Source organism: Pinus tabuliformis, chromosome 1_1 (genome assembly GCF_031772625.1).
Source record: "Pinus tabuliformis cultivar Carrire ecotype Pingquan chromosome 1_1, CPIR1, whole genome shotgun sequence".
Lineage (NCBI taxonomy): Eukaryota > Viridiplantae > Streptophyta > Pinopsida > Pinales > Pinaceae > Pinus > Pinus tabuliformis.
The window spans coordinates 492,006,035-492,078,123 of record NC_142297.1 but is presented as its reverse complement, the minus strand read 5'-3'; positions in this window follow the sequence as shown (position 1 = coordinate 492,078,123).

Here is a 72,089-nt window from a genome sequence, read left to right as displayed (position 1 = left end):
GTGGTAGACCCTGTTCAGTGGGAGATCTACGAGATTGATTCTTACGGTGACAGAAGATGGAAAGTAGTGGAAAGATAGAGATCGAGAAATTTAATGATCAGCTTTTTGAGTTTTGGATGCTCAAGATGGAGGATCTGTTGGTGGGTAAAGATGATTGGATTGTAATAGATCTGGGTACTAAACCAACGACAATGTCAGCAGAAGACTAGGCGAAGTTGGATCGGAAGGCAAAGAGCACAACACGGTTGTGTATCTCAGATTAAGTATTATTGAATATATCATGGGAAGCTATGACAAAGGATTTGTGGGTCAAGTTAGGGAATTTGTACCAATCTAAGTCTATGGTGAACAATTTTTTCCTGCGGAAAATGTTGTATAACCTGAGGATGAAGGATGGAGACTTTGTGACAGAGCATCTAAACGCCTTTAATACTGTGGTAAGCTAATTGTTATCTGTGGATATAAAGATTTTAGATGAAGACAAGTGCATCAATTTGTTGTGTTCTCTACCAGATTCATGAGATATTCTGGTAGTTGCAATAGGTAGCAATACAACAACCTTGAAGTTTGATGAAATATTCTCATCCTTGCTGTCGAAGGAGATGAGACGGAAAAATATGAAGATCCAAAATGGATATGCCTTGTCTATACGAGGACGGTACCAGAAAAAAAAAAAAACAAAAATAAGTCCTCGAGTGGGAGATCTAAATCTCCAAGAAAACCTGTAAAGTTATGTTGGAAATGTGGAAAGGAAGGGAACTAAAAAAATGACTGGAGATCTAAAGCTCCTAACAAAGGAAAGGGATTTGATGATGCTCCTTCTACAGAGCCGAAAACCACCTCAAATGAAGGTGGGGATGTGTACTTGTATTCTTCTTCAAGTACACATGTAGATCATGAGGCATGGTTGACTGACTTAGGTGCATCCTTTCACTTCACTCCTCATAGGGAGTGGTTCTACGAGTATGAGAAATATGATGGTGGTGATGTCTTCTTAGGGGATGACAGGAAGGCTAGAATTGTCAGACGCAGAAAATTCAAGCTAAAGTTACAAGGTGGAAGGATTAGAACACTTCTGGGTGTTTTGCATATTCCCGCATTGGCCAGAAATCTTATTTCCGTAAGTAAGATGGATGATGCAGGTGTAAAAACAATGTTAGAGAAATATACCTATAAGATGGTTCGAGGAGCACTGGTATTGATGCGGGGAGCTTAGATTGGAACTTTGTACAAGCTTCTAGGTAGTATTGTTATTGATGGGTGCAACACTTTTGTGGTTCCTGAAAGTGGAGCAGAAAACATAGTGGCCTCTGGAGAAAATACCATGCTATGGCATCAAAGACTTGGACATATTGGAAAGAAGAGCCTTCAAATACTTCATGGTAATGGTATGGTAGAAGGTATGTCTAATTCCTCTCTAGATTTCAATTTTTGTGAAGAAAAATCGGGTGAGTTTCCTCTCAGGTGCTAAGAGGGCGAAAGGGATATTAGAGCTTGTGCACAGTGATGTGTTTGGACCTATGTCGGTTCCATCACTGGGTAAGTTTGTGTACTATGTATCATTTATAGATGACTTCTCAAGGAATACATGGATATATTTCCTTAGGAATAAATATGAAGTCTTTGACAGGTTTAAAGAATTTAAGGCTATGGTGGAAAACCATATAGAGAAGAAGATAAAGGTGTTGAGGATAGATAATGATGGAGAGTTATAGAAGAATGAATTTTAAGATTTCTGTAAGAAGTGTGGTATAGCATGACAGAAGACTACTCCATACACACCTCAGCGCAATGGAGTTGCAAAAAGAATGAACATGATGTTGATGGAAAAGGAAAGAAGCATGCTCAGTGGTGTCAGGTTGGGACAATAATTCTGGGCAGAGGAGGTGGATACTGCATGTTACCTGGTTAATAAATTACCTTCATCGGCGTTGGAGGATAAGTCTCCACATGAGGTATGGAATGGTAAGAAACCCTCTCTTTCACATTTGAGGGTATCTGGTTGTGATGTGTATGTACATGTTCCAAAGGAGAAAAAGGCCAAGTTGGATAGTAAATCTGAAAGGTGTATCATTATTGGGTATAAGGATGGTTTAAAAGGTTATTAGCTTTGCAACCTAGAAACAAGGAATGTTGTGTACAACCAAGATGTGGTGTTTAGAGAAGTGAAAGATGTTATTAAACATGAAGTCCTACCAAAGGAACCTGAGAAGATGGAGTTTGAGCTAAAGGAGGATGAATGAGACTCTACAGAAAAATAGGAATTAAAAGGATAAGAGCCACAAACTCTAATTGTGAGAAGATTAGTTCAAGAAATAAGGAAACTAGAAAGGTATAGTCCATCTGCTTTATGTTCAAAATTTTCTTTATCTATTACTAATGATGATCCCATAACTGTCAGGGAGGCAGTAGATTCAGAGGATGGAAAACTCTGGAAAGAGTCCATAGTTGATGAAATGACATCTTTGGACAAAAATGAGGCTTGGTATCTCGTGGAGTTGTCGGCTGGAAGGAAACCCAGTGGAAGAAAATGGGTGTTTAAGATGAAGATGAATACATAAGGCAAGGTGGAGAAATACAAAGCTCGGTTGATAGAAAAAGGTTATTCCCAGGTGTCGGGAATTGATTTTTGTGATATTTTTTCTCTTGTTCCCAAGGTAGCTTCTATTATATTACTTTTATCTGTTGTTATTAATTTTGCTTTTGAGGTAGAATAGATGGATGTGAAGACAACATTTCTTCACGGGGATCTGGAAGAAGAGATCTGCATGAAGCAACCTGAAGGCTTTGAGGTGAAGGGAAAGGAAGAACTAGTATGCAGGTTAAAAATGTCTCTATATGGGTTAAAACAGCAGCCAAGAATGTGGTATCAGAAATTCGAGACATTTATACGGGAACATGGCTTCACCAGAAGAAAATTTTATCAATGTGTGTATTTTAAATTAGTTGGTGACCACTTTATATATTTGCTCTTATATGTGGATGATATGTTGTTCATTGGAAATGATAAAGAAATTATCTAGGATTTGAAGACCTAATTGTCCTCCAAATTCGACATGAAGGATATTGGTGCTACAAACTATATTCTGAGCATGGAAATTAAATGAGGTCAGGCAAAGAGAAAGCTTTGGTTAAAACAAAGGAAGTATGTCGAAACAATATTACAAAGGTTTAATAGGCAGGATAGTGAATCGATGAAGGTTCCTATTCTTTCAGGTACAAATTTATCTACTGAACAATGTCCCAAGATACAAAAAGAGGAAGAGGACATGCCCCATGTTCCATATGCAAGTGCAGTTGGTAGCCTGATGTATGCAATGGTCTGTACTAAATCAGATATTGCACATGCAGTGGGAGTATTGAGCAGGTTTATGTCAAAAGCAGGGAAGGAGCATTGGACAAGAGTGAAGCGGCTTTTCATGTATGTGTGTGGCACTAGTGATTGTGGTCTGTGCTACCAAGGAAGATTATGATTGGATAGATTTTTGGACATCCGTGGATTTGTTGATGAAGACTAGGATGGAGATTTGGATTAAAGAAGATCTACAAGTGGGTATGTGTTTAACCTATTTGGAGGTGCATTAAGTTGGATGAGCAAGAGACAATTTGTAGTGGCACTTTCAACTATAGAGGCAGAATACATGGCAACCACTCATGTAAGCAAGGAATTAGTTTGGTTACAAAGATTGTGTTTGAGTATGGGGTTGGTACAGTGAACTACAAGGATATACAGTGACATCCAAAGTGCAATTTTTTTGGCAAATAACCCTACTTATCATTCAAAGACAAAGCACATTGATGTTCAGTATCACTTTGTGAGGGATATGGTTGAGGAAAAAAAGGAGTTTCCGGTAAAGGTGGACACTTTGAAGAATGTTGCAGATGCATTGATGAGGTCTATGAGCACTGTGAAGTTTTCTTGTTGTAGAGAAACAATGGGTGCTGCAGGGATGGACCAATGTCTAAGCTCTCTTGTGACCCCATGTGTGGAAAAGAAAACAACAAATGGGAGAATGTTGGGTGTGTGTTATATTCTTTCCACGACTAGACGCACATGCAGGGGGATCATAGTGGGGGGCTAGCCCCCCATGTTCATTGTGTTGGTTGCAGCAGGGGGGAAGTAGCCCCCCTATACGAGGTCCAGGGTAGCATCCTGGGAAAAAAAAATTAGACCCTATATTAGGTGAGCGAACATACCTATGGTTTTGGGAATGGGTTTCGCACATGGTATTGGGCATGATGGTTTTTTTCCCATGGTATTTTGTAGATCTGGTCAAGGGAACTATGGTTATGTTTTAATGCAAGGTTAATGGATTGGGGTTTATGAATGCTTCGACATGTATATATATGTATTGTAACATTGAAAGGAACATAATGAAAAAAATTCAATCTGGTAGTCCCAGTTTTTGGATCCAGGGGAAATCTCTATGTAATCTTTTTTTGTGTTTCTCGCCATTGTATATTTTCTATTTTAAAGAATTTGTTTGTAGGTAATTTCTGTATAGGGTTAAAACCTACATTGATGGATGCACATTCATCAATTTCAAAGTGTGCTAACATGGTCTAGAAAACATCACAAGCTTATGCCTTGTTTTGTCACAAGTGTACCTTCGTCGATGTTCTTGTTGAGAATATCTAGGTTCATGTGATGTAAATACATATATGCACCATTGTTGATGCATAGAAACAAAACATTCACACTAAATTTTTCATCATTTTCCAATGCACTAAAATTTTAAATTCAATATAGACTTAATATTACAAATGTTAAATATAGATTATATATTTTATACCTATATGTTCCTAATGAAGTTTTTGCATGTGAAACATAGAAAGCCACATCATTAGGCTTATGCATATAACTTTGCATGTACTCAGGTAGCCCATAAGGGGAGAATGATCTATTTCATATTTGAGCATTGTCAATTCTTGCCTTCTTTAGAGGGATGTTTTCTCCTCAAGTTTTTTTGAGGTGGGAAAATCCCTCAAGGGGAACACAAAGATCTTGTGTTAGTGCATATATCATTAAGAACATGACATACACGTATTTAGGGTTGTTCCTAATTTGTGGTTACAAGAAATTTAGGAGGAAAGGTATTTTATCACCCAACTATGAGGGGAAGTTATTTTCTTCATATCCTAAATGTGTTATGAGGTGTCATTAGAGAAAACTAATTGGCATATATCCATAAAAACATTAGTTTAGAGATCATTTATCTGAATTAGTTATAGTTATTGGGAGGTAGACACACTTGCATGGTTTTAAGGATGAAAATGTTAGTTTCTTGTACCTTATCATCAGTGCACTAGCACACTACACCATTGATATGAGTGCTTAAATTTCCCTATGATGCATTATGTAGACAACATTATTCAACAATAGGTGGTTCATTATGCTATTATGACATTTTTATATTACTTTGGATAGATTTTGTAGTGTTTTGGATGGGGGACACTCTCTTCCTTTCGATTTAGAGTACTTTTATTTATTTTTTGAAAGGTTTGTTACGACTTGACTATCATTTAAATACCACTCTCCTAAAGAGCCGAGTAATGCGTGTATGTAGATATTGGGCTAGATGTTTTCAAAGACAAGAGGACTTGAGATCCTATGTAAGGTTGTGGGTGAGGATCTCATTTGTATGCTAGATAATGATGATGATCACATCTCGATTTGTGTAGTGTCCTTATGTGGGGATAGATAGATGGAGGTGTGTGAATTTCCAATTTATTGCATCTAATTCACTTAACCAAAAGGATGATATTATCATGATCCATAAGTTCAATAGGCCATTATCCTTAATAGATGCACTAATTCAATGGACTAAGGAAAGTTGGATATGTGATCTAGAGGTAAGATTTTTTAAAGTTGCTTTTATGAAGAAAAGCAAGAGAAAGGAAGAGCAAGGATTTTATGTGCCCTTTGAAATTAAATGTTAACTCAAGAATATAGTCAATCCTCTTGATCCTTGTTTGAATAGTACTCCTAAACGTCCACATTCATTGGTGGGAAGATATGGCTTAAACCTAGACTAGGAATACAAAGAGGGTGTTATCAATTATAACTAAGACAAGTATGTACAAGGCTTGTTCTATTTCATCCAAAGGTGTAAAGATAAATTTTTTGTATGTTAACCTTACAACTTTAGACAACTCCCATATTTATTCAAGTTATGTAGGTCATACTAAGGTCACCTAAAGTGGAGAAATATTTGTTATACTTAACCATGGTCAAATCCTAAACCATAGATTTAACTATGGTTAGCATATAAGACAATTAGATCCTTTGTTACATTTTTGAGTAAGGAAGAAATGGAGGATAGTCAACAAAAAATGAATTACAATACTAAAACAACTGGCAATGGGAAGCCTATGAAACATGGACACATAAGCAACAAATAGGTCGGGTTCTGCATTGTTATCATTTTTGTGGAAGGTGTGGGATCATTATGTCGAGAAGCAAGTACAATCAAGCCTAGAATTTGAGGTTTTGTAGAATGCACTTAGAATTTGAAAACGTATTTGACATGTAGTTGTAAGAATAACACGTCAAGAGGAGCAACTTAAAAGAAGTTTAGGCTATAAATTTAATGTCCAACTATTTAAATAGATGTCATAAATTATAGTAAGCAATAGGGGTTAAAGGCTTACACAGAGAGGAAATTTAAATTAGTTTAAAATAGGAAGTATTGTCACTCCCAAATTTCAAGTTCCAAGCCAATAGATGAGTACATCTTGTGAGATTCATATGATCTCATTAGATCTATGATATGATAAACTATTAATAGCTTATTTAATAAAATTTATGTGATACGTTTTAAGAGTGCAGATATACTAATTAATAATTAAATTGTGGAGTGATGGAGAAGCAATAAGGGGAGCATCTTAGTAGGTTTAGGGAGAAATATAGCAATTTTATTACAGTTTAGTTTTGGTAGGGAATATTCTCTCAACAATTTTTTGAATGTTTGTGTATCCACCTGAAGGCACAAGGTTAGAGCACTAAGACCTAGTATCCATCAATTATCCCTTTTGAGATAGAGATTGACCAGAACTAATAGTAATTTCAAACTTTCATCATGGAATAAAGTGAGACCTTTTCTATGCTTATTTCACACAATCCATTTCCAATTCCACGTGGAGTAGATAGACTAGATTGCACTCTATATCTATGTTTCTCACAACTTTCGTGTGAGAAGGGAGGTCAGTCAACCTTGTTCCCCTTCTCACATTAATATAAATTCAAATAATAATTATTCATATTTCTAACCATGATATTTCAAGACATATAATTAATAAACATATAAAAACTTAGTAAATTTAACTAATAAACTATAAAAAAAAATTGTAAGCTTGGTAGGACTACATCTTCATCGTGTCCAACTTCTCACCGGATCGGGGGATAGCAAGATTTGAACCCAAGACTTCCGGTTCAGTGAGACTTCATTCCCACAACCATTGCCAATTGAGCTACCCCAAACAAATAACCAATATATATATATATATATATATATATATATATATATATATATATATATATATATATAATTGAGCCAGAGACACTCCCCAAAATTCTATATATGTTGTAATGTAATGTCTTGTTTAACATTTTGACTTGATTAAATTATATAAAAATAAAAGAAAATAAAATAATAATGATAATTATCAATAAAATATTTTTACTTGGTCAAATTACATCAAAATAAAATAAAATAAAAACATAAAATTTAATAATTATATTTATAATTAATCATAATTAATAATTAAACCAGCCTAGATCCATCTTAACTCTAAATCTAGATGCAACCCTCTTTTAAAGTGTAAAGAGATTTTATCCTTCATGACCTTGTGTCGTTGGGGAGTTAAGATGGATCTATATTGGTATATATGGTAGTTATAAATTATTAACCATAAAGAATAATCATTCATATTAATAGTCATTATAGTGAGAACTTTTTTTATATACATATCACCAATGTTATACATATTATTTTAAAAAATTAACTTGTCAAAGAAAAATGCCATATATATATATATATGTACCCTTAATAACATTAAAAGTAAGAATAATTTTATATAAAAGGATGTGAAATTTATATCAAATATAAATAATATTATTAAGAGCAAATATATATATATATATATATATATATATATATATATATATATATACCCTTAATAACATTAAAAGTAAGAATAATTTTATATAAAAGGATGTGAAATTTATATCAAATATAAATAATATTATTAAGAGCAAGTATAGATTCATCTTAACTCTTTATCTATAAAGTATGAAAAAGAATCAAATCTCTTTAAGTGTAATTTTTTTTTTTAATTTTACATTAAAAAACAATTTACATCCCCAAAAAATATGATCCCCTAAATACTTCATAAATTTAGAACTAAAATAAATATATAATAGTAATTATATACAATTGAATTTTAAATTACAAAATTAAATTTTGATAATAAATATTCATATTTTTATCAAACAAATATATAATCCCATTTTAAAATTACATAACAAGATTTTGATAATAGCTAAAAATAAAAAATAAAAAAAAAATCTCAAAATAAAATGATTATAATTCACAATCAAATTGCAGACGTGCTAGCCATGCCACGTAATGGGCTGTGCTGGGTGGACAAGCTGCGCTGGTAATTTCACATAGTATGATTGCGACAGGAAACGACCATCTACACGGTGGCTGTGTTGTTGCTATCTCAATAGAAAATTAAAAATATGGAGTCCCAGTACTGTACAATGGTTTGTACTTTTTCTTTTCTTAAAACTCTCCAAGTCACCACTGTAATTTTTTCAATTTTTCTGTATAAAGAAGCCGTTGTTAAGTAGGCAAATACCCAATTGCCCTATCTGGAAAAATAACGTACCCAATTGACCCCACTAAGGTGTTCCTTGTTTTGTCAACTTACATTCCCTTACAGAGTAATTTAAGAATGCAATTTCGCTTGGAAAATAATAGAAGGTGGTTGTTTATGGACACCACAAATTTGTTTATATGGCAGTTTTTTTTAAATTTGGTAAAAAAGTTTTCAAAAATTAGAATGCTGAGTATTTGAATTTTTTTTATATCTAAAATTTTTTGGAAATCGATGTACAGTTTTCAAGATTTAGGAAGTTTAGATACCTTAAAACTTTTTGATGTCGCTGAATCCATTTCCATTATAAAAAGAATATTTAAACACTTTCAAATTTTTTGAAAATTTCCTCAATTATTATTTATAGCCTCTACGTTTTCTTACCATAATAAAAACTTACATTTTCTTATATTTTTTCTTTACTAATAACTTTAAACTACTATAATTTTATTTGTACTCATTTTTATGATGTATTCTATTTATTATGTGTTTTATATGTTTTGAAGAGTTTTCCATGCAAAACTCATTTTTTTAAATAACAAAAATCTTAAAAAAAAGAAAAATCCGCACATTCTAGCGAAAATAAAAAATAAGCGTTGATTGATTAGCCAATGCCCATTTTATTGGCAACAAATAAATCCTATGCTATCGGGCTTTAACTGAGCGGCGGCTGTATATGCCCACCATTCGATTTTGCCAAGGCAAAATCCAACGGTGGGCATATACAGCCGCTGCTCAATACAAGCCCGATAGCATAGGATTTTTTTGTTACCCATTTTATTATAGCTGTGGAGGTCGTACTGACTTAACTTAAACTGATGAAACATCTTTTAGTTTTAGTGGTCGTCACATTCTTAGCATCCGATTTTATTTAGGCGTTGTATACTGAGGTCATAAATTTTTTGAGAGTTTTTTTGTTGGAATTTGGTAATTTTGTTTTTTGTTTTTGTTTTTTTTTTTAATTTGACTATAAGAATGTTTGAATTATTTTTAAAGTGAAAATAAATTCAATATTATCCAAAAATATTTGGGCACCCAAAATCTTAAAGTTTAATAACTGTAATTTAAATTTCCCAAAATTTCTACCAAATTTTAACTAAAAAAAACAGTAGCAAAAAAACCTCCAGAAAACACATACGGAAAAGAAAAATTCCAACACGTGTTCTGCCTTCTTAACATTTACGTGGAAGGTGTCGGACCATTATGTCGAGGATGGCGTATCACAACTTAGCCGTTTGGTCTGAGGTCCGGGGCAATGAATTTCATATGCGGCTACAAATGATATGACTAAACGAAAATAAATGGGACCCATTGCATGTGTTATTTTAAGTAAAAAGTTAATCAAACTACATTGAGGGAATATTTACTAAATAATAACTATTAGCAATAGAAGGGAATTAATATAGAGTAAATAAATACTATTATATTATTATTATAATAACGTTATAATATTAATAAGTCTTATTAATGGCTTGTGTAATTAATTAAAAAAATTTAATAGTAAAGTTTATCAAATGGGGATAAGTGTTAATAGATCTAGAGATATTAATAATAATTAGAATAATATTAATTCTTGTTATATTATTTGGGTCTAAAAAGGGGAAATATTTTATAATAATATCAATTGTGTATAATTAGTAACAGTATGGATTTAATAATATTAGTTATTATTGTACTTTTCTTATGATAAAAGTATTATTCTTATTATTGATGGTTAGGGTAACTAATTAATATCAATTTATTAGTAAAGTTATCCAATGGGAACATATATTAATAGATCTAGAGATGTTAGTACATATAAGGATTAATTATAATAATATAATAGTGTTATAATAGTAATAATAATATTATTATTATAATTAATAATAATTATTAATTTATATTTTTTAATTTTAAATTATGTAATAAAAATTAAGCATTTAATAATAATATTAATAAATAGGTTAATCATTCTATATAAGTCTATTAATATTTGGATTTATTCTTTGGAAAATGTGGTTTATTATTATATTAATAATTGATTTATTTTTTATTTATTTATTAATTCATTAAATAAATAACTAATTCATTAAATGATAAATTCATTCATTATTAAAAATTAAATCTTCCATAATTAATTAATAAATTATAATAATAATCATTAACTTATTATTATTATTATTATTATTTATTAATATAAATATGGTTAATATTAATAATTAAATATTAATATAAATATTATTAATTAATAGTATTAATTATATTTATTAATATAAATATTTTTATTAATATCATTAATTAATTAATTAACTAGTGATAATAATAATAATAAAATAAATATTATTATTTTTATTGTTAAATAAATTTAATATTATGAAATTAATAAATAAATATCAATATTAATTAATATAAATATGAATTAATTAATATTAATATAAATTAAACTTAAAGGGATTAATATTATAAACTCAAGGTATAAAAACCCAAAGATAAGTATTTTAAAGTTTAAAATAAACATGGTTCAATTTCGTATTGGGACAATCGTTCTCACAATGTGACGTTGGACCATGTTTGACCATGGTTGAGCATGATTGATTTTCATTTCGAGAGAATCTTTGTCACAATGTGACGTTGGACTATGATTGATTTTTATATTGAGAAAATATTTGTCACAATGTGATGTTGGACCATGCTTGACCAAGATACAATCTTTGTCACAATGCTTGACCATGATTATTGACCATGGTTGACCATGATTCACCATTATTGATTTACATATTGAGTCAATCTTTGTCACAATTCGACATTGGACCATGGTTGACCATGATTGACCATAGTTGACCATGGTTAACCATGATTCACCATAATTAACCATGGACGACCATGTTTGACCAATGTTGATTGTGATTGACCATGGTTGATTTACATGTTGAGAAAATACTATGATAAAGCCTAACATAAATATTATAAACCAAGGTATGTAAACTCTATGATAAATATTAAAAACTGTAAAATAAATATGGTTGAACATGGTTGACTTTCATATTGAGACAATATTTGTCACAATGCAACATTGGACCATCGTTGACCATGATTGATTTTCATAGAGACAATCTTTGTTACAATGTGATGTTGGACCATGGTTGACGATGCCTGACCATGGTTGATTTTCATATTGAGATAGTCTTTGTCACAATGTGACATTGGACCATGGTTGACAATGGTTGAGCACGGTTGATTTCATATTGATAAAATCTTTATCAGAGTGAGACAAACAACCATGGTTGACCATGAATGTAAACACAAGGGATTTATATTAAACCCTAGGATCAATATTATAAACCATGTGAATAATATTATACCCTAGGAATATGATCTCTTATATTAATAAACCCAAGGGATTGATATTATAAACTGAAGAGAATAATATTAAACCCAAGGGATTAATATTATAAACCCAAGGTATATAAATCCTAATATAAATATTATAAACTCTAAAATAAAAATAGTTGATTTCCATACTGACACAAGCCTTGTTACAATGCAACATTGGACCATGATTGATCATGGTTGATTTCCATATTGACAAAAGCCTTATTACAATGCGATATTGGACCATAGTTGACCATGATTAATTTTCTTAATAATAATAACAAATATTACTATTTTTATTGTTAATTAATTTAATATCATTAAATTAATAAATAAATATTAAAAAGTAATATTAATTAATATTTTTTTAATATAAATATATATATTAAGATATAAATATGAATTAATTAATATTAATATAAATATAAATTAAACCTCAAGGAATTAATATTATAAACTCAATGTATAAAAATCTAAATATAAATGTTTAAAGCTTAAAATAAACATGCTTCACCATGGTTCATTTTTATTTGGGACAATCTTTCTCACAATGTGACGTTGGACCATGTTTGACCATGGTTAAGCATGATTGATTTTCATTTCGAGACAATATTTGTCACAATGTGACATTGGACCATGGTTTATTTTTATATTGAAAAAATCTTTGTCACAATGTGATGTTAGACCATACTTGTCACGCCCCTACACTGGCGGTAATCTTCCAACCGCACTATAGCGAGGTGCGGCACCATCGACCACTTTCTTTTCACCAATACTTATGATCGTGGACTACGCCTAACATTCGTACTTAGTTTATTTTCATTACCAAGTATTATCTTTGTCCTTTATACAAGATGAAAACCACGAACATTCATCATAAACAGCAATAACATGAACAATTGCACAACAGTATAAAGGAAGGGGCAACTCCCCAATATAAGTCTGCCCGAATCAATATATATATATATATATATATATATATATATATATATATACATGCAACATAAGCTAAATCTTGGAGGAAACCCCAAATTTACACTTAGCCAAATTTTCACAATTTCGGCAAACTCAGTTGCCCAGCTCATTAGCACCTTCGAACGGTGGTCGCACGACTCGCCCAACTCTCCGTTCACTCATCGCACGTCTCGTGTCGTTTGCCCAACTCAAGCACGCTCGTCGTGCCCATGTCACCCACCTTGGGCGCCCTCCGCACGTCCTCGTCGTACCTCCGTTTGCCAACCCACACTTTGTTTCGTTTCCACCCGGCGCTCAGCGCACCAAACCGCGGGTCGCCCTCACCTGACTCACCAACTCGTTTCACCGTGCACGGTGTGCCCAACCGTGGGTCGCCCGTCGCACTTCACACGGTCGCTACACGAACCCGTCCACTCGACACCCTTCGCGGGTTGCCCGACCTGTCTGCCGTTCAACCGCACCTGGCCGCCCTGCACTCGTTCACCTGGCACCCTACTCGGGTCGCCCGTCCTACGACCGTCTATTCCACTCGGTTGCCTTCACCTGTTTTTCCCGTCGTGCGGGCACATCCGCACCGCAGACTTCGCACTTGTTTCCAACCGCAGAACTCAACTATGAATTGCGAGTTCGTTGATTAATGCCTCTCCACAACTCGTCCTCTGCCTATGTATAGACGCGCTCGCCCGTTGTGTCATTGCCCAGTCGACCTACCATCAAACGCACATTCGTCGGCTTCACCCATACTTCAACACGTCAACCCTCTCTTTCATTGTTTAGCTGTCCCATCGTTCCATCGGTCCACCCGTCGACCCGCCCATCGGTCGGGGCACCCCGGACCGCCCATACAATATAAGTCTCCATGCTCATAAAACTCCATCGCATAATCTCCAAACTCCTGCAGCTCGCTTCATGCGTCTGCACCCTCGTCTGGAGCACCTTCGCACGGCCAACCTAGTCCTGTTCGCAAGTCATTCAACCTACCCAGCGGGTCGCCCGTGCCGCTCGACCGTCGCACAACCTTAGGGCATTACAATGCTTGACGAATATACAATCTTTGTCACAATTGTTACACAGTAATTTGTCACCATCCCTGTTACTCCTCTTGTCATACCTTGGAGGACCCATCCCAGGAGTTATAAGAAGTGACAAAGTCTAAAAACACTTGCATTATGTTCCCCTGAGCATGTACTTCAAGTTCCCTGAAGACATCTTCTGTTGATTACCCCTGGAAAGTGATCTTTTTCCATTGGCGCTAGTTCACAGTATTATACCCGCGCCAATGATGAAAATCCTCAAAAGAGGGCGCGACCATTGGCGCCCTGTCTTAGAGCAACAGTCGCGCCAACCAAATTTAGTCATGCTTTTTGCCTTAATGCACGTCCGACTGTTGTTTCCTTCATTACATGGAGCTTTTCTGAGGATAAAAAGTCAGTCTTTTGTCGAGCTTTATCCATCTTTATGGCTTTTGAAGCTTTTCATGGATTTTTCCCATTCACAGAAGTGTGTCCTTGTACATCGAACCCTTCTACCACCTTCAACTATAAAAGCTTGTCATTGTTCATTAAGACAAGCTAGTTTGGAATGAAGTTTGTGATGGAGTTTGTGAGACTTCTGGAGTAAGAGTGTTGTAGATATTGAGTTGTCAGAGTCATGCTAGAGGGGTTATGCTGCCGAGATTCTGAGAGAGGGAGAATGCTGCTGCAGGACATATAGCTGCTCGCCCAGTCAAAGGGAAAGTTCACAGCGTCGGAACTTGGTTGTAATTTTTCCTTTCTATTATTAATAAATGAGCGACTGCTGTTATAGTTCCAATCTCGTTATTCATCATAGTAACGTGATTTATTTCCTTTCCGACTGAAGTATACTTGTTATTATCAGTGAATTGTATGCTTGTATCTGTTTCTTCGTTTGCCTGTGCAGGAGCTCACTTATAAGGATCGTGAGGACTGTGACTTGTCGGAACGAGGGAGCGGGGATACGAACTCAACTGCTTCAACCATAGCGTGGACTACAGGTTGGTCCCTTCAACTCACTTTTAATATATAAGTAGGAACTTGCGCGGCAGCGTGGTTTGTTTGTGGCTAGTTCTGTATTAGGCTAGTGGGATCGCCTCTGTCCGCAGAGGGGATTTACCTTTCCAACAAATTGGCGACTCCACTGGGGAGACGTTCCGTGTCTTGCATGTCAGTCGTTCTATGCCTTGCATGTCAGTCTTTTGTCGAGCTTTATCCATCTTTATGGCTTTTGAAGCTTTTCATGGATTTTTCCCATTCACAGAAGTGTGTCCTTGTACATCGAACCCTTCTACCACCTTCAACTATAAAAGCTTGTCATTGTTCATTAGGACATGCTAGTTTGGAATGAAGTTTGTGATGGAGTTTGTGAGACTTCTGGAGTAAGAGTGCTGTAGATATTGAGTTGTTAGAGTCATGCTAGAGGGGTTATGCTGCCGAGATTTTGAGAGAGGGAGAATGCTGCTGCAGGACATATAGCTGCTCGCCTAGTCAAAGGGAAAGTTCACAGCGTCGGAACTTGGTTGTAATTTTTCCTTTCTATTATTAATAAATGAGCGACTGCTGTTATAGTTCCAATCTCGTTATTCATCATAGTAACGTGATTTATTTCCTTTCCGACTGAAGTATACTTGTTATTATCAGTGAATTGTATGCTTGTATCTGTTTCTTCGTTTGCCTGTGCAGGAGCTCACTTATAAGGATCGTGAGGACTGTGACTTGTCGGAACGAGGGAGCGGGGATACGAACTCAACTGCTCCAACCATAGCGTGGACTACAGGTTGGTCCCTTCAACTCACTTTTAATATATAAGTAGGAACTTGCGCGGCAGCGTGGTTTGTTTGTGGCTAGTTCTGTATTAGGCTAGTGGGATCGCCTCTGTCCGCAGAGGGGATTTACCTTTCCAACAACAATACTTGACCATATCTACATAATATGTGCAAGAATCCCATTAACCATTTACAAATATAATTTCATATACTCTTACACATAGAAACAACTCTATATCATATACTCTTACAAATAGAAACAACTATGGAAAGATAAGAACAAGAAGTTGAAGAAGCAACTCGCTTTACCCACGTTGTAATCTGAATTTGCATGCATGGTCGCAAGGGTTGAGGGATGCCCACGTCGACATATCATAACTTTAAAAATATCATGAAGCACACGGTATGAACATTATTCCTATAGATTTATTTTCAACCCTATTTCTAATGCACATTAAAAGCAATATAAAATTTTCGACTAAATTCCATTATCATCATATGATGAAGGAAAAGAGTACTTTAGGTGACATGTATGCAAACCAAATCTATTTGATAAAAGAGAGACATCATTATATATAACAAGCATCACTTACAACTTATACTTTAATATAATTCTAAACAAGTCACTTAATAAGATGAAGAGGACTCTTGAATTGGCTAAGCAAGTATTAGACTCAATTATCAAAGAAGCATTTAAAGTGACCAAATGAAATTCTTTCTAGTAAGTATATATGTTACAATGTTTTTAGGTTTTCAAATATTTGTGCCAAATTTGATTTTGAGAGTTTCTAAAAAATTGAATAATTAATAATGTTGATTTGGCCACTTGAATTAACACTAGAACTATCATAACTATTACTATTATTAAGATATTTATTATTATAAATTTAAATATATATTATAATTATTTTATATTATATGTTATTTTGTATAAACATTATATTCATGAAATGTTACTATGTTATTTCCCTTTTAAAAAAAACATCTAATAAAATAAGTAAAATGGATAAATAATATGAATGATGCCTGGATTGTCTGACTGCTCACCACCACCACATTATTTTTAGTGACTAATCTACTGTCCCACCACTATACCATATTTCCCTATTGCCATACCACCACATCGTTTTAAGCGCATCACCGTAATTACCGTAATTATGTGCTTACTACAACACTAATCCACCCTCCCACTACCATACCATTTTGCCCATTGTCTCACCACCATATCATTTTCACTGCACCACTTTGATCATATTCTCAATGCATGACCCTTTCTCTATATAATTCTTCAATGCACCATCCTATGTCATATTCTCAATACATTGAATTACACTAGATAAATAAATTATATTTTTTTATAAATGAATAAAAATATAAAAACATAATATAAATTAAAAATTTTGTAATTCAAATATAACTTAAAAAAACAACAGTCCATTTAACCTATTTTATCAAGTTGGATCCACGTGGGTATATAACTCTTAGATCCACCAGATATGGACACCATTTTCTTTGACAAAGGTACTTAAATTTATTTGTATTTTTAACCTGCTTTGATTATTAAAATAAATGGATCTATTTGAATTTTAAGGCTTAAATATTAGACATTTAAGAGAAACCGAAACTCAATTTTCCAATGCCCCAATTTCTGCCAATAAAAGGTCTCATCATTTTACAGAAGGTCAAACTTTGAAAAGCATAAAATCTATGAATTTTCTCATACCGTGATTCATCCATCAAGGGGTGTTCAATGTCTTTTTCTTAATTACATAGTGAATCGGTAACTGTCAAGCCTAATCTATGGGAGATCTAGGATCAAATCTCATAGCTGCCACTATAACACCAAGAGCATAACCAACCACCTGCAAGTTGGCTAGATTATGTGCGTGACCGAGAGAGCGCGCGCGACAGGAGGGGAGCAACCAATTGCCGACTCCATGGCCATCTGCATCCAATAGACATTGCACAGCTCCCAGCCAATAGCATTCTTCCTGTGGACCTAGCGGCTTCCTATCGCCCCATACAACGTGACGGTCTCCATGCGCTACACCTTCGCCACCCTCTACACTTAGCCTCCGTCGTTGGGAGATACGTGGCCCCTCCTCATCTTATAAACCAGCTCTCTGCAAGTCTTTCTGGTTTCCCTCCTCCAGTCCTGCGGGCTGGAGGTCCTCCTTCTGGCATTAGTTTCGCTTGGCATTTCTGTTTATCTCCGGTTCGGGCTCGGCTCCCTGCTCCTGGCGTCGCGCGGCTCCGGGTACAGGTTAGTTTTTTCTTTCATTTCTTTTATCTGCAGTAGGGTCATATTATTCTGGGGAAAGTCTCGGTGTTTTATTTGAAGTATTAGCAGAGCAGTCGAGACACATCTAGCACTTCAGGAACAGAATGGGTGATTTTTTCGGTATAATGGGGGGTCCAAATGCTTCATGCTCTTAAAATCTTCTCGTCTTGATACGGGACGGTTTTTTGTTCATGTGCTCAGCTCATGAACAGAGCTTTCTCCTGTTCTCGTCTGCTGATTTATTATACTTGTCTCATCTGTGTATGGGAGGGAGGTTCTCTTCTTTCGGGCTCTTATTATACTTTATCAGCTGTTAAACTGATGGAATGCCATGATTAGAATCTCTTTTTAGCTGCGGCTTCTCATCCTCTCACCAGCTTTTCCTATTTCGGGGGGGGGGCTAGTAAAAAATGTTAAAGGCTTTCCTCAATAGGATAAAATCATCCTTTTATGTATACCGCCCTTGCCAGGACGTCCGTTTCCGAGTGGGAAACCGGTGGTGCATCATTCATATCTTCTGCTGCTGTTTTTTCTGCTGTTGTTATGACTGTAGCATCCTCTCTCCAGAGCAATTGTAGGTCTTCTGTTGGTTTCGCCTTCGAATCCTCCACAGGCCTCTGTTTTTTTCCGGCAATTGCCGCCCGGAACTGTTTTCAAATTCCTTTTTCCGGTGCTCTGCTGATCCATTAATGCACCCCCTCAACGTTCTGATTTCTCTTTCTGCCACAGTCATCTGCTCTCTTAAAGTCTCTGATCTTTCGACCTCCTGGCTTTCTCCTTCGGCGGCAGGCTACTGTCATCAGTCTTCTCGGGATCCCTTCCGCCTTTAGTTCCACACACTTCTCCTCTCCAGAGTACGTCCTCTCCTCTGACGAAATCTTCTGAGAATGATCTAACCTGTACTTCCCCAGAAGAAGTCTTTATTCTCCAGGTTTTCTCTCCGTCGGTCTTCCCTTTTTGGGCTCTCCCACAGGTACTTGGAGATCTTGTCGATCTATTTGGAGAATTCTCTTTCTGGCAGAGATGGCAGATGAAAGCGACTCTCCTGCCACAAAGGCTTTATTTGATGCTGCCATCATGGCTGAGTCATCACGTGATGCCGCTTCTCGGAATCCCTCCTGGCACGCCACGCTGTCCGACATGATTCCACATGTTTCAAGAGAGCCCCCTCTACAAGGGAATCCTGCCTCTCATTTTACAAAGAAGGGCCTGCTTTCTCAGAAGGAACTTCACTCTCATCCACGGCACCGCCACAGGAACAAGGCCCCTGCCAAAACGGTTGCTCCTCCAAAAGCCGTTTCGGTCTCTGGAACACCATTATCGGACCGTATTTCCAGCCTTCAAAAACATGCCCTCGTAGGGAAGTGGTATTTTCCCGAAATGAAGGAGGATATTATGAGACAATGGATCACATCCTCCTGGTCCCCTCTCATTGGATACTCGCCAATCATTTCTCGTCTGATGAAGGATTGGTTTTCTTTCCATTTTCAGAAGGTATCGGACCTGGAGCTGATCCTCAACAAACCTTGGGTCTCCGGCAGAAGCTTCCTCTCCCTGTCAAAATGGTATTTGGGCTTTGACCCGCTCAAAAACACTCCGACCCACAGCATGATTTGGGTCAAGCTTCCCAATCTGCCTTTGGAGCTTTGGACCCCTGAGTCTCTGGCCTTGATTGGTAGCGCCATTGGAAAGTTTATATATGTGGACCCATGGGTCCGTGGCGAAAAGGATAAAAGAATCGCATGGATTCTTATTGAAAGATCTTATAAGGGAGGCTATCCCGAACAGATTGAAATTACATGGGAGGGATCTTCGATCTGCCAGCGCCTTGATTTTTGGGGCATCCCGTTTCGATGCTCCTCTTGCCATCGGACGGGTCACCTCATTGAAAACTGCAGGTACCGTCGTCACAAGACTGTCATCCCCCCTCCTCGGACGGGCAGGCATACAACCTCCGATTCACAATCTGAAGATGTCAGCTTATCGAGGAACCTCTTCTTTACTGATTCATATGAAGGCCGAAGCACACAGGTTTTTTCACAAAATCGTCCGAGGTCTCCAGAATCGGCGGTTCAAAAGAGCCTAAGTTCTCCCAAACTGCACAATGTATCTGCTGCTCTCTCCCCACCGCACATGAATACGACAGACTTCTTCAGTCCCCCCATCCTTGATCAGCCAGAGGAAGCGCCTGTGCCATCTCCACCGGCCATGAACAAAGCCGATTTCGTTGTGGGTTCCCACCCAATACATATCTCATCATCGTCTCCCTCTTCTGCAAATCCAAAAGGCAAAGAGCCTCTCATGACGCCCACCCCATACAATTCTCCATCTGAGTCGCCGGTCAACAGACATGACAGTGACATAGAACTTCTTCTACAGCGCCATCCTCCCATTCTTGAGCCCCTGACAATCCATAAACCTTCCTTCCCCTCCATCAGCCCAAACTCTGCTAAAAATATTACTGTTCGAAAAAAACAAAAAGGGGGCACCCGCCATTTCAGAGGTCGGAAGACTGCCTCTGAACTGGAGATCTCACACATGCCTTTGGTCGACGTCCCGATCCAGGAACTTCCCTCCCCACAGCCTCTTAGAGCATGCTCGGCTGGAAAGCCCTCTACATGACCTTTTTAATCTCCTACAACATCAGGGGTATTGGTGCCGCCCCCAAATTTTTGGCGCTCAGGGAGACTCTTGTCTCCGCACACTCACACATTATTTTCATTCAAGAAACAATGCATTCCTCCACAGTCTCCCTGGCTTTCTTCAGGAAAATGTTTCCCACTTGGCACATGGTGGCCACAGACGCAGAGGGCCTATCAGGTGGATTGGTGACTCTTTGGGATCCGCTTAGGGTCAATGCGAAAGCTTTTAAATGCTGTGCCGGTATCCTCATCTCGGCATCCATCAGAGGACGACCACACATCCTAAACATTCTCAATATATATGCGCCCTACCGGAACCGAGCTATCTTCTGGGAAACTTTATTTGATTCAGGAATTCTTGATGTCGAATCTCTCTTAATTGCAGGCGATCTTAATCTCACCCTCAACACAAATGAATGTTGGGGCCAGTGTAGAAGAAATGACAGTATGGCTGACTCAATGAGGCAGGAACTCCTAAACAGGGACTTGATTGATATTTCTCCCGAAATTTTGTCTCCTACATGGGACAATGGCAGGCTTGGAACAACTTTTATCGCTAAAAGGATCGATAGATTCATTCTAAACTCCAGTATCATTGAACAGTGGGGGATTCCGACGGCATCGACGGGAACTGTATCTACATCAGATCACAAGCCCATCTTCTTGAAATGGAAGTTTATGGAGCGCACGACGGGCTACGCCTTCAAGTTTAATAGAGCGCATCTACTGGACGACTCTTTTAACGAGTTCATTAAAAATTTCTGGGCGAATCTACAGCAATCACAGGAGGCATTATGGCTCACCTTTCGGGAAAAAATCCAGTCACTCAGAAGTGCTACAAAAGATTGGCAGATTAAAAAGCACATGCAAGACAAAAAGGATCTTCATTTCATAAAAAACGAAATAGCTATCCTCTCCTCTGATGTCCAATATAGCGGTCTAACAATGGACAAAAAATCTCTCCTCTGGTCTCTGGAGAAAAAAAAACATGCCCTGCTGCAAAAAGAGGAGGCCCTTTGGAGGCTCAAAAGCAGAGCCACCTGGTTGAAGGAGGGCGACCGTAACACGAGGTTTTTTCACAACTTTGCAAATGGGCGCAGAGCAAAGAACTCTATCTGGAAGATTGAGGACGACAGTGGAGATTTTCTTTACTCTCAGCAGGACATCTCAGCTGAGGCCACTAGGTTCTTCAAAGAACAGTACAAAAGACAGGAAAATGATATCTCTGACATGATGTGGGCAGTCGCCCACATGCCGATCATGTTTGATGAAAACAAAAACCAGGAGTTTTTCAGACCTGTCTCGGAAGGAGAGCTTTGGGACACCATCAAGAGCTTTAAACATGATAAAAGCCCAGGGCCCGATGGCTGGCCCATTGAATTTTTTTCTCATTTCTTTGATCTTTTCAAATCAGGCTTATTGGGCATGGTAGAGGCTTCCCGCTGCTCGGGACACATAAATGGAGCCCTCTCTGCTACCTTCATCGCCCTCATTTCCAAGAAGGCAAAATCAACATCTTTTGGGGACTTCAGGCCGATTGCCTTATGCAACTCCCTCTACAAGATAACCTCCAAAATCATTGCTGAGCGCATGAAAAAAGTTCTTAATTTATTTATAACCAAGGAGCAACATGCCTTCCTCAAGGGCAGACTTATCCTGGACGCTGTTGCCATGGCACAAGAATGTCTTTTTTCCATCTGCTCAAAAAACACAGATGCCGCTGCTCTCAAGATTGATTTGAAAAAGGCCTTCGACTGTGTGGACTGGGGTTTCCTCAGAATTCTCCTCGCCAGCATTGGTTTACAGCCACAGGGTATCAGTTGGATTATGGCTTGCGTTGAGAGTGTAAATTTCTCAGTCATCATTAATGGTATTCCTTCAACATTCTTCAAAGCTGAGAGGGGGCTCCGACAGGGATGCCCCCTCTCCCCCCTACTCTTCATTTTGGTCATGAACTGCCTCAGCACCCACATCAACACAGCGGTCTCGGAAGGCAGATGCAAGCCTGTAAAATTATGTAAGGACACCACTCTCTCACATAATCTCTTCGTTGATGATATCTTGATTTTCGCCATTCTCTGCAAAGCCACCTGGGCCTGCCTATTTGTAATTCTACAGAAATTCCATTCGGCCACGGGATTGGCCATTAACAAATCCAAGACGGTCCTATACCATAATGGAACAAATCTACAAACTGCGCTTTGGATAGCTGATCGATTTGGTATTAATCAAGCGTTGCTCAATGAGGGTTTTACCTATCTGGGCTTCCGATTAAAAGCAAAGGGGTATGGTGCACGTGACTGGAACTGGATTATCGACCGTTTCTACAACAAATTATCAAGCTGGGAAATGCGTTTTCTCTCCCTCGCAGGTAGATTCACATTGGTTCAATCAGTGCTCTCCCAACTTGCTGTATTTTGGAGTCATCTCTTTCTTCTGCCCGCATCTGTTACAAACAAAATGAAGTCTTTGGCTGCTAACTTTATGTGGGGCGGCCGCTCACACCATTCTAAATTCCACCTGGTCAAAATGGACTCCATTACGAGACCAAGGAAAACAGGTGGTTGGGGCCTATTGCACATGAGGTTTTTTGGAAAGGCGCTCCTCTGCAAATCCCTCCACCGAGGCATATATGGCAACAATCCATGGAGCTCCTTCATCAGGCAGAAATATCTCAAAGGTCGGAATATATCTTACTGGCACAGGAGATCCACAATTGGCATCAGGCATGGTTCCACTATCTGGCTGAACTTCAGGAAGATACAATCTTTTTTCTTGCAGAATCTAAGATGGTCTATTGTTACTGGCGAGAATGTCCTCATTGCCATTGATCCCACTCAGCACAGGCTTGAATCCTCCATCCCCCCAGCTCTTCTTGCCTTTTTTCATTCAAAGGGCCTATTCACCTGGAACAAGCTTATTCAGTCATGGTCCTCACAACAGCCAATCTGGAAAAATGAACACCAACTTGCCTTGCCCCCTCCCCTCTGTCCCCTTTGGCTTTCCGTTATAAATAGTTTCTCTCACAAAGGAATCTCCCAATTAGGCACAAAGGATGAACTGGTATGGTCATTTGAAAAGCCCACCCTCCCTCTCACTGTCAAAAACCTCTACTCTCTCCTATCATCAAACCTCCCGCCATCTCTCCCGACCTTCCCCTCCAAGCTCTGGAAAGCCCCCTGCCCTCTAAAAGCAATCCTCTTCTCATGGCTTCTCTTCACCAACAAAAACCTCACTTGGGAGGTTCTCCAGAAAAAAGGATGGAACGGTCCGAGCAGGTGTCTACTGTGCACAGCACATCAAGAAACTAACTTCCATATGTTCTTCGAATGTGCTGCCTCTTCATCAATCTGGTACGAGCTCTCTCTCTCTTATGGTTTCTCTCACCGGTCTTTTCCTTCTGTACAGGACGGCTTTTTCTGGTGGAGCACACAGCGGCCCTCCTGGCGTGCTCTTTTCATCCTTACTTGCTGGTTTATCTGGAAATGGAGGAACCTTTGTGTCTTCCAGAACTCCCGCAAACCACTGCATTCCATATTGATCTCTATTGCGGGCTCAATGCCCCCATCGGATTAGCTCGTCTCTCCTACAGGCGGTTTTTCCTGATCACTTCCCATGTTCCTGTATTTTCGCGGCCTACAGGGCCCATCTCATATATCTCTTTTTGTCTATTTCTGGACACATATATGGTTTATATCTGGTAATATTTCCATTTTGATTAAGAACAATCGCGGCCCAAGTTCATTGTCGATCTGCGGCCTCGGGGGTCCTACTCTACAGGTTTCCTCCTATCTGTAAAATGTCTCCACGGAGAACAACTGTAATGCTGAACAATATATCATCTTAATATATCTATCTTGATTTTTTCCTCTGAAAAAAAAAGTTTCTATGATTTTAGCAAGAGCAGACTCACAAGAAAAAAGTGTTCAATATTTTTATAATTAATAAACTTTCAATCTCAGGAATACGGTAAACCTAATACCTCACCATGGTTCACATTTATGGTCTCTCACTAACAGCATACTTCACAAAGGTTTATTCTTTTGTTCTACCAGCACTTTTTTGTAGCCGGAGTTTCAAATGAATAAACTAATGTTAATAATTTAATTTTCTTTTTCAATTTCAAATTTTATAACCTTTGTATTCAAATTCTAATTGAGCTTTAGTTTTAATTTTAATTTACATGTACATGTACGTGCATCGTCTAAAACGCTTCAATTCAATCTACGTTAGCAATTAACAGGAAGATGACTTAGTAGGACCGATTCCCACCAAGCATGCCTGGAATTTTAAATTTATTTTACCAGTCAATTAGAAATTAGATCACTGTCATTTGATTTTTATGCTGGTCACTTTAAGTTTTTGATTTTAATGTTTGTTATCTTAAGTTCTATATAGTTTCATGAGCATGAGGTAGGCGTGAAGTAGTTATATTTAAAAGAAAAAACTTCTAAGTATAATAACTTACTAATTTAGTTATATAACATCAATTTTTTTTTTATGAAATATATGTAACTATCTTAGATCTATCTAACTTCGGATCAAATTCCTCGAGATACAAACTTTTCCTCAAATTATTAATCCAAAGTTATTAAATCTAATAATATTAATACTATAATATAATAATAATAATAATAATAGATTTAATAATAATATTAATATTAGATTTAATAATAATAATAATAATAAATTTAATGATATTTTTTATATGGTATGATAATAAAATTTATAATAAAACTACATCAAATTAATATTTTCAAATATTACAACATTGACGTGGAAATATTTATATATTTAAATATTTTAATATATCCATAGGATATGATTTTTCTTTTTAAAGATGCATTTTACAAATATTTCATTAAAATAAATATTTAAAAAAATTGGAGCAGGATTTTCGATTTTTTGTGTTGAATTGTATTGTAATTTTTTTTTTTATATATGTGGTTATTTTTATTTTTGTTTTGGGCCAACATTAATTTTTTATTTTATTGGAGACGTGACATACTTACACATCCTCTCAAATTGGGTTGTAGAATGTGCCTCTCGGTGCAATTAGAGAATATCATTACTCCAATCTATCTATATTCCTTTTTGTATTTATAAAAAACTCATTTTCGACATATCCACCAAAGAATAGTGACAAGAAATAGATGCATTTCCGGTGGATCCACTAAAGAATGGTGACAAGAAATAAGTGTTACAACTAAATAGATTGCATAAGTGAGTCTCTGTCGAAATCACTCATTAGAATTTAAAATTTTCATTAAAAATTATGACTAGCAACTTAAATTTTTACACGTCAAATTTAAAGTTTTAAATTATTTTTACTGGTTACTTTTGATGTTCCAAAATTTTCCTCCGTAATCAAATATGTTTAAAATGTTAAAAAATGTCCTGTGGAACGTCAAACTCCAAGCCTGCCACCAAGTATAGATGGTAATAGAGCTCACATAGGAGTTAATTGACAATGAATGTGACATGCGAGACATGTTTATAATCTATGTATGACTATGCATAGACAACAATGCCATGCACTAAGCCATTGATTGGATTAGTGGATGGCCATTACTAGTTGCCACAAACAACACCGGTCCTGCGTTCTTATCATTTTTGTGGAAGGTGTGGGACCATTATGTCGAGGATGATGTGCCACAACTTCGTCCTTTTGGAGAGGTTGGGGTGATGAATTTCATACGCGACAACAAATGATATGATAATGACTAAATGAAAATAAATGGGGCCAACCGCATGCGGTGAGGTATCTACGTGGGTCCCACATCACATAAGAGACTTCTAGTACTCTTATCCGATGAAGTGTGGTGTCCCAATTGGCAACCAATATTTATAGTGCTATTGACCCATTAATGCGTAGGGGTTGTATATGCCCACCATTGGATAATGTACTTGCTTAAATCCAACAGTGGGCATATATAACCCCGTGCATTAATGGGTCAATAACACAATAAATATTGATTATTGTCCCAATTTAGGGTCTGATGTCCTCGTGTGACCCTTTCAATGCTCCAAATTCCAATCCTTTTTCCTCAGTTTAGTTTCTCTCTTGATATACAGAATGACCAGGTGGGACATTTGATACGCCACATGTAAGTGGCTATGTCAACGTAGTGGCTACACTAATCTCATCAACTAATTCCAGGTACAATATCATCTACATATTCAAATGGAAAGATAAGAACAAGAAATTAAAGGAGCAACTTGCTTCCCCACGTTGTAATTTGAAATTGCACAAGTCACTGCCAGGGATGAGGGGTGCCCACGTTAAGGGTTCATTAGCACCCTTAATGGACAAGTGGCACCAACCAAGGTCGGAATTTCAAAATAGACTCACCCGTCAAATTTGACGATTCTCACACCTCTTTGACCCATCTTCATAGTTTTCATGAAAGATCATGACGGTTTCACAAAATTTCTAGCTATATTTGATGGGAAAATCACCTCATGATGTGCAATTTTCTATTCAAATTTCATCCTTGACACTGACCCATGATGGTTGATAGGAACGAGAGAGATTTTTTCCTTTTGGTCTTTTATAATTCAATGAAAGAATTGAAGGGGATGTGACCGTGAGTATACAAATATTTCCTTTCCACTGTGAATTCATAATCATATTTACTTTAATTTCATGTATGATTTCGACATCTACGTGGGTCCTACGTCATTAATTTTGAGTTTGTGTTTGATATGAGGTACTATTTTTTTCCACCTGAAGAAATTGTGCTTGGAGTAGCTCTCAGGCATACATAGTCCTGCCTGGGATTGGACCACGAGACCTATGGGTACCAAACCTACCCATCAACTATTGGATCACATCCTCGGGACTGAATACTTATAAGGTATTTAGGTATGAGGACCTGATATGAGGTACTTATATTGCTTCACTTTTTATAAGTTTCCTTCTCTAGTGAGCTTCATTTTTATACTTTTACAATTGATGGTTATTTTGATTAGTATGCTTTTATTGGAATTCTTTATTATTGATCTTTAATAAAAGGATGTGATTAAATTTTTTAGGTTACTTGTGTTTTATAAATGGGGATTTGTGGTTATTTTCGTTATTAAAAGTTTTTTTAACCATGTAGTTACCTCCCAACCCTACTATTAGATGGTGCCAAATTTAAATTTATGTTTAAGAGTTAATAAAAAATAGTATTTTTAGTGATCGCCCTCTAATAAAAGGTAGTGATTGAATTTATTAAGTTACTTCCATTTTATAATTGGTAATTTGTGATTATATGAGTTATTAAAAGCCTTTTTAGAAGTAGCTGACTTCCAACCCTAAGATTTGAATTTTCACCAACCCTTTTGCAATAGTTGTATTTCTTTCTTGCATTAGTGTTCTAATCCTATCCTATCAACATTCATCAGTGATTTAACTTGTATATGGTTGTGTCAATTTAAGTTATTTTAAAATTAGTCAAAACTATGTCTTAGCTCTTTTTCGTGTATATTTTCTTATCAATTTTACCATTAATCTAACAGAGATTTGTTAAAATGGTATGTTTGTGCTATGTAATATGCACAATCCAAGTGTCCCAAAAACATTTCAAGGTGCTAAATCCATTTATGCATTCAAAAACACATTTTAAAAAACGAAAAATCACAATCTCATTCAAAATTATATAACCAAATTTCAATAAAATAAAATTAAAACATAAAATATTTTATCCACACTGCTTTGAATTCAAATAATATTTCTCAATGACACTAGGGAGTCTCACTTCACAGGGTCAATTTCCAAGGGTCTAAGGACCACTTAAGACATAAACAAACTTCTAAGGTGGTGTAGATGATGTGATGGCTAGGCCCTCCTTGTGGGTGAAGCTAAGACCTCGGGATGGCAGGGATGTTGAACGAGGGGTTGACTATTGGTAGTTGTCACTTGGATGCCATTTCCTTACCTTCCATGAACTGTTGTAGCGTATACAATGAATTCTCGTAATGGAAAATCATCTTGTCAAAGATGTTAGTTTTGAACATAAGCATATTCAAATAATGTCAATCACTAACTCCACTAGATATTTCGAGGGAATGTGTATTAAGTTTGATTCCAGTATCCCATATGTTAATCTTGCCTATGATATTTATAGGGAATGTGTATTGAGTTTGATTCCAATATTTTCCATATTATCAGTGGGAATTTCAAACCTTCCTTATTCTGCTTTTTCTTCTTTATTTCTTAAAGTATGTTTTGTACATCTTAACTCCATCGGCATAAAGTATGTTTTGCAATACCTTAACTTGAATGACCAGCGTAATAATTTTTTTTGTTACTCTAAGTCCACTAGCATAAGAATAAATGTCTCATACTTTTGATCTACTTCCTAACAACTCTATTATGATTTAAGAGTGAATTTTTTATGAATCGTGTGATCATACAAAAAGCAATGCAAGTAATCTTCATGCTGCAACAATATAGCAATGGTCCTAACTCAATGTTCTACACAATAATATAATCACACAATACTTTACAAGAATAATAAATTAAGAAACATACCTGACAAATTTTTTTATTACATAGAATGTTCAATACATTTTTCTCATTATCATCATGTTATGATCATAATACAATATTAATAAATGACTTGAGTTTTTCATAAATCACTTTAATCTTTCATTGACATATTTACTCTTATAACCACAATGTTCTTCATATTCCCATACTTTTTTCGCTAAATTGTAATTTGTAAATTTTACAAATTTTCAACCTTCTTCGTGATCTTGGGCCTCTAACATTTAATCATGCCAATTCCAATCTCCTTAAGGCATCAATCAATTGGATCCATCCTCCTTTTAACCTCTACATGCTTTCTCATCGACAATCACATTACTTCTAATCTACACATTATTTCTAATCTACGTTGTCTTCTCTTTGAGACACTCTTTATTTTTATTCTTAATTCGTCCCAATCAATCAAATATCTCTCACTACTAACCCATGTTCCTTCTTATTACACCAATGTATTTTATCTCTTTTCAATTCTTGATCTTCTGACCACAGTCACCCCACTATAGTGATTCACATATACCAATTATTGACTTGACCTTTCAACTTATTCCACACTTAACCTTTCAACTTATTCCACATACTCAAAAATCAAATTTATTTTGAACTCATCTCTATCCACTAAAATTCTTCATGCACATTAATTTATTATCTACACATCCAAAATGATATTTCACCATTTACACATTAATTTATTATCTACACATCCAAAATGATATTTCACCATTTACAAAATCACTTGTCATTCTTTGCACAACTTGGAATGAACATTCTTCAAAGTGCCCTTACACAAACTCTCTATTCTAAAAAAAACTTTGTGCCTCCATACACAAACTATTTTCTTCATGCTCTATTATGGCTTTGCCCTCGTGCAACCTTTAAAACTTATAAATTGTGGAACTTTTAATATCTACTTTACTTCCCCACTTTAAAAGATTACTTCTATTATTTTCCATGATTACCTTTTTTTTTAGTATCTTATAGATCTTTTATTATTATTTTCTTAATCTTTGTTCACCCATTTTTTTAATATTTTCTTTGTCAACTCTTTTTTTAACTTTATCTAAATTATATTTTCTCAGAGTTATTAAGATTTTTATATTAAATTTAAATGAAATATCTAAATCCTTCTAGCAACTAATCATCAACTAATCCTCTTGAATGTATATGATTAAATCTTCTTCGCATTTATATTTATAATACTTTTTCCTCATAACAATGGTGTTTCCTCAAATATACCATTACCAAATCACCTTCTTGAAATCTCCTTAAAAATTCCCTCTCACCTTTACACACCTCATATATTTCATAATCTTCTCTTTCATCCCTATATATAATTCCACTTTAATTAATAAATACTTCTACATCATCATTTCTCTACATAATCAAGTCTATATCACCCTTTACAATTTTAATTAACTCTTGAGACATTTAACATCTATGTTTTGCAGGTAGTTTCATCTTTTAACAATCATTGATGTAGTGTTAGTGCAAAGGTTGGCCCTTTGTCTTTCATGGTTTGAAACATAAACACCCTGCATTTCATGATCTAGGACCCAACCACTTATAGTACCATTACCTCTACCTCTAGTTCGAGTTGCGTTGCAATGTGGCAGTCTTCCAAGAATTCTGTCGTGGAGAAAATTGTATGGTTCTGATATTGTTTTTTTAACATTATTTGTGATCCTACTAACATCATGGATGTTGTAAGAAATATTTTTAGCACATTTATTGTGATCCCTAGTTTAGATTCATAACATTTATTATGATCACAAGTTTAGATTCAAGCCCTAGCGTTACGTTTATTTTCGAAGGCCTGTATATTTTGTGGAAGGCCATTATATATTTAAATATGGGAGAGGGATTTGATAAAAAAAATTAAAAAATGATTGTATTAACATTATTAAGAGTTTTTTAGTTAAATTGATGGGTTTGTTTATTTTAAAATAAAATTTTAAAATTTTAAATTAATTATCAATCATTATTATTTGGATGGTATCGATTTAAGTTTCATTAAATGTTTTAGAATATTTTTAGTAATATTCATAGATTAAAGGTTACGATTTATTTGCAAAGTGGTTATGTCTTTTTTCCTTTTTAATTAAATTGATCAATTAAAAAATGTCATATGAACAAGCTTTATATGAAATGAGTAATGGTTTTTTGATCATGTTGTACCTATGAGCCATGGTTTTTTCCCAAATTATTGTAAAGAAACCTATTTACAAATGAAGAATCTCCAAAATAGGGAAAATCTCATGGTTAATAATCTTGTATAATATATATATATATATATATATATATATTTCCAAGGATCTTAGCTTGAGTGGTTTGGTGAACAAATCGTTTTCCTAGTTATGTGGGTTCAAGTCGCTGGAGACATGTTGTAACTGGCCCATTATAGCATTGATCAAATGAAAGTGATAAGATGGAAACTTTGTCTTTAATGTGCTTAAAATAGTTCGATATACCAATATATCATATTAATGCACTTGGTAGTGCATTCATCTCTAATAACAATTCAAAGAAGCTTTTGAAAAATAATTCAACTCGTAGTTGTAAGGGTATTGGGATAGAAGGTAAATTATGTTTTCTTTTAAACCCACAATTTTAAAATAATTCAACTCATAATAAGGTATTGAGATGCATGGTAAACTATGACAAGGTTAAATTTGAAACAATACTAGATCTATCTCTTATTTTTATCATCCAATTGGAAAATTTTAGGGGTTAAATTTTGTAGATGGATTATTTTTCCATGCTTTCAATTTCTATTTTTTCTAAAAATAATTGTCCCACATTTTATAGGATAAAATTATTTTACTTTAAAAATCACCAAAATTTTATAGAGATTATTTAAAACCATTAGAAATTTGAATATTTTTATAAAAATATAGTCAATCACTTTATAGCTTGCATATTACGGAATAGTAAAATTCCTCAAGATTTCTATACTTTAAAATAAATTTCCATCCTTAAATTTTTCCTTATCTATCAATACCTTGAAAACCTTTAAAAATCAGTGTTCTCTATCCCTCTTTAAACGCCCAGTTATCCTCTACTTCTAAATTGTTAAATTTCACTAGCAATTTTCATTTATAATTAATTTCATTTCATTTTTCAATTTTTTATACTCCCTAAATTTAGTTGGGATTTTTCATCACAACCATACATCTATAATAAAAATATAATAAAAACAAAAAACATGTAATATTTTTAATTAGTCCTTTAAATTTAATTTTCACAATTTTAATTTTCTATTTAAAAAAAACATAAAATAAAAAAAAAATATTGTTAGGGTGGTCCATAACTTCTTCAAGTACTGACATAGAATACATTTATAATGTGCACCACTTATACTCCTAACATTCTTAATCGTTGGCATTGAGGATTTGAAAATTTTAGTGCACATATTTATTGTGCTCCTTAGTGCATTGTGTGACTTTCCAAAACATTACCTTTTGGGCATATTCTATAAAAATGTACTTTTCAATGCAAGAGGTATGTGTCTTACATGAGTGGTGGTGCATGTCATTGGAATAAACACACTAGAGCTTTCTGTAAAATTTAACATGACAAAAAATGTTTTATTGCAGTGCATTTTAATGCATTAGTGATTCACTAACACATTGGAAATGGTGCCACCCAATTACGTGGACGTATTAAATTGAAAAAACTTATGTGCTTTACATTCACAATGTGATAACCTAGTCTCATAACCGTTATTTAATGATATTGTTTCTTTACATTCACAGTGTGATAACCTAGTCTCATAACTTTTATTTAATGTTATTGTTTCTTCTATGTGCATTGACATTAATGACTAGATGCACCTTTGTATGCATTAAAGTGATACACACCCATATTGTATTTTCAATTTATTACACACTGATGCATTTATGGATGACTTAACACATTAGAAATGGTATTACAAGGCACCATCCTCCCATTGAATGGATGGAGGCACATATCTTAATTTCAAAGTGTGCTAACATGGTTTAGAAAGCATGACATGTGAATGCCCTGTTTTTGTAACCATTGTACCTTCATCGATGTTCTGGTTCATTATATCTAATTCGGTGTGATGTAAATACGTATTTGCACCAATGTTGATGCAATGAATAAAAAACATCCACAATAATGTTTTTCATCCTTTTCCACTGCAATAAAATTTAAAATTAATATAGAATGAATATTACACAGGTTAAATTTAAAATTAATATAGAATGAATATCACAAAGGTTAAATATAGATTATATGTTTTATACCTCTATTTTCCTAATGAGGTTTGTATATTAAACATAAATAACTACATCATTATGTTTATGCATATAACTTACATATCCTTAGGTAGCTTATATGGGTAGCTTATATGGGTAGCTTATATGGGGAAGAATAATCTATTTCATATCTGGATATGGCTGAGACTTACCTTTGAGGATGTTGATCTCTTCAAGTTTTTTAAGGTGTATAAATCTCTTAAAGGGAACATGAAGCTCTTGTGTTAATGCATTTGTTATTGGGATCATGACATAAATGTATCTAAGGTTGGTGATCTGTATGTGAAACTTGAAGATTTCTTAACAATTTAAATATAATGACTAAAAACAATTTAAGTGTAATGATCAAAGTTTTTTTTTTTCAACATTTATGTCAATTTCCTTAACAAATTAACATGTTTTAACTCAATTTTGCAAAAAATAAAGAAGCTATCAGTACCATAACAACAAATGATAAAGGAGTTCACCCCTCTCTTGGGCTACATCTCCTAGTCCAGCTTCCAATGTTGGGCCTCTTCCATTATGCTCAAAAACATGTGTTTACATCAAGTTACAATGCACAAAATGCTAAAGCAATGGCTTCCATGGCTCCAAAATAGTAAAAAACCCCTATTTTGGTTCTTTTTGCACCTCATTTGGTCAAAAAACTAAGAAAGTTATGCCTCTTTATCTCTTTTCCAAAGTTATACAACTAACCATCCTACAATTCGGCCAAAACCTGGCTTGTGCGCCCCAAATGCAGAACCGGCACGATAAACTTGACACAATTCCCTCTCGGCGAGTGAAATTGTAAGACTGTTAAGGGCGATCAGTCCCGAAAATTTCGGTCACGTGGCAACCATATAATCGCATAGGGGGGGTGAGTTTTGGGGTTGTTGTATGGCCTTGTCTGGTGCGTGCCTTGGTTCCATGCAGCCCATACGACCTTGGGTTGGAACCCTCGGGGCTTCCCTCTCCAGTTAGCACCTTTTCTCTCATGCTCTTGGGAATATTGACTGTCATGTGACTCGGGGCTGACCCCCTTCGAAACTTTCGCTTGGGTTTAAGTGCTTGGTCACAGTGTGTTGGGCATATGTCCTAAGGTTGGCCCTCCATCCTTCGCGCTTAGTTTACGACAAACTATATTTTGTGCTGTGGTCATGACCATGGGGCTGGGCTAGGCCCTAGCCCTTGGCCTCCCTGCCTGCAGTCCTATTGCAGAAGGGTGTCCAGGGGCTAGGGCTTAGCCCGACCCACCCCCAAATGCACCCTTTTAACAAACTTTAAGTGTGTGTTTTTTCACATTAATTTTAACAAGAAACATAGGTGGCTCGTTGGTGCGGGCCATGGTTACTTGTTGTGAGGTCACAAGTTAGATTCCCGGGTGTGTTGTTCGGCCCTTACCAAAATTTTGGTCGGCATGAGGAGGCCACGTGGCACTCCCTCATTGGCCACTTCAAACAAGCCAATTAACCAATAAAAGCAAACCATGTCATCAACCAATCATGTTGCACCAAATGTCAACCTACCATTGGTTGACCAATTCCATTCACCATGCCTTGTCATGGTCCAATTAGCAGTATGGATCGCTGAGTGGGCATACCTGCAACTCAAATCCAATTTTTTCGTTGTTTCCCAAAACGATTAGAACACATTTATGGGAGCATCTAATATCAGATTTGAGTGAAACGAGTTGCATTGGATTCAGATCACTGAGATCTATCCAATCATATAGGTTTCAAGATATTTCACACACTTTCAATTTTGAGCATAATTTTGATCCACCGAATAAGTTGGCCCTAAGTTGTGGTTGCAAAAACTGTAGGAGGACAAGTCTTTTGTCATCCATTAATCTAGGAAGGGAAAATATTTTCATCATATCCTCGATGTGCTTCTAGGTGTCATTGGAGAAAACCAATTGGTATATGTCCATAAATACATTAGTACAGAGATCGCTTAACCAATTAGTTCTAGGTTATTGGGGGGTAGATGCACTTGCATGCTTTTAAGGATGAGAATATCAGTAGCTTGTACCTTATCATTACTGCACTTGCACACTATACCATCGATGTGTAGTGCATAAATTGCCCTATGGTGCATTATGTAGATAACATTATTCAAAAACCTAAATTGATTAGGTGGTTTAATATGCTATTATGACATTTTTGTATTACTTTGGATAGACATTGTAATGTCTTGGATGGGGGGACACTCTCTTCCTCTTTAATTTAGAGATAATTTATTTATTTTTTGTAAGGTTTCCAACAACTTAACTAACATTTAGCGACCACTCTGCTAAAGAGACCAATAATATATGTATGTAGATATAGGGCTAGATGTTTTCAAGACAAGATGACTTTATATACCATGTAGGGATGTGGGCGAGGATGTCATTTGTATGCTAGATAGTGAGGATGATCACATCTCAATTTATGCAGTGTCCTTATGTAGGGATAGATTGACGGAGGTGTTTGAATTTCCAATTTATTGCATATAAGCCACTTAATGAGAGGGGAATTATTATTATGCTACATAGGTTCAAGAGGCCATGATCCTTAACCGATAAACTAATGAATGCATTAGAGAATTTTTGAGGTCTAAAATGGGCCTCAAAACAAAAATGTGCAACCAAAATCAATTTCATAAGAACCAATAGGATTCAAGATGATGATGTCAACCATGGGGGATGATTCACCATTTATGGAGTAGAAAAGTAAGAGGATTAAGAAATTAAAAATTAAAAAAATGATTTTTTCAACTCGTATTTTCAACTATCTACCTACTGTTTTACTCAAATTTTGAGCGGGAGAAATCGTTGGATGCATAATTTAATTTCTCATCCAATGAGTACCCATGTTGCATACTTTCGATGGTCTCTACTACACAAAAAATGAGAAATACATGAAAATTGTGATTGTAATCACGTTTTGTCATGTATTTCTCATTCATTGTGTAGTAGAGACCATCAAAGTATGTAACATGGGTACTCCTTCGATGATGAATTAAATTTTTCATCCAACCAGTGCTCCCGCTTGAAATTTAAGTAAAATCGTAGGGAGATAAGTTGAAAATACAAGTTAAAAAAACGAGTTGAAAAACTAGTTTTTTCTTTTTTCCCTCTAAAATTTGATGATGTAATCTAATATTATTTTATTTTCACTATTATTTTATAATATTCTTCAGCAAACCCATTTTAGACCTCAAATTTTCTCTAATGGGATTAAGGAAAGTTGGATATGTGATCTAGAGATAAGAGTTTTTAGTGGTTTTATGAATAGAAGCAAGAATAAGGAAAAGAAGGATTTTATATGCCCTTTGACTTTAAATGTTAACTAAAAAATAAATTCAATACTCTTGAACCTTGTTTGAGTAAGAATCCTAAACCTCCCCATTCATTGTTGGGGGATATGGTATAGACCTATATTTGGAAAACAATTAGGGTGTTATCTATGATAACTAAAACAAAGATGAAGAGGGTTTGTTCTCTTTCATCCAAATATGTGTAAAGATAGATTTCTTGTATGTTAATCTTACAACTTCAGTAAGCTCCCGTATTTATTCAAGTTGTGCAGGTCATACTAAGGTCATGTAAAGTGGAGAAATATCTATTATACTTAACGATGATCAAATCATAAACTTGGGATTCAACCACATTTAGCATAGAGAAAAATTAGATTCTTTGTTACATTTCCATGTAAGGAAGAAATGGAGAACAATCAACAAAATAAATTCCACTAAAAAAAAAATAGTTGGCAACTGGAAGCCTATGAAACATGGACATGTGAGCAACAAAAAGTTGGGTTTTGTGTTGTTATTATTTTTATGGAAGTTGGGGGATCATTATATCAAGAAGGATGTAGGATGTACACCTAGGTATAGAGTTTGACATTTTGTAGAAAGTATTTAGAATTTGAAAACATATTTGACATGTAGTTGTAATAATAACACATCAAGGGAGGCAGGTTAAAAGAAATTTAAGATATAAATCTGATGTTCAACTATTTAAGTCAAACGTCATAAATTATAGTAAGTAGTAAGTGTATATGAGGTTAAATAATACATTTCATCATAAGCTATACTTATTGTAATATGAGGTTAATTTAAGTGACGAGTTAATTTATGAGTTTTCTCACCTTAATTTAATTGGCTCCTACTTGTTTGTAAAATGTTTTACAATTATTTTTTGAATTTCAAAAATTATTTTATACCATAAAGTCATTCAAAATCACATTTTGGATATAATCAACATATTTTTTTTAAGATATAATGTTTGAATTGTAGGAACACATTGAACTCTTGTTTTATAGATCAAAATCTATCAGGTTTTGAAGAATTTTCCCTGTGTGTTTCAACACATTAAATGCCTATATATCATATATCTAAGATCAATAGATATTTAACTTATTTTTTGAAAAAATAGCATGGTAAATGTAAAATGTTTTTTTCCACATTTAAAATCTTGATTGAAATGTTATTTTGGCTCTTATTTATAGCTTTCTAAAAATTGCAAACTAAAAATAATTTTCATTATCACACTCTAAACACAATAGGTATTTAAAATCTCAGATTTATGAATTCTTACCAATGGAAAAACTTGAAGTTTACAGGTAATGAACACTATCAAGCTACCTATGAAAGGGATCATGCAACCACAACTTCAAAGGTCTAATTTTATTGGATCATGCAACCACAAGTTCAAAGCTTTAATTTTCTTTTACACCCTGTGAAAATTAATATGCAAATCATAGGTTGCATTAAAAGAATTATAACTGCATGGAATGAGAGGGGTCTTACATATTTAAAGACCTCTTATTATCACTATTTAAATAATCAACATAATATTTAAAACAAATAAATAATTTAAAAAAAAAAATGGAAATGATATTTTGAATTTCAAAATTAAAATTAATTTAAAAATATTTTTAAAAATTATTTATTTTATTCCATTGTTTTTTTCATTATCTAAGTAAATATAAAATATAAATTCATTGATTTTGTTTAAATTTAATTGATCACACTACTATGTTTTAATCATCTATAATCTCATTTATTAATAGAGACCTTTCAGGAGAGTATTTATTTGGTAAAGATATATGTCCTTGTAGTTCAAGCCTTTGAAATGTGAACCAAACCAATCATATGATTTAAAAATTAGGACAATCTATAGATGTCCTTGAAAGTATTTAAGACCTTAGCATCAATTATTATTATTATTATTATTTGGTTTAGGAGTTTTGTACTAGTGACTTTGACATAATGGTGATTTTTTACTTTAAATTATGTGGTTGTAACTCCTTGTTCTAGTGGCGTCAACTCCCCTATTTCCTTGTTATAGTTGCTACAACTCTCCTATTTCCTTGTTATAGTTGCAACAACTCCCTCATAATGGTGGTAACTCACATGTTGCTTGTTACTAAAAGTTTACTAGTATGTTGTAACTCGTTCTAGTGGCGGAAACTCCCCTGTTTCCACGACTATGACATAATGGTGATTTTTACTTTCAATTATATGGTTGTAACTCCTTGTTCTAGTGGCGGCAACTCCCCTGTTTCCTTTTTACAGTTACGACAACTCCCATGTTCCCTTATTATAGTTGCGGCAACTCCCATGTAATGGTGACAACTCACGTATAGCTTGTTTCTAAAACTTTACTCGTATGGTGTCAACTTCTATACCATATTCACATATAAACAAATTAATTAGAAAAAATTCTTTTAAATTGCAAAATTAATTATTTTAAATTATTAATTAAATCTTTAACTATTTTTTGTTTTATTATTTCAAAATTTAATCAATAATAGTTTGATTTTTTATTAGAACCATCTTATTTAATGCATTTTTTATCATTTTGTTAAATAAACCCATTTCATCATAATTTATGCTTATTGTGATCTGAGGTTAATTTAAGTGACAAGTTAATTTTTCAGAGTTTTCTCACCTGAATTTAATTGGCTCTGACTTGGTTGTAAAATGTTATACAATTTTATTTTGAATTTTAAAATATATTTTTTCAGAAAGAAAAAGCATTATATAAATTATATTGAGAGAATATAAGTTCAGATGATACAAAAAAACAACATATAGAAGCTGTATGATCTAGATAGTAGAAATACCAGCGGTATGTGTACCTGATATATGGGATGCAAAACAGATAACAAAAATGCCCAAAAAGAGTGACATGCATAGTGACATACATAGAATGATACCATGCGGAAGCGGCACATACCAGATCTGTTCAGAATAAAGTGATTCAAAATCAAATTTTGAATATAATCAACATTTTTTTTTAAGTTATAAATGTTTGAAGAGATATAATATTTAAATTCATGGAAAATTTTAGGGGCTAATGTTCGCCCACTGGGCTAATTTTCCATGATTTTTCCAAAAAACGATTCGCCAGTTTCCAATTTTTACAAAAGATGATTCGCCCAAATTTTAGAATATAAAATTATTTTACCTTAAAAATCGCCAACATTATATAGAGACCATATATAAAATCATTATAAATTTGAATAATTTTGCAAATATATCATTAAAAAATTTATAGTTTGCATATTAGGGATTAGTGAGATTCGCCAATGTTTTTAAACTTCAAGAAAATTTTCCATCCTTAAAATTTTCCTTGTTTAAATTGTAGAAATTTTTATCCTAATTGATGTTTCATTGGCTTAGCATTAATCTAGTTAAGCGTGCATTTATCACCATAATTAGTTTTCCACCAAATTGAAGGTTTTAGCCTTTTTTATTGATTTAACTATTATGCAATTGAATCTTGTGAAAAGTGAACCAAAGAAAATATATTAATCAAAAAAATTATATAATTTAAAAAGTGGCTACAACTCCTCGTTTAGTGGTGGCAGATGCGTCACGAAAAACTTATCACTAGTAGCAGATACGTTCCAAATGTTAAACACGAACCTCACCAAACATATGTAACTTAGAAAGAAAAGAAACCTGAATATCTCCTCGCTTTATTTCAAAATTTCATTCTCGCACTTAATTTTAAATTCGAAATCATGGTGTGAGAGCAACATCATGCATAGTGTGTACTATCATTCACAGCTAGACCATAACAAAAATGAACACCAGGAGGAGGTTGGTGAAATAGAGGAGACGTATGTTGTTGGAGCAGACAGAGTGGGCCCATCGAAGTAGTTGGAGAATGACCATTGACATGAGAGGGCATAAAAATAAAAAATAGTAAAACATCAACCCGTTAGCTTACTCCTATAAAAATCCCTACTACTAAATGTGGCTTTTATACATTACTAATGCCTTAACTACATTTTTCATTCATAACCTTAAGTAGTTTTTTAATTCTTCCTTTCACACACACACACACACATATATATATATATATATATATATATATATATATATATATATATATATATATATATATATATATATATATATATACATATCTATATATCTATATATATATATATCTATATATATATATATATATATATATATATATATATAATTTTACATATATATATAATTTTACATATATTATTAGAATAATTAAATCACCTTATTCATTTGAGTGAATCATTATCTTATTATTTTAAATTATATAATATATATAAATTCTTAAAATACGAATTAAGAATAATAATTTTTTCATCTCTATAATATAGTATATAATAAATCACAACATAATAGAATTATAAGCAATGATGAAACCTACAAATTCATATGATCAAAGAAAAATTAATCACCATTTACATTCCCACATTCCCCTATGAGTCAGTCATTCATATATATATATATATATATATATATATTTTCTCGGTAAATACTAATTCTATTAAAAAAGGTGAAAAAATATGTACAATGAGGTCAAGACCTCAGAGGAGGCCGAGGCCATTCCTCAACCAAAAATTCAGGGACTTTACAGTTTAAACTGTCAACCAGATTTACAATACAGACCTCAGAGATTTGATTTCGATCCCCGACAGATTGACAAAATTTACCAGGACTACAATTAACATAACCTTCAGTGACCTCAAAAATACTGTAGCAACTAGCATGGCTGTCTTTAAAACAAAAATTGAAATCTGTGTTGTCTGAAGTTGCTACCTGAAGCATGAGAATGAAACAGACAAGAACATTTAACTGCAAAAACAGAGACACAGGACCAAAATTGCATAGCATGTGAACCAGAAGGCGAACCGACAGAAAGGAGCAGAGATTAATCCGCATGACTTGAAGAAGTTGGCAGATCCTTCTTTGCCTGGCTTGGTGAAGCGACCCAGGTCACGAGCCCTTCTTCGTCCAGAACCGGTGCTCCATCAGAATCAGTAACCAAATGTAAAAAACCAGCTGCTCTTTGAGATGGCTCGCAAACAATGTCATTTTCCTGAGCTGGGACAGGCTGCTGAGGCGCAGCCGAGACAGGGGCGTCCTCCTGCATGCGGTCAGCATGAAACACCAACCCAGTCATATCCCCAAGAAGAATACTGTCATCCTGAGAAGGTGAGGAAGCGGGTGGGGTTGAACTGAGCTGGTTGCTTTCCTCCTCTGAGACAAAAACTGTAAAATTCACCGTCACCACAGGCCTGTTGAGCCGACTCTGGAATATGAACCTGGAGGTCTGGTAAGAGTTATTAGGGATAATCCTATCTTGGTCTAAAGGCGGAGATGAGGGAGGGACTAAGGCAATGGGGGCAACCTGCTGAGGAACTGGTGGAGAGCGACCCCTGATCCCTGACCGACCTCCACGACGCGGGATGCCTCGACTGCAAGGCATTGTAACAGCAGCAAGAAACCTGAGAGAACGAGTGAGACAGAGTGAACCTGAGATGGTGGGAGAACTGATAAAATCCTGCCTATTCCAGAGCCGGGCGATTGAGCAGACAGGAAAGACCAGACAAGAGCATTGAAGCGGCATCGCTTCATAAAGAGCAGAGGCATTAACTGCAGCAGCGGTGTTGAGCCGAATTGTGGGAAGAGTAGCCATGCTCGCATTGAAATCAAACTCGCTTCGAGACTGAACAGGCATTAATTCACTTGCCATGAACCTGAAATAACCTCCTACGCCGCGTACCTTGTAGACCTTCCGCTTGCCATCCGTCAGGCCAGGTGTCTGCTTGGTATGATCTGTCATTGAATGCGGTTATGATCACCCGCATCCGGGTATATATATATATATATATATATATATATATATATATAGATATATATATATAACGTTTTAAAATTAATTATAATCTTTTAAAAAATTAAAAATAAAATGAAAAATAAAAAATATATTTTATTATTAATTTTATTTAAATTAATTTACAACCGTGCATAATCAATATTAATAATATTATTTTTTATAAATAATAATTTATAAATATAATTTTTTTTTAACATTATTTTATAAAAATGTAAATAAATTGTAATCATCTAAATACTATAATATAATAAATGTATAATCTCGTAAAATATCTAAACCAATTTAAATTTATTTTGATTCTAGATCTACTAAGCGCTAAGAGGGATTCAATCTCTTTTCATTCTAAAAGAGGTGTGCACCTCAAGAGAGATTTGATCCCTCTCGACATTTGGTAGATCAGGAGTTAAGATGAATCAAAGCTAGTTTAATTGTTAACCTTTAAATATGCCATATTAGAGAAGAATACCATAGGAAAAAATCATGGGTTAAGAATACCATGGGCCAGAGAATATTATGTATTTTATTTTATTTTTAATTAATTAATTTTATTTATTTTTTTACTGAGTCAAAAAGTTAAACATTACTACATATCTACCATACTAGGGTAGCGCCTCTCGGCGTAATGATTATTGTTAAAATAATGGCAAATCTTATGTTAATTTTTTTTTTTTTAATAATAACATATTTGTAGTTTATCATTATTGTATGCTTATATAATGTGACCATGTAGTGTGGTCTCTCAACATGGTTATATATGGTGAATATGGTAAACCGTATTCATTTATAGTTAAATATTTACAACACGATCAACAAGTTCAACCATTATTAAACAAAATTAGTGATGGTTGACCATGGGCAACACGATCAATCATAGTCAACATGGTCAACCATATACATATATACTTACACATTGACAACCATGGTCAAACAAGCCCAATGATGATCAAACCAGCTCTATAATGGTCAACCATAGTCAAACTAGCTCAAAAATGGTTAAAGTTCAACAATGTTCAGTTGGTTTAGTAATGGTCATCCATGTCAACCATAATGAATATGTTTAACCATATTCATCTATATTTAAATATTGTCAACCATGGTTTACCACAGTTAACCATGGTTAATATTGCAACCATATTCAATGATGGTTGACCACAATTAACCATGGTTAACATTGCAACCATATTCAAACATGGTTGAATCAGCTCAACAATGGTCAACCATATTCATCTATAGTTAAACACTAACAACTAAGATCAACCATTGTTCACAAAAGTCAACCACAATTGACCATAGTCAACCATGTCCAAACAAGCTCAACCATGTTCAAACAAAGTCAATTATGGTCAGGCTCAAATGTTCCAAAAATTGACACCGCTATGTCACAAAAATATTTAATGTTGCAATGTGATGAACAAAAATCAGTGTCGCAATGTGACAAACAAGCATTGATGTTGCAATGTGATAAACAAAAGTTGATGTTGTAATGCGATGAACAATAAAAAATGGTGTAATGTGATGAACAAAATTTGAATTGCAATGTGATGGACAAATATAGATGATGGAATGTGATAAACAAAAGTCAACATTATAATGTGACAAACAAATATTAATATTGCAATGTAAGGAACAAAATTTGACGTCCAATATAATTAACTAAAATCCATAACACATTGAAATCAACAAAAATTGACATCACTATGTGATAAACTAAAATCCCCGATGCAATGTGATGAACAAAAAATGATGTTGCAATCTAACAAATAGGGAAATGATATTTCAATGTGATGAACAGAAAATGACGTTGCAATCTAACAAATAGGGAAATGATGTTGCAACGTGATGAAGATATAACAATGTCACATTGTGACGAAAAAAATTTGACTTTGTAACATGATGAACAAAATCTACATCTTAATTCAATGAGTAGAAATCAAAAAATCAACATAATGAATAAAAAAATTGATGCCACAATGTGAAGTCCATATCTTAGTGCCATAATGTGACAATTTCATAATTATTAGGTCCCTATACTACTAGTGTAACCCCTTATTGTTATTAGTACAACCCCTTTATTATATTGTTGTGCCCATGTAGTCCCCATATTTTTATTATTGTGCCCCATAGAAGCCCACTATTGTTATTATTGTGCCCTTACATTATTATTGTTATGTTGGCTCTGATTATATTTTGACCCCTTAGACTCCTATACATAGAAAGGAGGTCTTGTCATTTGTATCACCTAAGAATTGTTCATTTTTGTAATGTAAAGGAGGTTTCCCCCTTGAAGAGGTTTATTTCTAAGGTGTTGATCTATCTTTTCTATCTTTTTGTGAGCTGGTTTCATAACATTTGATATCAGAGCTTTGGATTCTAGGGTTTCGCTGCTCCAAACAGGTCATCGTTGAATTTTCGCTATAACTTTTTTCTGCAACGTTTCAGAAGCTAAGAAACAAACCCTTTTGAGATGAAAGCTTGCTGAACCTTGGGCCCGAATTTCCGATCTTGTCTCGCTCTATTTTCGGAGATATGATTTGAGGAAGTTATGGTTTTTGCAAGCTCCATAATTTCATCTAAAACAGGTCATCGTGGAAGTTTCGCTATAACTTGTTCTCTACGAAGTTTCAGAAGCTAACAAAAAAACCCATTTGAGAATAAAGCAAATTGAACCTCTGTTACGAATTTCAGATCTTGTCTCGCTATATTTTCAGATATATGATTTGAGGAAGTTAGGGTTTTTGCATACTCCAGAATTACATCTTAAACAGGCTACTGTGGGAAAATCGTCATAACTTTCTCTTTGAGCATCAGATTGCAATTTCATAAGAAGTTACAGAAACAGGATGGACTTTAGTTTTCTGTGTATATTTTTGAGATCCGAAGGTCAAAACAGTGACACTTGGCACTTCATACAAGTTCGCTCTTTTGAAAAGGTATATAATCAGGTCATCTTGGGAGATTGTGCATAACTCTTTCTTGGAGAATCTAATTTCGACAAGACTAGTGGAATTGGAAAGAGGACGTAGAGGGCTACTGTAGGTCATGATTTCTGAACTGGAAGATCTGAAATTACAGAGTTACAGTCATTTCAAGATCGAGCTCCTAAAATCAAGAAAAGACAATATGAGGAAGTTTGATGGCAAGGATCCGGTATATTGGATACTACAGATGGAGAAATATTTTGATCTACATGGTGTACCACTGTTACAAAAGGTACGTATTGCATCTAATTATTTAGAACTGGATCAATTTTTATGGTACAAAGGGCTTTTTTCTCGTAAACCACTTGTTACATGGTCAATTTTCACGGAGGAAATGATAGCACATTATGAGGATACAAAGAGAAACACCTTCTTTAGCCAATTGATAAATCTCAAACAAAAGTGTTCAATGGCAGAGCACATTGAGGACTTTCAAAAATTGAATATAAGGGAAAATGATATTCCAGAGAAGTAGAGGATTGATGTTTCCATAGGGACTTTAAAGGATAACATTCAACATGAGGTTCATCTTTGGGAACCTGATTCATTGGAGAAGGCATTCAGGTTGGTAAGAAAAGTGGACAACAAAAGTATGGCAACAAGGAATTCTACCCCTCACAACTATAAATATGGAAGTGTTGTTTCTCCTAACCTTCCACAACCTACAAGGTTGACACCACAACAATTGGAAGAAAAAAGAGCAAAAGGACTTATGAAAGTCATGCATAGTTAATGGCCAAACATGGTCAAACACAACCTTCATTGTCAAACATGTTCAATATTAGTCAACATGATAAACCATGGTCACAATGGTCAACCATGGTGTTAGAAATTAGCTAGGAAAAGTGTTTTCTACATAGGCCTGGAGCTAGCATGTGGGAAATTCTCCTAAAATGACTTGGGATTTAATTTAAGTTTATGAGATATAAATAATGAGAAAAGGAGCAATTTATTAATGTCAATGAGATATTAAAACATAGTCGTTGGATCAATAGGGCACGAGATTAAATATCAGTGCTTCATCTTGGAGGTTAGGTGGAAGGTCAAAGGACAACCTCTCTTATCTTTATAGTGGCACGAATCCCTAGGAGAAGCTCTATTCTTTTGTTATGTGAGAGACTCATGTGAAGGGAGAAGGTTGATTGCATGGAAGGAGGACGAGTTACTAAGTATATTGGTCAAGTGGCACAAATTTAAAAACAACGATGCTAGCATGAATCCCAAGGTAGTGTGAGAATTAATTGCAGACCATACACCAGTATAGAGGCAAAAAAATTGAGGCTGAAAAGGGGCACGAATTCCTAAGAGTGTCTTGTATCGCACAACAGTTGCTTGCGCACTTTACAAGACAATTTTTGTGTTGATTATGTGGTTGTACATTTTGTACAGACTATACAATTTGGACAACAGTGGACACACAATTTGAGGCAGGTCGTACAATGGATTTGGCATTTTTTGTGGCTCAAAAATCGAGATAACTCTATACTTTCATTGTTCGGTTAATTATTTTGTGTAAACTCTAATTACTTAAGCATAATAATAATATTCTCACTCTCCCAAATTGGTTTTCCCTTTGAGGTTTTTCCATGTACTTTTGTCCAAAAATATCTTAGTATAATTTCATGGTTTGTGAGTTATTTGCTAATTTAAAAGTTTAGAATTTGTCATCTATGTTGTTGTTCACAAAAAATTAGAATTCAATTTGTTGAGTGAATGCAATTTTACAAGTATAATTTTTTATTGGAATTGAAACCTAAGTGTTGATAAAGTGTTTCATGAAAGTTCTACAAGTGAAATTTAAATTGTAGTGAAATTTCTGAGTGGTTTTCTTACATGGTATTAGAGCTTCGTTGCATTATAGAAATTTTGAGGTAAAAAATGGGCCTCAAAACGAAAATGAACAAAAAAAAAAATACTTTATAAGAACCAATAGGACTCAATATGATGATGTCAGCCATGGTGGATGATTCACCCTTTTTGGAGTAAAAAGGTAAAAAAAAAAAAAAAAAAAACTATTTTTTCAACTCGTATTTTCAACTTATCTCCCTACCGTTTTCCTCAAATTTCGAGCGGGGATACTCATTGGATGCGGAATTTAATTTTTCATCCAAGGAGTACCCATGTTTCATACTTTTGATGGACCCTAGTATGCAAAAAATATGAAATACATGAAACAACGTGATTACAATCACATTTTTTCAGTTATTTCACATTTTTCGTGTGGTAGGGTCCATCGAAAGTATGCAACATAGGTACTAAGCAAAATTAAATTATGCATCCAATGAGTGATCCCGCTTGAAATTTGAGTAAAATCGTAGGATGATAAGTTGAAATTACAAGTTTAAAAAAATAGTTTTTCTTTTTTTCCCTCCAAAACTTAATGAGGTAATCTAATCTTATTTTTTTATTTCCACTAATATTTTATAATATTCCTTAGGAGGCCCATTTTAGACCTCAAATATCTCTAATGCTTAGATTGAATTGACAATTGGGACAACACCTTGTACTCAGCCTTTACTCATCAATTGAAAAGGATTTCTTACTTTTGTCATGGCTATTAGTTTGATGTTTGCAATTAGATTTGAAGGAGCTCCAAATTCTAGTGCATGGAAGGAGAGGAGTGTATTGATATTGGAGGAGAATGAGGTAGGGGATGTTACACAAAATGTGTGTGTTATTCCTCAAGATCCAATTCAGTTGGAAACCTACAACAAGAAGAAGGTGAAGGCAAAAATGATTCTTTTTTATGTAGTCAAAGACCATGTGATTCCTTATATCACAGGTAAGACTCATGCTTTTCAAATTTGTGAAGCACTTTGTAGATTATATCATAGTACAAATCAGAATAGGAAATTGGTGCTTAAGGAGAAACTAAGCACCAAGATGACAAAAATGACACAGTCTTTTCATACTTTACCAAATTAACATAGATACGTGATGAGTTGGGGACTATTAGAGGATTGGATGTTTATGAGATGGTTATAATTGCTTGAAATGGATTTTCTAAGCCATGCGAAAACTTTGTGCGTGGGATTGTTGCTAGGGAGAACTTTCCTTACTAGGAAAGACCACGGAATGACTTGGGGGTTACTCTTCTAGCCATAAGCTTACGAGTGATGAGGAGAATGTGGCCCTTGAAGTTAAGGGCAAGAAGAAATTCAAGAAGGGGCTTATGGATGGGGCCAAGAAGATGGGTGAGCAGAAGAAGGATATGAGAAATGTAGGTTTTAACCTTGTACAGAAATTACCTACACACAAATTCTTAATACAAAAAAAATACAATTACGAGAACATAAAACAAATATACACAAAAATTTTCCCTTGGATCCCAAAACTGGGACTCCTAGATTGATATTTCATTATATTCATTTCAATGTTACATATATATATATATATATATATATATATATATATATATATATATATATATATATGTTGAAGTATTCATAAACCCCAATCCACTAACCCTAGAATAGAACATAATCGTAGTTCCCTTGACCATATCTACAAACACCATGGGAAAAAACCATCATGTCCAAAAAACCATGCCTGAAAACCATGTGTAATATCATGGGTAGGTTCGCCCACCATCTTTGGGTCTTTCCCCCATCCTTGGGTCTACCCAAATATTATTGGGTCCCCATAAAATAAAATGAAGTTATGGGGCGCTACCTCAAACCCATGATGCATGGAAAGAATATAACACACCCCCAACATTCTCTCATTTGTTGTTTTATTTCCACACTATGGGTCACGGGAGAGCTTAGTCATTAGTCTAGGGCTACAATGCCCATTATTTCTCTACACCAAGAAAACTTCTCAGTGCTCACAGACTTTGTCAATACATCTGCAACAATCTTTAGATTGTCAACCTTTACTAGCAACACATTTTTATCTTCAACCATATCCCTCACAAAGTGATATTGAACATCAATGTACTTTGTGTTTGAATAATAAGCAGGGTTCTTTTCCAAGAAAATTGCACTTTGGTTGTCACAATCTATTCTTATAGCTCGTAGCAACCCCATATTTGAACACAATCTCTACAACCAAACTGATTCCTTACTTGCATGAGTGGTTACCATGTATTTGACCTCTATAGTTGAAAGTGCCACTACAAACTGTATCTTGCTCATCCAACTGATTACTCATTCAAATAGGTTAAACACATACCCACTTGTAGATCTTCTTGTATCCAAATATCTAGCCCAGTTTGCATCAACAAAGCCATATATGTTCAAAACTCTATCCAATCCTGGTCTTCCTTGGTAGCATAGACCATAATCACTAATGCCACACAAATACCTGAAAACCCACTTTATTGCTGTCCAATTCTCCTTCCCTGGTTTTGACATAAATCTGCTCAATACTCCCACTGTATGTGTAATGTTTGGTCTAGTATAGACCATTGCATACATCAGGCTACCAAATGCACTCACATATGGAACATGAGACATGTCCTCTTCCTCTTCTTGTGTCTTGGGACACTTTTCAGTGGATAACTTTACACCTACAGGAAATTGAACCTTCACTAGTTTTCTATCTTGCATATTAAAACTATGGAATATTGTCTAAACATACTTGTTCTAGTTTAACCAGAGCTTCCTCTTTTCCCGATCTCGTTTAATTTCCATGCCCAAAATAAAATTTGCAACACCAATATCTTTCATATCGAATTTAGAGGACAACAGGGTCTTCAAATCCTCGATAATTTCTTTGTTATTTCCAACCAGCAACATATCATCCACATACAAAACAAAATAAATAACACAATCACCAATTAATTTAAATAGACACAATGATCTACTTTGCTTCTTGTGAAGCCAGGTCCTTTTATATATATATCAAATTTCTGATACCACATCCTTGATAACTACTTTAACCCATTCAAAGGCTATTTTAGCCTACATGCGATTTCTTTCTTATCCTTCATTGAAAATCCCCTTGGTTGTTTCATGTAGATATTTTCTTCCAAATTCCTGTAAAGAAATGTTGTCTTCATATCCATCTATTCTACCTCAAAATCATAAGTAGCAACAACAGATAAAAGTAATCTAATAGAAGCTAACTTGGCAACAAGAGAAAAAAAATATCACCAAAATCAATTCCTGACACCTAGGAATAACCTTTTTCTACAAAACAAGATTTGTATTTCTCCACCTTTCCTTGTGCATTCATCTTCTTCTTAAACACCCATTTGTAACCATTGGGTTTCCTTCAAGTTGAAAACTCCACCAAATCCCAAGCCTCATTTTTGTCCAAGGATGTCATTTCTTCAACCACGACCTCCTTCCAAAGTTTTCCATCCTCTAAATCTGCTGCCTCCCTAACAGTTCTGGGAGCATCATTAGTAATAGATAAAGCAAAAATTAAACAGAAAGCAGATGGATTATACCTCTTTATCTACCTTCTCTGTTGAAATGATCTCCTCAAAACTAGAGTGTGCACCTCTTTCTCTTCTGATTCTTGTTCTATTGTAGAGTTTGATTCTTCCCCCTTTAGCCGAAACTCTATCTTCTTAGGTTCCTTTGGTAGGAATTCATGTTTAATAACATCTTTCACCTCTCTAAACACCACATCTCAGTTGTACACAACTTTCCTTGTTTCTAGGTTCCAAAGCTTATAACCTTTTAAACCATCCTTATACCCAATAAATATGCACCTTTCAAATACCAAAACAAAGGAACTTGAAGCATATACACTTGACTCCTCTTGAGATACCTTTGGGGATCAATGCTAAAGATGACTAAAATACTAGAATTGCTTCAAGGATAGATTTTATCAAAATCAAACATCGAGCCCTATATAGCCATCTATGACTCCAATTATTAATACACTTCTCTACCATAACAATCAACCATAGCTAGTCCACGATTCGATAGGTATTGGGCTTCAGGTGAAAACCAAATTTTTTTAGACCATCGTCCATCAATTTAATATCAATCAGAAGGAGTTGTGATATTTGTTGAAGATCGGTTGCCTCTAATTTGGAAACAAAAAAAGGATGATTTTTGATAATTGATCAAAAATAAAGAGAGGATTCCCCTCAACATATTCACCTCTATGGGGCTTTCATACAAAAAATTAGTATATCATTTACAAATAAGAGATGTGAAATAGCCCAAGTTCCAGTCACCAAACAACCATGAAAGTATCCTTTTTTTTGGCCTCCTCTAAAATACAACCAAGCCCTTCCACTACCAATAAGAAAAGTAAAGGAGAGAGAGGTAATCCCTAACGAAGCCTATAGGTTTTAACCCTGTACAAAAATTACCTGCAAACGAATTCTTAAAATAGAAATATGTAATGGCGACAACATAAAACAAATATACACAGAAATTCTCCCCTGGCTCCCAAAACTGGAAATACCATATTGATTTTTCATTATTCATTTCAATGTTACAATACATATATATATACATGTTGAAGCATTCATCAACCCCCAATCCATTAAACTTGGATTATAACATAAATGTAGTTCCCTTGGATGGATCTACAAAATGCCATGGGCGGAAAACCATCATGCCCAAAACCATGTGAAAAATCCATGTACAAAACCGTGGGTAGGTTTGCCGACTTTGGGTTTGCCCCCCATCCTTGAGTCCACCCAACTGTTATTGGGCCTGCATAATTTTTTTTTTTTTCTCGGGGCACTATTCCAGACCCCATGACGAGTGGAAAGAATATAACACACACCCAACATTCTTCCACTTGTTGTTTTCTTTCCACCCAGGGGGCCGCAGGAGAGCTTAATCATTGGTATAGGGTTGTAATGCCCTTTGTTTCTCTACACCAAGAAAACTTCTCAGTTCTCACAGACTTTGCCAATGCATTTGCAACATTCTTCAAATTGTCCACCTTTACCAGCAACACCTTTTTGTCTTCAACCATATACCTCACAAATTGATACTGAACATCAATGTGATTTGTCTTTGAATGATAATCGGGGTTCTTTTCCAAGAAAATTTCACTTTGTATGTCACAGTCTATCCTTATAGCACCCCATACTTCAACACAATATCTACAACCAAACTACTTCCTTGCCCGCATGAGTGGATGTCATGTATTCACCTTTGTAGTTGAAAATGCCACTACAAATTGTCTCTCGCTCATCCAACTGACTGCTCCTCCAAAAATGTTAAACACATATCCACTTGTAGATCTCCTCTGATCTAGATCTCTAGCCCTGTCTGCATCAACAAAGCCATGGATTTCCAAAACTCTATCCAATCCTATTCTTCCTTGGTAGTACAAACCGTAATCACTAATGCCACACAAATACATGAAAACATGCTTCATTGTTGTCCAATGCTCCTTCCCTGGTTTTGAATAAACCTAATCAATACTCCCATTGCATGTGCAATGCCTAGCCTAGTACAGACCATTCCATATAGCAGGATACCAAATGCATTCACATATGGAACACGTGACATGTCCTCTTCCTATTCTTGTGTCTTGGGACACCCCTCAATAGATAACTTTACACCTACAAGAATAGGAACCTTTACTAGTTTACTCTCCTGCATATTAAACCTCTATAATATTTTCTCGACATAATTTCTCTTATTTAGCTGGAGCTTCCTCTTTTCCCGTTCTTGACTAAGATCCTTCCTGTCCAATTTGGAGGAAAAATGGGTCTTCAAATCCTGGATAATTTCTTTCATTTCCAATCAACAACATATCATCCACATACAAGACCAAATAAATAACATGGTCACCAATTAATTTAAAATACAAACAGTGATTTGCTTTGCTTCTTGTGAAGCCAAGTCCTCATATATATGTATCAAATTTTTGGTACCACATCCTTGGTGATTGTTTTAACCTATACAGAGACTTTTTTAACTTGCATACCATTTCTTTCTTACCCTTCACTACAAATCCTTTTGGTTGCTTAATATAGATTTTTTCTTCCAGACCCGCTTGAAGAAATGTTGTCTTCACATCCATCTATTCTACCTCAAAATCAAAAGTAGCAGCAAAAAATAAAAGTAATCTAATAGAAGCTAACTTGGAAACAGGAGAAAAAATATCATCAAAATCAATTTCTAACACCTGGGAATAACCTTTTGCTACCAACTAAGCTTTGTATTTCCCCACCTTGCCATTTGCATTCATCTTCTTCTTAAACACCCATTTTCTACCAATGGGTTTCCTTCCATCTCACAACTCTACCAGGTCCCAAGCCTCATTTTTGTCCAAGGATGCCATTTCTTCAACCATGGCCTCCTTCCATAGTTTTCAATTCTCTAACTCCACTGCCTCCTTGAAAGTTCTAAAAATCATCATTAATAATAGATAAATAAAAATTTGAACAAAACATAGATGGGCTATAGCTCTCTGGTTGCCTTCTTTCTCGAATTGATCTCCTCGAAACAGGAGTGTGTGACTCTTCCTCTTCTGATTCATATTTTGTTGTAGAGTATGATTCTTCCTCCTTTAGCTCAAACTTTATCTTCGCAGGTACCTTTGGTAGGACTTCATGTTTAATAACATCTTTCACCTCTCTAAACACCATATCGTAGTTGTAAACAACCTTCCTTGTTTATGGGTTCCAAATCTTATAACCTTTTAAACCATCCTTATACCCAATAAAGATGCACCTTTCATATTTTCTATCTAAATTGGTTCTTTTCTCCTTTGGAACGTGTACATATGCATCACAGCCAAATACCCTCAGATGTGAAAGAGAAGGTTTCTTACTATTCCATGCCTCATGTGGAGTCTTATCCTCCAACACTAATGAAGGTGATTTGTTAACCAGGTAACATGCAGTATCCATTACCTCTGCCCAAAATTCTTGCCCTAATCCAGTGCCATTGAGCATGATTCTTGCCTTTTCCATCAACATCCTGTTCATTTTTCTGCAACTCCATTTTGCTAAGGTGTGTATGGAGTAGTCTTTTGTCATGCTATACCACACTTCTTACAAAACTCTTTAAAATCCTTCTTGCAAAAATTTCCACCATTATATGTCCTCAACACCTTAATCTTCTTCTCTATTTTATTTGCCACTAACACCTTAAATTATTTAAACCTGCCAAAGAATTCAGATTTCTTTCTAAGGAAATATATCCATGTATTCCTCAAGAAGTCATCTATAAATGAGGCATAGTACACATATTTACTCAAATATGGAACAGAAACAGGTCCAAACACATCATTATTCACAAGCTCTAATATCCCTTTCACCCTCTTAGCACCAGAGGGGAAACGTACTTGATTTTGCTTCCCATATACACAATGTTCACAGAAATTGAAATCCAGAGAGAAATTAGAGATAGCCTCTACCATACCATTACCATGCAATATTTTAAGGCCCTTCTCTCTAATATGTCCAAGTCATTGATGCCACAACATAGCCTTTTCTCAAGAGACCACTAGATTTATCGCTCCACTTTCAAGAACGACAAAACTATTGCACCCATCAATAATAGTGCTACCCATAAGCTTGTACAAAGTTCCAATCCAAACTCCCTACATCAATACCAGTGCTCCCCAAACCACCATGCAGGAATCTTTCTCGAACATTTTTTTCACACCTACATCATCCATCTTTCTTACAAAAATTAAATTTCTGGCCAATTCAGGAATATGAAGAACACTAGGAAGTGTTATAATCCTTCCACCTTGCAACTTCAACTCAACTTTTTTGCGTCCCATGATTATGGCCTTCCTTTCATCCCTTATGAAGACATCACCACGATCATATTTCTCATACTCATAGAACCACATCCTATGAGAAGTGAAGTGAAAGGATGCACCTGAGTCAATCAACCATGACTCATGATCTATGTGTGTCCTTGAAGAAGAAGCCAAGTACACATCCCCACCTTCATCTGATGTGGTTTTCATCTATACAGAAGGAGCAACATCAGATTCCTTTCCTTTCTTAGGAGTTTTATATTTACAGTATTTTTTGTAGTGACTTTCTTTTCCATATTTTCAGCATACCTTTACAAGATTTCCTTGATATTTAGATCTCGCTCTAGATTTAGGTCTCCTGTTTGAGGACTCATTTCTATTTCTGTTCTGGGACCATCCTTTTATAGACAAGGCATCTCCATATTTTTCTTTCTCATCTCGTCTGACAACAAGGATGAGACTATTTCATCAAACTTCAAGGTAGTTGTATTGCTACCTATAGCAACAACCAGACTATCCCATGAATCTGGTAGAAAAAACAACAAACTGATGCACTTATCTTCATCTGAAATTTTAATATCAATAGATAAAAACTGAATTACCACAATATTGAATGCATTCAAATGCTCTCACTGAGTCTCCATCCTTCATCTTCAGGTTATACAACTTTTTCCGTAGGAATAGTTTGTTCACCAGAGACTTAGATTGATATAAAGTCCCTAATTTTTCCCACAAAGCCTTTGTCGTAGCTTCCCCTGATACAGTCAATAATATTGAATATGAGAGACACAATCATATTATGTTCTTTACCTTTCAATCTAACTTCACCTAGTCTTCTGCCAACATTCCTATTGGTTCCATACCTAGATCTACAATGATCCATTGATATCTATCCACCAAAAAACCCTCCATCTTGAGCTTCCAGAGCTCAAAACTTTGTCCATTGAATTTCTTGATCTCTATCTTTCCACTATTTTCCATCTTCTTTCACCACAATAATCCATCCTGCAGATCTCCCACTGTAACAGGGTCCACCATAGGCCCGAGCAAAACTCCTCATCATCAAAGGTGTCCCCTTGAAGCCGAAATGGTTTTAATACCAAACGTAGGTTTTAACCCTGTATATAAATTACCTGCACACGAATTCTTAAAACAAAAAAATATACAATGGCGAGAACATAAAACAATCATACATAGAGATTTTCCCCTAGATACCAAAACTGGGACAACCAAATTGATTTTTCATTATATTCCTTTCAATGTTACAATACATATATATACATGTCGAAGCATTCATAAACCCCATTCCACTAACCTTGGATTAGAACATAATCGTAGTTCCCTTGACCAGATCTAAAAATACCATGGGAAAAAACAATTGTGCCCAAAAAACCATCTGTAAAACCTTAGGTAGGTTTTCCCACCATCTTTGGGTCTGCCCCACATCCTTGGGTCTGCCCAATAATTATTGGGTCTGCATAAAATAAAATAAAAGTCTAGGGCATTGCCCACCCCATGACGCATGGAAATATTATAACCCACACCCAACAAGCAAACTTAAATGCTTTGCTTTCCATAAGATAGGACATAACGCGGTGAATTTCCCAAATAATAATGAGAAGAAAGTTGTAGCTTCTCTATAGGTGTATGAGTTTTCCACACAATTTGAGGAGGAGTTCTCTTTGATTTCTTATCTTGCTTATAATGCAGATTCTTAGGATCCTTCATATATTTATAGTGGAGCCTCATGGCATATGTCTGGTGTTAGAGAGAAATTTACTGATCTAGAGAGGATGGAGTTGTTTGTGAGGTGGTACTTGGAGATGACACCACGATCAGGGAAGCTGGGCATGGGACGGTTTCTTTTAAGAGGGAGTCTTAGTTGCCTATGACAATGAGGGATGTTATGTATGTTCCTATGACAATGAGGGTTTTTTTGTATGTGAGTTACTACATAAGAGGGTGGCTCATTTACATCGCAAAGCTCTCATGATTCTGGGGGAGATTGTTATAGGATTTCCTGAGTTCAGTGTGGAGCATGGGGATGCGTGAAAAGGGTGTGCTCTCGGGAAGTACACCAAGACTGATTTTCTAAGTAGTGATAACAGGACAATAGGTATACTTGATTTGGTTCATTCTGATGTATGCATTTGGATGTCTTTAGTCTATCTTAGTGGTTATAAATGTTATGTTATATTCATAGATGACTTCTCTAGGAAGACCTGAATCTACTTCATGAAGACCAAGGGTGAGGTCTTCAAGTGGTTCTAAGAGTTCAAAGCTCTTGTGGATAACAATACATGAAGGAAGATTTAGGTGTTGAGGTCGGATAATGGGGAAGAGTATACCTTCATTTTCCTCAAGGATTTTTGTGAGAAGGAAGGCATCAAGAGGGATTTGACAACTCCTTAAAATCCACAACAGAATGGGGTTGCTGAAAAGAAGATCAGGCCCATTGTGGGAGTATCTAGATCTATGTTGCATGATCATAGTTTACCATTCTTTCTTTGGGTTGAGGCTTGTAGCATCACAATATATTTTCATAACAAGATTCTTCATCGTGCATTGGGGTGGAAAACTCATGAGGAGGCTTTCTATAGGAAGAAGCCCAAGGTTGGGAACTTTCGGATCTTTGGGTGCCTTACATGGTCACGTGTCCCTTTAGAGAAGAGGAAGAAGCTAAAATCCATTACAGAAAAGGGTATCCTTATTGGGTATAATATGACTTAGAAGGCTTACTGTATATACATCCCATCCTTGAGGAAGGTTATTTTGAGGAGGAATGTGAGAATTGAGGAGGATAAAGCCTTTCAGATGTCTTTGGAGGGAGAGACGCAAGGACCTTAGGCATAGGTTCCTCAGAACACAGGGCCATAGAGTTCAAGATGTACGATTTCATCTAACACTAGTTCTACACTAATTTCAGTTGTCACTAGATCCAAAATTGTTAGTTCACAGAGTACTAGCACACCTATTTTAACGTCTTAGAGCACTGTTGGACTATATTCGAAGGTACAATCTTCGACTACACCTTTGGTAGATGAGGAGAATGAGTAGGATTATGCCACTCCACTGAGGAACAAAGTTAAGAGGTTGCAATAGCTCTTGAAAAACGTTAAGGAGTTATTGGGGAGTCCTAGGGAACTGTTAAGGAGAGTAAACCACCAGAGAGGTTCTATAGTTATTTGGCTATGGCGAGTCCTCATATGAGGAATCAACAAACTAGAAATTCTAGGGAGATGCAATGGTGAAAGAGTATGCTTTCATCATGAAGAACAATGTTTGGGTGGCAGTACTAACCAGAGGAGAAGTCAATAGTGACTTCCAAGTTGTTGTATATGATCAAGTATGTTGCGGATGGAAACATAGAGAAGTACAAAGCATGATTTGTGGTGAGAGGATTTTCATAGGTGGAAGGACTTGATTATGATGAGATATCTGCACCGGTTGCTTGGTACACTTTCATCATAGCAGTGATCTTCATTGCAGTAGAGATGGAGTGGAGGATACACCAGATGGATGTGAAGACCACATTTTTTAATGGACTTCTACATGAGGATTGGTATATTGAGTAACCACATGGATTTGAGATTCATGGGAGAGAGTCTCATGTGTGCCCGTTGAAAAATGTATTGTATGGACTGAAGCAAGCTCTAAGAGCTTGGTACTCATAGATTGATTCAGACTTGCAACATAATGGATTTGAGAAGAGTGAGGTTGATCCAAACATGTATTATATGTGTATCGGTGGGGAGCCTCTCATTCTTTTCTTGTATGTAGATGAATTATTTATGATAGGGGAGGAGAGACTGATAGTTGCTTGCAAGCAGGGTCTTGCTTTAGAGTATGCGAAGAAGGACATCAAGTTGATGCATTATTTTCCTTGGATGCAGCTGTGGCAGAAGGATGGGCATATCTTTTTGGAACAAGGCAAGTAAGAAACTAATGTTCTAAGGCGATTCTAGATGGAGGGTTGCAGGACTATGGCTACACTGATGATCACCAACATCTAGAAGTTGAGCACTTCTAAGGGAGAGTTGGTGGATCCTACTTTATACCATAAGCTCAATGGTTCCTTAATGTATCTGGTCAACACCAGGCCATACTTGTGTTTTGTTGTTAAAACTGTCAGTCAGTATCAGGCGGAGCCTAAGAGTACAAAAAAAACATGTGTTAAGATACTTGTAGGGGACAATGGCTTATGGGCTGGATTCTGTGTGAGGAGATGTAGTGCCCCTAATTGTCTATACAGATTCAAATTGGGCAGACAATGTAGTGGACCTAAATATCGCTTCGGATGTTGCTTCATTTTGGGCTCCACAGTTGTGTCATGGCTTAACTGGAAACAACACTTAGTAGCACTAAGTTCTGCAAAGGCAGAATACATGGCAGCTAGTCAGGCAAGTTGTGAGGCCATATGGCTTCACAAGTTGTTGGTGAGTTAGTTTGGACAACAGTTGGAGCCCACTACAATATACTATGATAATCAAGGTTGCATCAAACTCTCGAATAATCTAGTATTTCATAAACAGTCCAAATGTAAACATAAGATACCATTTCATCCGAGATCATGTCCAGAGAGGACCAATGAAGCTGGGAAACATTTCCACTAATGAGAAAGTTGCGAACATTCTCATGAAGTCCCTTATGAAGGGAAAATTTGTATTTTTCAGGGGAAAAATCGAAGTGGTGAGAACACTTTCCTATATGAGAGGGAGTGTTAGAAATTAGCTAGGAAAAGTGTTTTCCACATAGGCTTGGAGCTAGCATGTGGGAAATTTTCTAAAGTGACTTTGGATTTAATTAAAGTTTATGAGCTATAAAGTTAATGAGAAAACGTGCACTTTACTCATGTCAATGAGAGATTAAAACACAACCATTGGATTAAGAGGGCCGAAGATTAAATCTCAGGCCTTGATCATAGAGGCTAGGTAGAAGGTCAAAGGACACCCTCTCGTATTTTTAGTGGCATGAATCCCAAGAAAAAACTCCATTCTTTTGTTGAGTGAGAGACTCATGTGAAGGGAGAAGGTCGATTTGAAGGAAGGAGGATGAGTTCCTAAGTGTAGTATTCAAGTAACATGAATTTTAAGACAAGAATGTTGGCATGAATCCCAAGGCAACGTGAGAATTAACTACAGACCATACTATGCAAAAACTGCAGTCTATATAGTAGTCTAGAGGCATGAAAATCGAGGTTGAGAAGGGGCACCAATTTCTAAGAGAGTGTTGTACCATACAATAGTTGTTTGCATGCTTTCCAAGACAATTTTGGCACTGATTTTGTGGTTGTATAGTCTGTATAGGTTGTACAATTCAGATATCAGTGGGAACGTAATTCAAAGCAGGTCATATAGTGGATTTGGGACTATTTTGAGGCTTGAAAATCAAGATAAGTTTTTAATTTCATTACTGGGTTAATTATGATGTGCAAACTTTGATTATTGAAGCATAATAATAAAATCCTCGCTCTCCCAAACTTGTTTTCCCTCTGCGTTTTTTCTAAGGGATTTTTTCCAAAAATTTCTAAGTATAATTTCATGGTTTGTTAAGTTTTTTGTTGATTTAAAAGTTACAAATTTGTCATAGGTGTTGCTGTTCATAAAAAATCAGAATTGAATTTGTTAAGTGAATGCAATTTTCTTAGTATAGTTTTTATTGGAATTACAACCTAATTATTGACAAAGTGTTTGATAAAAATTTTACGAGTGAAATTTGAATTGTAGTGAAATTTTTAGAGTGATTTTCTTACACATGGTCCACCATATCCACGTGATCAACCATAGTCAACATAGTTAACCACAAGTAACATAACCAACATTGATAACATGGTCAACCATAATCAATCATAATGAACCTAGTCAAACATGGTCACAATGCACAATGTCATAATGGTTAAACATGGTCATTATGTCACAATGGTCAACCATGTCCAAACACATGATCATATAGTCTTCATGGTTAAACATGTTCAAACATGGTTAAACATGTTCAAACATAGTCAAACATGTTCCAACATTTTAAAACATCATCAAATATGTTGTATCAACACAGTGTTGTCCATATAGACAAGATGGCCAACCCTGGCTGACCATGGTCAAAGATTGATTAGCCATGGTCAACATGGGTAGCATAGTCAACCAAGTTCAAAGATGGGTAAACCATGCTTAACCATGGTCTATGTTGTCACCCATCGTGAACCATGGGAAACATCAGTAGGTAGGGCCATCCATGCTCAACATGGTCAAACACGGTCAACCATAATCAACATGGTGAACCATATTTATCTATAGTTAAATGTTCATAACCTTAGTCAACCATGTTCGCCCATAGTCAATTGTAGTTGACAATATTTAACCATGGTCAAATGAGCTCAACCATGGACAAACATAGTCACCATGACCAACAAGTTCAACCTTAGTCAACGATATCCAATCATGGTTGAACGAACTCAACAATGGTCAAACATGGTCACCATGTTCAACCATGCCCACCGTGGTCAACATGCTCAACCATATTCATCTACAGTTAAACAATACCAACCGTAATTAACCATGTTCACCAATAGTGAACCATAGTTGGCCATAGTCAAGCTTGCTTTTACAAGTTAATCTACAGTCAAACATTGACAAGAAGCTCAAACATAGTTAACCATATTCAAACCAACTCAATAATGGCCATCCATGGTCAACCTTATTTAACCATAGTTGACCATGGTCAATCCTTATCATCCATGGTGACCAATAGTCGATATTCATTTATTGTCAACCATGGTTAGCCATCATCAACCATGGTTGACCCTCTTCAACCATTATTAACCATGGTAGCCATAGTCAACCATGATCAACCCGCATGAACCATAACTTGACAATATTTAACCATAATCAACCATACTCACCCATACTCAATAATGGTTAACCATGTTCACCATGGTCATCCATGGACATCCATGGTTCGAATATGGTCAATCATAGTGAACATGATAAACCATATTCATCTTTAGTTATGTAATGCCCTGCTCTAATTAAACGACTTTAATATTACATTAACAAATAAATAGACATACACATTTGATATATATATAAAATACACTCTTGTAAATTTCAATTGAAAAGAGAAAAAAAAATACTAAACTAATTTCTCATTCTACCATCTACGAGTGTTGTCAACACCATTAAAGACTAGTGCTCTTTGCTCCGATATGATCTTCTAGTTGTCCTAAATGGTTGGTTTTCATTATTTCGTTTTATTTTGAAAATATAAAATTCCCTCAAATTTAATTTATGATTTCCAGACAACCATACCCTTGCAATGACCCGAACAAGTAATTTTTTTAATATCCTTTAATTTTCATTTACACGATTTTGATTTTCCATTTTAATAGTCAAGTCCCCCGTTCTTTCATTTTAAAATGTCCTTGTTGTGGTCTACAATTTTTTTATGCATCAACCTATGATGCACTTATAGGTTGCACAACCCATGGTGCCCCTAACCATATTAATCACGTGAAAGATCAAAATCGTCATCAAATATTTATTGTGCTCCTTATGCATTGTATAATTTTTTGGAACATTCTTTATGTTGCAAACTATACACATACACATAATGCACTTCTCAACACGAGAAACATGTGCCTCGTGTTGGTGGTGCTTGTCATTGAAATATACGTACTAGTACTTTTTGTAAAATTTAACACATCAGAATACATGTGTTGGTGTAATCTATTTTTAAGAATGTAATAGCCGATTAGTGAATCGCTTAATGCATTGGCAATGGTGCTACCCAATCACATGAGTTCATTGAATTCATATATTGTATGTGCCTTCTATTTTCAATGTGCTATGTTTTCATACTAGCTTTATTCAATGTCGTTGTTTCTTCCATGTACATTGATGTCAATAACCAGATGCACTGATGCATGCATTAAAGTGATACACAAAAATGTGTATTTTAATGAAGCGGAGGAGTTGTTTGGAAAGTTATGGAAACTCTGATCATGTTTAGAGAAAATCTGGCAAGGATTTTTGTAAATCCAAGCTATAGTTGTTAAACTTCAAAATTTTAGGTGTCCTAGACGTTTTTGATGGCGCTGAATCCATTTCCACCATCAAAAACATGATTCAAACACTGTCTCTACAAGATTTTTTGAAATTTTTTTGTCCGAATTCCAGCTACTTTTGGTTGTCCAGCCAAGTCTTCCACCTCATAAAATGTTGTGCAAGCGTATTTGCAATCAATTGAACGCATTAATGCCTTTCTAGATGACTCTATCCACTATAATGGTTCTACAGGGACCATCATCTCACTAGATGGATGGAGGCACGAGCTCCAATGTCAAAGTGTGTTAAAAAGAAAGACATGTCAATGTGGTTGTTCCTAATAAGTGTACCTTCATCAATATTCTTGTTGAAAGCATCTAAGTTTTTCAGAAGAGAAAAATAAAACATGTTCCATTAATATAAAGTTTCTCAAAAATCAAACATATTCTATTAATATAAAGTCCATATTTACATATGTTAGATATGAGGATGCATTCAAAGCATGTCTATGAGATCATATCACAAAACTTCCCAAAAAAAAAAACATTATAGTCTAAAACAACACTTTTGTATCCTATGCCACTATCTACCATATGGCCTATTTATCATAATCCATTTCAGTGATATCAGAGCAACATCAATGTAAATAAATACATGTACACCAATGTTAATAGTTAAAGTAAAATATTCATATTATAAAATCGCTAAAATTAAAAATACTTCTTATCCACGTTATTTAAATATATCGCTGCTTTATCATATTAAGAAACAAGGCCACATAGTTAGTGTTCCCTGCCACTTAGTTTAATTATTGAATTTTGACTAGTGAAATTTTATTTATGATATATTGTCCTACATACATACACTTTAATATGATTGGTTTTTGGAAAAAATCACTAGGTACATTCTTGCAAGTTACAACAACTAAACAAATTGTACCAAACCATTTTGATTGGACATCCAGAGAAACCCATTCACAACTTGCACCATTATAAGAATAGTACAATATACAAGAGCAGTCATAAATGCAAAAACCCCAGAAAATTTTATCACTAAGAATGTAGAATATCACTTTAAAATAACAAACAATTAAGGCTTAGGAGAAGATTCAAGTCTCAAGGTAATACTTGTGTGTTTATGCCCCCAGTGCTAGGCATGAAACAAACAAACAAATGTAACAATCTCTAAATATTGCCTTCCACATCGTATTGTGGAAAATAAGTCATCTTTTATATTTTAAAAAAAAATCAGGTTATGTTTTTTTCACTCCATAATACATTATTACCACACCTGAAGTTAACCAATAAAAAGATTCTAGGTTATGTTTTTTTCACTTAACAATACATTATTACCACAAGTGAAGTTAACCAATAATTGATACAATAGAAACATTTAGCAACTTAGAATAATAAATTTAGCAATTTGAAAATTGTTTTCGTCAATATCCCAAGAAAAACCAAGACTACTTCAACTACTACAATATATTATATCTAGAAATTAATAACATAATAATTGTTTAGACATTGAGACCAACCTTGGAAATAAGCTTTGCAAACAAGATGGAAAAGTCAATATTTCCAAGCCTTTTAAATTGATTATCTTAATGAAAGATCACAACTTCTATCTTTTTATGATTAAGAATTGCACCTGTTTCAAGTTACTGTAGTTTTTCTGGCTTTTCCTCCACAGTCTATCTAATTTTATTGTGGAAGAGGAAAACTGTTTTTAGCGGAAGGGTCAACCCTCCTTTCAAATAGTTAATAGCCCATACCTTGACTGAGCTACACAGTTTTAGAATGAATTAGAAAACTTGAAATTGAAAATAACCATTTATAACCTGCAAAATCTTAAACCATATATATTTCATTTGTCAAAATGAAATTTAGAAATTAAAATTTATTAAACGTAAGTGCATGAATGGAATTTGAGATATTTTAAAAGAAATAATCGATCATTAGAATTTTTGAGTGATATGCAGAGGTTTTCTGAATATTTACACAATCTGCAATGTGTTTCTACATCAGTCTATTTGATTATTTTTAGATCTACAACCATTAATATATCTACAAAATATTTTAATTGGTTTTTCTAGGGTTTGTAATTTAGACATTGGCACTGGTCTAAATCTCGCTGAGTGATATGCAGAGGTTTTCTGAATATTTACACAATCTGCAATGTGTTTTTACATCAGTCTATTTGATTATTTTTAGATCTACAACCAATTAATATATCTACAAAATATTTTAATTGGTTTTTCTAGGGTTTGTAATTTAGACATTGGCACTGGTCTAAATCTCGCTGGTTGATGAAACTTTCAGAGAGTTGAGTTTTGAGGCATGGCCTGATCTAAACCTAATTGTTTTTAGAGCATTTTCAGAGAGTGGAATTCTGAAGCATAGACTTTGAGAACACTGGTTAATATGAAATTATCAAGTCGAAATATGAACTTATATGTTGTGGACATATTGTCGAACACAAGGCGTGCATCAGCTAAACGTTGAGATTTAACATACATGATGACAAGTTTTGTATGCTAAAATCTTCGCGACTGTGTATGCTATTCATGTAGGGGATACCTCCACTGTGGATATGGCCAGCTATAAAATCTCACTCACATTCACCAGTTGGCCAACCACCTTGTTTGGACCCACACTTTTAATCTAGAATGATGCTAGTTTGATAGGCAAAGGCTTTTCAATGACAATGGAAATGGAGTTCCTTCTCATAAATGGTATCGGCTCACTGGAGTCACTTATGGTGAATGGCATAAGAGGACCAGAGCCATTCTGTTGATTCCAAACCCCATTTACAAAAGAGAGCTCCTTCTCAATCATATACCTTCGGTTCTACTCTAGATTTAGAGTTGAAGCCTCTGCTAAAACAAGGTCACACTCCTCCTTTATGTCTTAAAATGACTGTAAGTGGACTTGTAAGATGGGGGATCATCCCATCCCAGGGCCATAGTTTGAGAAGTGAAGAAACCGGCGAGGCAGTAAACAGAGAATAAGGAAGTCACAGCCATTATCCATATCCCAAAGAGAGCTTGGAAATACACTCCCATGTTTGATTTTACAGTGAAATCACAATTTTCCTTCAAACAGATTCAGAATGGGCTTCATTGCATGCCACCAAAGAACAACTCTTCATTACAAAAGGTTTCGTTACCAATAAATGTCAGACACGAGGGAAGATTTTCCATCTTCTCATGAGAAAATCTTGGGGATGTTGGGCATGCAGGGGACTGTTTATGCCAATTATGCAAAAGAACAAATGGAAATGATTTTATCTATAGCTTAGCTAACTGGTTTTAAATAATTTAATTTAACAATCAACATGTCTTCCACCAAGTGATGCGTTCCAATTCAAGCATCATGGAGTACATGAAATAAAAAACTAAGATTTACTTAATTGAAATATGTTAGAAGTAAGAAAGTAAGTAATTAAACTTATGATATTCTTTATTGCAACAATATTATTCCAAAAGATAAAAGCATGATTTTTATTTTTTAATTTGAGAACATAACAGAAAACAAGAAAATCTAGACAATTATTATTTATAGACATCAAATTGAAAGTGGAAGTTTTCAAAACATATATGTAATTAAGAAGTTATAAATGTTGTTATAATAATATTAGTATCAAAAAACAGTCAATCTTTTTGATTGGCATAGTATCAAAAAACACATTTCTATTGTTTTATTAAGTTTGGAACAAAAAAGTTGAAACTGTTCACTATCATGTTCTTTTTCCTTTCAGCATTGGGCACTTAAGTTCTGTGATATCACAAACTCTTTTTTTTGAACAATGGTCAACCTTGCAAGAAGAGAAATAATACAAAATGCTTATTATGCTTGTATAAATAGAAAATTGAATAATTTTGTTATATGACTAAAAACTAAAAGTCAAAGAATGAAGATGTTAGCTAGGGAGACAAGACAAACTTGCTAGTTGAGACTATCGCTGAGTTTCTTTTGCTTGTTGCTGTTGTCAGTATCTAAAATCTCATTGTCGCCATTTAGAGTGAAGATACCCTGAACTTGGATATTGCGCAACATATAAATTTTTGTTTTTGTTTTCTGCAAATATTCTTGGTAAGACATTTGAGCTAATGTTGGCAATAACTACTTTAAAACTAGTTTGTTTCTAAGGAAACATCCCAATCTGTTGTTATCAGGAGTTCCTATAATGCAGTTGGTACAATGCAAAAAGATAAGAGGAGTATTTTATTTGTATTTAGTGCAAAATATTGACATATCTTCTATCATTACAGTTGATGAGATTGGGCATCTCCCCCTTTGTTATTGATGGCAATATTCTTCTGCTCTCTCCCCCTTTGACATCAATGGCAAAGGAATGCATATGGACTCCCCTTGTGAAACTGCTCCCCCTGTCCTGCTGCATCTTTATGAATGAACTTGAGTGATGATAAAGAAATAACCCCCATATTTTGATGCAGATGTTCGAATGCTTCTCAAGGAAGAGGTTTTGTGAAAATATCAACTATCTACTCCTTAGTACTGATATATTCCAGAACGATATTTTGTTCAGCTACTTGCTCACGGAGGAAATGATAATTGATTGGTATGTGTTTGGTTCTTGAGTGAATCACTGGATTTTTGCTGAGACTGATAGCACTTGTGTTGTCACAATAGACGGTAATTGGTTGATCTGTACATATGTAGAGATCTTTTAGAGCTTCCTTCATCCATAGTATCTGAGAACAACAGTCTGCTACAGAAATATACTTGGCTTCAGCTATGGATAATTATATGGATGATTTTTTTTGCTGAGCGAGGATACCAAACAGTCTCCTAGGAAGAATGCATTTCCACTAGTACTTTTCCGATCATCTATACTTCCAGCCCAATCAGCATCGGTGTATACATTTATAGTCAGTGTTGAGTCCTTTGGGTACCAAAGACCGAAATCAGAAGTTCCCTTCAAATATCTGAGAATTCTTTTTACAGCTAATAAATGGGATTGTTTGGGAGCAGATTGAAATCTTCCCACCATTCCTACTGCTTGCATTATGTCTGGTCGTGTAGCTGTTAAGTATAGAAGGGCTCCAATAATTGACCTGTAATGAGTTGCATCTACTAGAGGGGAGTCATCATCTTTTCTTAGTTTGCAGTTTGTGTTCATCGGTGTGCTCATGGGTGCACAGTGCTCCATTCCATAGTTTTTGAGCATGTCTTTTAGATATTTGGCTTGGGATATGCACAATCCTGCTCTGGTTTGAGATATTTGAAGTCCAAGGAAGTGGGACAGCTCTCCTATCATTGACATCTCAAACTCTTTTGACATCTTTTGAGAAAATTCATGGCTCATTTCATCATTTTTACTAGCAAAAATCAGATCATCGACATAAACAAGAGCAGCTAGTAACTTACCTTAATCTATCTTTATGTATAGATTACTTCCAGCCACTCCCTTTTTGAAGCCTTGTTGTTGTAGGTAGTGATCCAATCTTGCATACCAAGCTCTAGCAGCTTGTTTCGACCCATATAAAGCCTTTTTCAACTTGCAGACTAAGTCCTTTCCTGCTGTTAGATCAAAACCTTCTGGTTGCTCCATGTAGACTTCCTCCTTGAGTTCCCCATTTAGAAATGTTGATTTCACGTCCATTTGATAGGTTTTGAATCCTTTTGAGCAAGCAAATGCCAAGAACATCCTGATAGCTTCCATACGGGCCACTGGAGCAAATGTCTCTTCAAATTCAATTCCTTCAATTTGTGAATAGCCTTTGCAGACAAGTCTTGCCTTGTTCCTGATAACCTGTCCTTCCTCATTCATTTTATTTTTGAACACCCATTTGCTTCCTATTATGTTTTTGTCCTTTGGACGAGGTACCAGCTCCCATGTCTTGTTCTTCTCAATTTGGAACATTTCTTCTTCCATGGCTTTTGCCCAATGAGGATCCTTACTTGCTTCTGCAAATGTTTCTGGTTCTATCATAGATAGAAGGGCAATGACTTTTCTCTTGGGTGTAATTGTTATCCTTCTTCAGGTCTGCACACCTTCATCTCTATCGCCAATGATCTGTTCTTTTGGATGATATCTTTGGACATACTTCATCTTTAAAGGGGTATTAGGTGGTTCTCTTTCCTCTTCTTCTTCTTCTTCTTCCTCACCTATTTCTTCTTCTTTAGGTTCTTCTTCTTCAATGAGAGAGTCATCTTCATGTTCTTCAATTTCCTTTTCTGGAAGATCTTCATCAACCTTTACATCAATGCTTTCCACTATTTTCTTCAGTCGATAATTGTAGCACTTGTAAGCCTTGCTCTGTGTAGAGTATCTAAGAAATATCCCTTCATCAACTTGAGAATCAAACTTTCCGGGTGACCCATCATTTATTTTTATGAAGCACTTGCTTCCAAAGATCTTGAATTAGTTCACCGAAGCAGGTCTTCTTTTCCATAGCTCATAAGGAGTTTTTTCACAATTTGGTCTTAATTGAGTTCGATTCAGTGTATAGACAGCTGTCCCTACTACTTCTCTCTAGAATCTAGGTTGTAAGTCTGCTGCTAATAGCATAGTTCTTGCCATTTCTTGGACTGTTCGGCTTTTTCTTTCAACTACCCCATTTTGCTGAGGTGTTCTGGCAGCCGAGAATTCCCTTTTAATTCCATGAATATTATAGAACTCACTAAACTCGTTTGATGTGAATTCTCCTCCTCTGTCTGTTCTGAGACACTTAATTTTTGAATCCTTTTCATTTTCTACAAGGGCTTTTAGATTCTTAAAACACTCAAAAGTTTCAGATTTATACTTTATGAAATATATCCACATCATTCTAGTATAATCATCAACAAATAACACAAAGTACCTTTCTCCTTGGAGTGCTTGATTTCTAGTTGGCCCACACACATCAACATGGATGATCTCCAAGGGCTTCGATGTACAGTGTTCCTTTGTCTTGTGGCTGGTTCTGGTCTGCTTTCCATGTTGACATGGACCACACACTGCTTGATTTGGTTTGAACAACCTTGGTATGTCTCGTACAGCTTTGATTTTGCTAATATTGATCAGATTTTCGAAGCTTGTATGTCCAAGTTGCTTGTGCCACAACTGATCCGGATTTAAACAGGAACACAACAAATTACAGAGATAACCATATACACAAAGATGCAGCGGAAATAATACTTCATTTCATTAATGGAAAATACTGAAATATGCTTACAAACAGAAATGGAAATAAACTAGCTAGGGCGATGGTAGCTTATCTCTGAGAAGAGATGTGATGGCTACATGCCTCTGAACTGTGTTACAATGAGGCTCGAAGGCCTATTTATTGTTGAGAAACAATGGAAAAACCCTTAACATTCCAAAACCTAACCCTAGGAGATGAAACGCCAAACTGTGGGCCCCATTTGGGGGTAAGTTGGTACATCAACTTCCCGGGGTCGTAACTTTGGCATATGATCTCCGTTTGACGCGTACGATAGCTCATTAGAAAGATCTATCCGAGCACTATCATTGTTGGAACGGGCAACACCAGTCCATTCCATGGACTGGTGTTGCCCCTGGATTCCCCAAAAAACGTCGTTTAGGGCCTCAAAACGGCTCTGGAAGTTCAGGACCCGAAAAACTGCTAAAAATAGTAAGTTGTGCTACAATTAAGGAAACTGAAAATGCTGAGAAAGACAATGGTGGGGGTCCAGGTGGACTTGGCAGGTGGCCACCAATATCCACCTGGATCATTCCTCCCCCCTTAGGAAGCACTGGTCCCCATTGCGTTGAGCTCCTCCATGAGATGAGGAAACTTCTGCTGAACTTGTTCCCTGGTGAGCCACTTGCCCTGCTGAAGGAGTTGGCCCGCTTTGACAACTCGATACAGTTGGATATTCTGTTGGCGAGTGTTCTTGATCTGTGTGTCCATGATCCGATCAGTTGCAGCTTGTTCCATGCAATCTGGATTTAATTCTGTGGGTTTGAGCTGTTCTGCAATGTCGGATGTGTCTAGCAATGGTGGAAAGTATGGCCGAAGGCGGTCCACATTGAATACTGGGTGCAGGCCAAGGAATGGGGGAATGCTGAGCTCAAATGCATTGTCTCCCATAGCCTTAGTAATGGTGTAAGGACCATATCGGAGTGGTCTCAATTTCCGATAGGCTCCAGTAAGACGTTCCTTTTGCAAATGCAACCAGACTTTGTCGCCCACCTGAAACTTGTGTGGCACCCGATGTTGATCATGTCACTGCTTGTACTTGGCATTTGATTTCTCAAGAATGTCATGGACCTGCTGGCGAATATGTTGGATGCGCTCAATGAAGCTGGTGGCCTTATCTGTTTCGGACTGGACATGAGCTGAATTCATGTGAGTAGCTGCAAGTGGCATGGCCACATCAATGGGGCATAGTGGCTGGAATCCCAAACCCACCTGAAAAGGGCTATGGCCAGTGGAGCTGTGAAGAGCTCGGTTGTAGCTGTGCTGAACGTAGGGGAGGCTCTCGTCCCATGTGCGTGGATGCTTTGAGTTATACATGCGCAGAATGTGCACAATCATCCTATTGACAACCTCTGTCTGGCCATCAGTTTGAGGATGGAAGGCTGTGGACTTCGTG